This window comes from Pristis pectinata, chromosome 10, assembly GCF_009764475.1.
Source record: "Pristis pectinata isolate sPriPec2 chromosome 10, sPriPec2.1.pri, whole genome shotgun sequence".
NCBI classification, from domain to species: Eukaryota; Metazoa; Chordata; class Chondrichthyes; order Rhinopristiformes; family Pristidae; genus Pristis; species Pristis pectinata.
The window spans coordinates 30,359,962-30,432,050 of NC_067414.1; the positions used below are offsets into that span (position 1 = coordinate 30,359,962).

At 39.8% G+C, this 72,089-nt stretch overlaps 1 protein-coding gene across 1 annotated transcript; it reads right to left on the reverse strand.

The window, feature by feature from the left end:
• Nucleotides 1-26,868: 26,868 nt before the first annotated feature.
• On the reverse strand, nt 26,869-30,441 carry tcf21 (transcription factor 21). Its single transcript, XM_052024939.1, has 2 exons — nt 29,877-30,441; nt 26,869-27,341 (listed from the first exon to the last, which is right to left on the reverse strand). Exons 1-2 carry the CDS (start codon nt 30,336-30,338, stop codon nt 27,252-27,254), a joined length of 552 nt encoding a protein of 183 aa, XP_051880899.1. The 5' UTR covers nt 30,339-30,441; the 3' UTR covers nt 26,869-27,251.
• Between the last annotated feature and the right edge of the window lie 41,648 nt (nt 30,442-72,089).

Genomic DNA, 72,089 nt, shown 5'->3' on the forward strand with positions numbered 1-72,089 from the left:
ACACTGTGGGAAGCTCTGATTGTCACACGATAGGAAGGATATGATTTCACTAGAGAGGATCCAGAGGAGATTCAGCACTGGGATGGAACATTTCAATGAGGAGAGACTGAATCAGCTAGGATTGTTTTCCTTGGAGCGGAGAAGGCTGAGGGGTGACTTGATCGAGGCACACAAAAATCATGAGGGCATAGACAGGGTAGATAGTGCAAAACCATTCCCCTTACTGTGGTGTCTATAACCAGAGGGCATTGTTTAAGGCAAGGACTAGGAGATTTACAAAGGAATCAAGGAAGAATTTTTTCATCCAGGGGTGGTTGAAATCTGAAAGGCAGTGCCTGAGGGGTGGTTAGGGCAGGTATATTCATAATATTTAGGAAGTATTTAGATGAGCACTTGAAAGGCCATGCAATAGAAGGCTAAGGACTGAGGGATTAACATAGATTGGAACTTATTGGGTGGCACAGACACGGTCAGCTGAAGGACTTGTTCCCATACACTATGATTCTATGACTTGCAACATCAAAAAAGAAGCTGGACAAGTATCTGAAGTAAAGAATTTGCAGAACTATGGGGAGAGGGTGAGAAAGTGGGATAACTGGATTGCTGTTCCATAGAGTCAGTACAGCCTCGATGGGCTGAATGACCTCCATACATGATCTAACCATTCTGTGATTCTGTAACCCGTGCATGTGCTTCAGGTTAAAATGATTAAAATCAACCCTAACTATCTGCAGATTCAAATAAATTGTTTTATTGTGCTGATCTCATCATTACAAGTTTTATTTGTTTCCACTAGCAGTGAGGACAGGTGCTGAACACATTGAATAACCAAGGTGAGGAATAGCAGAGATACAAGAAATTTTGCAGATGCTGGAATCTGGAGCAATACACAACAAGTGCTGGAGGAACTCAGCAGGTCAGGCAGCATCCATGGAGGGAAATAAACAGTTGATAATTCGGGTGGAGACCCTTCATCAGGAGGAATAGCAGTTTGTGAGAAAGTAATCAAATGGAGGCACAATATTTTTTGGTGTTCTCGACCTGCACTATTGCTGTATGTGTTCCTGCTGGAGCAGTCCTTTGTTTGCTGAACCAGTCACATAAGTACATATTTTCAGGTAAGTTTTATCCAATAAATTGCGTTGATAACTTCATAGTGTGATGTCCAATCGTTCCTAGATTATTTATTGGAGAGGAAACATTGTGTCAGAGGTGTAAAGCAGGTTTCTAGAGAATTGACAGCTCCTTCTTTCTGGGCCTGGTGTTCTTTTTCATTGAAGACAATGGCAAAAGAACACAACAGCAAAATACTGCTGATGCAGGAAATCTCAAAAATAGAAAATTTTAGCAACACTCAGCAGCTAAGGCAGCATATTTGCAGAGAAAAACAGAGTTAACGTTTCAGTTTGATGAACGTTCCTCAAAACCACTCATTATTTTGCCTTTTGTGTTTGGTCAGTTCAGATGAAGGATCATCAGCCTCAAATATTAACTCAGTTCCTCTCTCCACATAATGAGAACAAAACATTGCGAGAGATGTGTAACCACAACTGATACTTCACAAATCCACTTTGCTCTGCTGATGTTGAGGTATTTAGCCAATTATATCTCCAAGGTTTTCACCAATTTTCTAATGTTGGGGCTACAACAATGATTTGTACATGGTATTGTGAGAGCCTCTGGGCTCATTTTACTTTGTATGTTTTCCTGGTGTGTTATCTGATCTCAGAAAAATCATTGTAGACATCTATAACTGTTACCCAATGTACATGAGTAATAATTCCATTGTGTGGCATTCCAAGATCCTCACATTAATTAAAGGAGAAAAATTTTGGGGTAAGTGTTCCTTTAAGTAAGCAAACTATCCTTTGCATTCATGCTACATGGACCCATGAAGAAATGTGTGGAGAAGTAAGTAACACCAAGATAGAGGGGCATCCTTGGTTACTTTGTTAAATGAACAATATATTAAGGGTATATATGTTGTACACTTGCTTCTGAAATTTGATCTTTCACTTCAGTGGAACTGAATTTCAGAAGTATAATACAATGCACAGCCACGTTCTTTGGAGAAACTTATATCCTTTCTCCTTTTATTGCACTATAAGCTGCAGTCACATGTAGGACTGGGCTCCAATAACACCCATTCTGGAGAAGGCCTGCAACTGTGCGCAATGTCAGTTTGGGGAGGACCATCCGCATGGTGGTGTGGCAGTTAGCACGACACTATTACAGCGCTAGCAACCTGGGTTTAATTCCAGCCATTGTCTGAAAGGAATTTGTACATTGTCCCCGTGTGTCTGTATGGGTTTCCTCCGGGTGCTCCGGTTTCCTCCCACATTCCAAAGATGTATGGATTAGGAAGTTGTGGGCATGCTATGTTGGCGTCAGATGTGTGGTGACACTTGCGGGCTGCCCCCAGAACACTCTACACAAAAGATACATTTCACTGCGTGTTTCGATGTACATGTGACTAATAAAGATAACTTATTTATTCTTCTATGCCATTATGAGCAATGTGTTCATGTTGCTGCCATCACAACTGCCAGCCATTATTTGGTGTGTTTTTCAGAAGCCACTGGTTTACAGGATTTTACATTCCCCAGCAAAGAGCAGCACAGACATACTCTTTCACAAGTTTCTTCTGTACCTCCTAAACTACTTAAGGTGGGGAGCTGCTTCAAAAATGAACAATGGGTCATTTGAGCAGAGATGCACATGTGTGCACGATCCCAGTTTTCCCCAGATCACAATTGTAAGACTGTAATCATGCACAACAGCAATCTTATCCGACTCCTGAAAGCTCCACAGTACAACTGTGATTTGCAGTGAAATTGTGGGAGGAAAAGTTCATTTTAAAAATAAGGCCCAAAGGCTATAATAATGAAGTCTAAACTCTGTAACTTTTTTTAAGAAGAAGCAGAATGTATCCATCTTCCCAGCAGTCTGTTGAAAGTTCCCAACAGATGTAAATTTACTTCATGCAACCACTGATTAATTAAATTCAGAGTGTTTATTAACAGATGATTGAGATTATGTTTGATTATGGGAAGTGACTTTTTTTGGCACCGAGTGCTTTTAGGGCTCCATGGGAACAAGGGAAACTTTCAGGAGAGCTGTATGATTTACAAGCTATCTTCCATTCTCTTTGACCTTTCACCATACTAACAAAACTCTCATGTTCAAAGCAGAAATGGAGCTTAGTTGGCAATCAGAAAAAAGTAAATTGCATTCTGTTAAATTTAATGGAGAAATCACTATTCAAACAGAAATAAGGAGGATCCTGTGACAAGAAATTTGGATCCTTAGAATTTGCTTTTTTTCTTGGATGGCTTGGAGCTCCAAAGTGGCATCTGTGCCTTGTACACACAGGACATTACGTTGCTGAGTGTATTAGTGTGCAAGCAGTGAAAGCCATCATGAACTGAGGATCCTTGCTGCCAGTTAATGGATACACAGCTGAGGAGCAAAAGGAAAAGAATAAAATGGAGGATGATGAGGAAGAAATTGGGAAGAAGTAACCTGGAGAGCCCCTTTGTTGTGACAAACTAATCTGATGCACTACTGTGATTGCCACCTAATGTCCTCATTCTGCAACAGTTCCACTCCTCACTATCTATCTGTCATCGAGTATTCCTTGGCCTAAGCAATACTATCTCAATAATGACCAGCACTGTCTCCTTCATGGGGTATTAGAATGTATAGTTAAATCTGACAGGGCTATTTATTCTGCAATACCTTGGCTGGATTTCACATCTTCAATTTTAACCTACTGTTCAGAACGGGAGACAAAGACACCCATCTAAATCCAAGACAGTCCTTCATTAAACATACGGACAAAGGTCCAGAAAGTAGTTCCAAACCTAATTTTATCTTCATTTGGAGTGGCTTTTGAGAATGTTTGGGCCTTTTATTTACAGGAAAGTGGGGAGGGGGAGGACTGGCCAAACGTATTTCAAAATACACTGTGGGGCTGGTGATATGACGGTCCTGTTGCTCTTTCATTCTAATTCCTGCTGCCTTGGTCCAAACTGACAGCCTGGGCAGGAAATGCAAGGTCATACCAACAGAGGGAGATTGTACATACGGGATGGTAGGGAACACTTAGCTTTGGAAATTGGAAGAGGCCTATGACCAGAAGGGATTAGGGATAGACTCATAGTGAGAACAGGGGGTTGCTCAGGAAAATAAAAGGCTCTGATTTGGGCAGATATAGGGAAGGCTGGCAATGAGGACAGGGTAGCGAAAGGCTTCAGTCAGGGCTCTGAATTTTAACAACTGAAAAGCTTAAGTATGGCCTTACATGAGCCTACTTCTGTGATTGAGGTACGATGGTTCAGTAAAGTTTACTTTTAAAGAAGGTAGGATAGGTGCAGTCAATGACTCCGGTCATGAGGGATACTAGCCATAGTTGCAAAGGGTCTAAACTCTCATCTGTTGAGGTCAACGGGTAAACTGGTTTACTGGTTAGCTCTGAGAAACAAGGTATTGGTGGCCTGCATAAGATAAGATTTCTTTATTAGTCAAATGTACATCGAAACACACAGTGAAATGCATCCTTCTGTAGAGTATTCTGGGGGCAGCCCGCAAGTGTTGCTACAATTCTAGTGCCAACATAGCATACCCACAACTCCCAACCCATACATCTTTGGAATGTGGGAGGAAACCGGAGCACCCAGAGGAAACCCACGCAGACATGGGGACAACATACAAACTCCTTACAGACAGCAGCCGGAATTGAACCTGGAGCACTGGTGCTGTAATAGGGTTAGGCGAATTGCTACCATGCCACCCTCACAATATGGCAGACCTGAAAATGTTCTAACGTCATTATTTGTGGACTGAAAGGAACCAGTGACAAATGAATTAAGGAAAGAGTTAGTGCATATGTTTACAGAAAGAATTTGTGTATATGTACAGAATATTATTAATTAATTAATTATAAAATTGCAAACATTAAACTCATAAACCTTAATAAAATCAGATGCTCTCCCTTTGCCTTAGGTTTTCTGTGCTGAGTCATTGTGTTTGCTCAGTCTGTGGTTACATATGGCCACCTGGTCCTGAGGCGCAAGTCCCAGTGCAGGAAACAGCAGAGGTCTACAACAGACTCCCTGGAAATTGATGCCCTGCTGATCCATTGGTCCTCAGGTAAATCCAAGAAAGTGATGCTGGACTTGTGTGTGCCAGGCTTCAAGAAATTACAAAGTACAAGCAAACTGGCTTGCACATCCTGCAGTCTTCCATGGAGCATTTGAAGGTCTTAAGAAGAGCTGCAAGGATTCTTTCCTTGGCCCACTTATACTGTATGCTCACAGATAACCTCCCAGCCTTACCTGAAAAACCTTTGCCAGGACCGTTACCACTTAAACACCAGCAACTCAACAAGGGGCAGCGATTGCTTCACGCGAACATTCGCAACCTGTTCTGAATCAGGTGGAAGAGAGGAGGAATGGGTGTCGCAGCCAGCAAGAAGCCCAGGTGCACTAACCATGCCATCTGAAGAGCTTTGCCCTGGAATTCACTGTCAATATCTTTTCCCACGTTAACATAATTTCCAGCTGCAAACATTTACCTTCCTTGTCCAAATCCAAAAGGGTTGCACAGTATCTCTGGAGTTGCCCAGATTATGTGGTGTGCGTGAATGGAGTGGTGATGCATGTGGAGTTGGATGGGGGGGGGGGGGGGAGGCGAAGAGCCTCTTGGAATAAAATTGAAATAGGCAAAGATCAACGAGTTTAAAAACCCTTCAAATGTCTCCATCTCTTCATTTCCACCATAACCACGATAGGGACAGCTACACTTGTTGTATAAAATCGGACTGACCCAGCGAGCAGTGGTCCTGAAAAAGCAAGAAAAAGCATGGTGCCTCCAGATGAGTGGCACTGCTCTGCAAGTTCCCTTCCAGCACATTAACAATGCAGAAGAGGAGTAATCTGTTTATGATAAGTTTCCTCAATCTACTTTAGGGATAAAATGGGATAAAATATCAAGACAATTCAACATTTAAGAGGTTTAGGAAACTGTGATTGCTTCCACTTTGGCTGGTTAAAAAGTGAGTTAACTAAAGATATTTTATAATTATGAAGTCTTTTCAAACTGTGAATAAGGAAAGACTATTTCCCTTGTGTGGGAGGTCAATGGCAGGAGGCCTTCAACTTAAACTTACAACAAAAGCTATTGGATAGAAGGACATTTTTTAAACAGATGATTGGTGAGGTACATGGATTGATTGGGCAGAGAACATTGCACCTTTAAATGGAAAATTTGGTAAATGTTTGAACAATAAGGTACAAACCAAAGGAATGTATCTGGTCTATGGAATTATTTTCAGCGGGCATGGATATGCTAAATTCAATAGCTTCCTGTTGTGCTATAAACTTTTGTTGCATTTTGGTACTAAATCACAGCTATTTTTTGAAAGAAAGAACAAGAGAAAGCAATTAATAGATCAGCGTTTTGCAATCATAACTGGAATGGAAGTGCGTCATAATCCAAGAAAACTGATTTAGTAATCCTCGCTGCTGTGTTTTATGCCAGTACAGAACATGTAAATATGATGTCTGCTCTTTCAAATTAGAACATCAAAAGTTAAAAACTGTCTTGAAGTTTTTAAATGGTTTCTACAAATTTTGGCAGAGAAGAATGGATTACATTAGTAGTGGCATTATGAAAAACAAATGTTTGACCGTTAAACTCCCTCTTAAAAGTCAATTACTTGACCTTGATATTTTTGAATGGACAAGTAGCTGATGAATCACTTTTTAATGTTTACTTATAAACCCCAACTGTATTGTCATTTAATCTTATTTGTGCAAAGACAGATGTACACAAATACTTTTCCAAGAATAACTGATAATAGCAGTGGATCAGGCAATCATTCTTAATTCAGGGAAGACCTGCCCTCAAAGAAAGTTTCTTGTTCATTTTGGTGACAGAAGGACTGATTTGATTTGCCACAGAATTACTCACCATGCCATCTTCCATCTATCCCCCTAATTCAGAGAAAACCAAGTGTGGCAGACCCACCACCTTCTGACTGGCACTCCCCACTCCCTTAATTCCTTGCCTGTAGTTCCCGACTATAAGTTAACTACAATGACCAAGTAACACTTCTACATTTCCTGTTAACAAAGATCCTGAACTAATTCTACTGTTGACACCAATGACACCAACCTAGCAATTGTATTAAATCATATTTGGGGGAAAAAAGACATGACAGAAATTAGAAATGAGATCTTTCTTTTCAGCACTAGACAGACAGGACGTAAAGGACCCTTAAGATTGACAGAAATTCATTCCCAGTGCCACCACAGTACTTGAAGGGGAGCTGCCAAAGCTGGTCATGACTCCACAAACATAGATCTCCAGGGACTGACCAGTAGGTCCCAGGTAGGGGAATGGAATAAACTATGGTGATGTTGGGGGGGAAATGATCCTGACTTTCACGGAGGCCAAGGAATCCTCTTGCTCGTACTGCTCCTGGTACCTACGTAAGTTTAGTCCTCAATTTGATTTCAATGAACCATAATGTGTCCAATTTGTGAATGGGGTCCTTTAATGAGAACTACAATTTACATAATCAAGGGCCTTGGGGTTCAAGGTTACAGATGTCTACAAAATGCAACACAAATTTTAGCCATCTCATGGCATTTCAACAATTGTAGCATCAAACATGTCCACGCCAAAGGATGTTGCCAATATGGAAAGCAACCACATTATGAGCTTGTGATTAGCACAGAAATAATAATTTAATATGACTCACCAACAACCCACTAAATGTGACAGGGTACAGCTGAAGGGAAGAGCCTAACATAACATGGTAAAACGAAGTTCAGTCATGTTATGTCAACTGAAAGTGTGGTTTTGCTTGGAATGCTGACTTGCCTTTGAAAAATGCCACCCAGATGGCTGTAGGAGGAAGGGTGTATGATGAGGTGTGAAAGAGACAAATTTTGGATTCATATATTAGAGGGATAGAACCCTACTGGGATAACACACAATGGATGCATGGTGAAGAGACCTGAAACATCAGACTTGCAGTTTCCCATTAGATAGTTCATCATTAACCAGCTTTGGAGGATAGCCCAGATAAAACAATGTCAACAGCTGGACAGGAGTAGGCAATGTATCAAATGAATAGAAGAAATGGAAGGACAAATCTTCTTTGAGGTTACAACAGATGCAAGTTCCATATGCAACATGTATCAGCTACTAGTTACATTTCTGGGTATTATTTAAGGAACTGGAAAAGTAGGGGGATAACACAGTTTGGAGCAGGATGCGAGCAGCAATGTTGGTCCATCCTCCAAAACATGTTCCAGGTCTCACAGAGAAACTTAAAGCTAAGCTTGACAGACAGACCGAAGCAAAGATCATCACTCCAGCAGACTCTCCTAAGCCCTGGGTATTAAGCTTGGAATAGGTGGATAGGCCAAACATGCGGATGATCTGTTTGGAATGACATGATGTAAATAAAGCACTGCGGAGGAATTGAACAAAGATAATTGAAGATTTCCTGCTAGATTTGGTGTAAAGCAAATATTTTCAGGGGGCTGTATGCCAAGAAAGGACATTGTTAGAGCTCAACAATGGAATTTGTTTCTAATGACCTTCACCATTTCTTTTGGGCAGCACTGTGGCTCAGCTAGTGGAGCTGCTGCTTGACAATTCCAGTGACTTGGGTCAGCCCTGACCTCCTCCTCCCTGTGACTGCGTGGGTTTCCTCCAAGTGCTCCAGTTTCCTCCTACATCCCAAAAATATGCTGTAAGTTGGCTACTGTAAATTGCCCCCCGAGGTGATAGAATCTGGGAGATGTTAACAACATAGAACAGTACAGCACAGAACAGGCCCTTCGGCCCACAATGTTGTGCCAACATATTTATTCCCTCCTACCTACAGAATGCCCATATCCCTCTATTTTCCTCTCATTCATGTGCTCATCCAAGCCCCTCTTAAAAGCCCCCAATGAATTTGCCTCCACCACCCTATCAGGCAATGCACTCCAGGCATCCACCACTCTCTCAGTAAAAAACATACCCCTCACGTCTGTTCTGAACATACCTCCTCTCACCTTAAATGCATGCCCTCTAGTACTGGATCTCTGTTGACGGGATGGACAGAAATGGGATAGGATGTTGATGGGAATATGGGGGAAATGGGTGCCAGTGACAATTAGTCAGGGAATGTGATTGCTCTGACAGAAGAACAAGAGCCTTAATAAATAAGATGCAAAGAGGTTAAAGTGCTGCATGGAGTAACTAAAGCCTGAAAGAGGTTTCCTTCATTGCTGATGTGGTCACCACAGAAGAGCTCAAATTGCACCCATCAAAGGCAAAGGCAGCTATAGAAATGGCAAGCCAGAAGGATTTGCTGAGATCCAACATTCTTTGTCAAATATTTAAGGAAATCCCTGCCCCATTGAAGTGACGTACGTGAACTACTGAGACTACTGATCAGGAAAGATGTTGAATGGTATCATATGGACATCCATGAGAAAGCAGTCCATGAATCAAGCAGGTGATCATGACAAAGAAAATGCTATGTAAATTTGATGGCAGAAAGACTTTATACTATAAACAAATGCTTCAGAAAAAGGTCTTCAACGAGCCATCATGCAAGATGGCCAACCAACAGCTGATGCCAGGAGTGCTATGACCCATGCTACACTTCAACTGAAATTAAGCCATAGGTTTTGAACTTGAAAGGTTCCACAATTATGACTGCCTGTGCAAATGTGTGCAAACTAATCAGAAACCCCTTGATGTGGTTGTGATTTAATGTTTACAGCTCATGACACACAAATTGCCTACCATCCAGGCAGACTGACTCATGTACCCCTTCCTGCAGAGAAGACAGATCGCATTCACACATTACTGGAGCAATTAAAAGCAGGCTGGGGTTTTGCTTGTAGAACAACCATTGATGAAGAAGCTGCAGCAGGACACATCACTTGCTACAACACTGAAAGAAACGCCTGTAGTCGTTATGAGAAAATGACCAGAGATGCAACTCCTACACATTCTGTCTCCATTCACCAAATTCAAGATGAGCTTAGTTCTTCTGAGTGATTGTCTTCCAAAGGTGTAGGTGGTGGCAGTAGAATAATTGTGGAGAGAAATGCAGGAGCGGATGCAGTTATCCCCTTTGGGCGAGAACGGCTGGTGGAGAAAAGCTCCTGAATCACCATATTGGACAGAGATGAACACAGAAGTGAAAGACTTGACACATGTGACATGTGCAGGTCTATGGGGACAAGGCAACAGAAGGGACCTAAATTGGAACATAAGGTGCCAGAAAAGGTGGCACAGTAGCGTAGCGGTTAGCATAATGCTATTACAGTGCCAGGGATCGGGGTTCAATTCGTGCCACTGTCTGTAAGGAGTTTACACGTTCTCCCCGTGACTGCATGGGTTTCCTCCGGGTGCTCTGGTTTCCTCCTACATTCCAAAGGCATACAGGTTAGTAGGTTAACATGGGTGTAATTGGACAATGCTGGCTTGTTGGGCCAGAAGGGCTGTTTTAAATAAAGCTTTTGAAGTTTTAGAACATGGTAAAGGCAACACCAAGTCTCTTCACGGATGAGGCCAAGAGCTACCCCGTGACTGGTGATTATTTTCCTATTTTCCTCATTCACAAGCTGAAGGCTCAGGTCACCAGATCTGAACGAGGATGCACATTTGCTGCAGGTAAGTTTCCAACGTCTGTGGTTAAGAGGAAATTCATTCATAGAACATCATCACCACTCCACCCGCCAAACAGACACTGCTGTAAAAACAGGCAAATCCACTCCTGACACAAGCAGAAGAGGCACGGACTGCTGCATACCTCGTTCTCTTGGCATTTAGAAACAGTGGTCACTTCCAGCCCAGTCCAGAGACACTGGAACAGCTGAACCTGAACAACAACTGGCAACAGCTGCCAGACTGGGGAAGCCCAGAATTCCAACTAGAGTAAGCAGCCAGAGGAAGGTCTCATGTACTGCAGAAACAGACATATTCTGAAGAAGAGATTTAGAAGACCAAAGTCACAGAGGATGCAGCACAAACCTTACTGAACAGCACAGATCAAACAGGCCATTTAGAAAAGCAACCAGTGTTGCCCAGGTGTGGGAGACCTCTTCACCAACTGAAACATTTTGTGGACTTCAGGCTGCAGTCAAAATTAGTACATATTGTTGGATTGGAAATGAGTTGAAATTTTATGTTGAAAGCTTACCAATTCTTTTTAACTGTATATTGTATAGACATTAATGTGTGGGAATTTTCGATTGGACATTGGTCATTGGTTTATTATTGTCATGTGTAGGAGTATTGATTCTCAGTTTTACTGAATGTTAAAATCAGAACATCCTTAAACAAATGTAGGGTCACAAGTGGAAAGTTGAGTTTATCGTCATATGTGCAAGTACATGTATACACAGGTGAAAAGCACGATGATGCTGGAGGAACTCAGCAGGCCAGGCAGTGATAGGTGGACAAAAGAGGGGAGGTGGGGTGGGCACAAGGTGGTGACAGGTAGATGCAGGAAAGAGATAGTGATAGGCAGGTGCGGGGGAGGAGGGGAGAGCAGATCCACCGGGGAATGGGTCAAAGGTAAGGAGAGAAAGGAAAAAAAAGGTAGAAAAAAAGTGGCTAGGAAAGGGAAGAAGAGAAGAAGTATGGAGGGGTGTATGGAAGGGCAGTGGGAATTACCTAAAGTGGGAGAATTCAATATTCATGCCATTAGGCTGCAAGGTTCCAGGATGGAAAATGAAGTGCTGTTCCTCCAGTTTGCATTTGAAATTCTCCTGGCAGTGGAGGAGGCCGACGACTGACATATCGTCGAGGGATGGGGAGTTGAAGCCCAACGCTGTTGGTTTACGGTCACCCAGTGCAGCGCGGGCTGGGTCGCACGGAGGATCTCCTGGTGGGTCTTCTGCTGGGCCTGGCCAAGCTGGCCATCCGTGGGATGCGGCGGCAGCCGGCCGAGGGTTCCAGCCAGTCCGCCTGCCTGCCTGTCTTCCGTGCTTACGTGCACACACTGGTGTCTTTGGAAAGGGAGCATGCGGTCTCCACAGGAACCCTGGCTGAGTTCCGCGCTCGGTGGGCCCCTCAGGGGATTGCGTGTGTTGTGGACGGTACCAATGCTATTTTGATCTAAGTGCTGTGTGTTGCGGTAGCGGGCGTAATGTTGTATGTGTGTTTCGTGGGTATTAGTTTGCATTGTTCTCTATAGTTATGTAGCTGCTCAGTTGTTTCTTTCTGTATTAGATGTGGTGTACTGATAATGGTTGTCTTTTGTAGTGCTTTTAGCTAATAAATGTTTTGTAAAAAAAAGGGGGAGTTGAAGTGACTGGCAACGAGAAGATGCACATTGTGGTTACGGACAGAGTGCAGGTGTTCTGTGAAACGGTCACCTAGTCTGCGTTTGGTCTCACCAGAGGAGGCCACACTTGAAGCACCGAATGCAGTAGATGATATTAAGGGAGGTGCAGGTGAATCTCTGTCTCACTTGAAAGGACTGTTTGGGTTGCTGGATGGAGGTGATGGAGGTGGTGTAGGGGCAGGTGTTGCACCTATGGTGGGGGCAGTGGAAGGTTCCCGGGGTGGAAGGGGGATGGGTGGGGGGGGAGGTGAACTAGGGAGTCACAGAGAGAGTGGTCCCTGCAAAAGGCAGAAAGGGGTTGGGAGGGGAAGGTATGCTTGGTGGTGGGGTCCCATTGGAGATGGCAGAAGTGGCAGAGAATGATGTGTTGGATACATAGGCTGGTGGGATGAAATGTGAGTACAAGGGGGACCCTTGTATGCACAGGTGCAATGAAAAACTCACTTGCAGCAGCATCACAGGTGCATAGCATTAAATGCACAAGAAAAGCATAAATTAACAACATAAATTATACAAAATTATGCAAGAAAGAACACAACTAGAACAACAAAAATCCACTGTAGTGCAAAGTGGTCATAATGTTGCAATACTGAGGTAGTGATTAGGGTTGTGCAGGTTGGTTCAAGAACCGAAGGGAAGTTGAAGGGAAGTAGCTGTTCTTGTACCTGGTGGTGTGGGACTTCATGCTTCTGTACCTCCTGCCGGATGGTAGTTGCAAGAAAATAGTATCACCTGGATGTTGGGGATCTTTGGCGATAGATGTTGCCTCCTTGAGACAGTGCCTTACGTAGATTATTCTGATGCTGATGTTAGAGATGTAGCAGTATCCATTGCCATTTCAAGGTGATGCAACAATGGGAACATCAAGCATTTCAAGGTCTTGATGAGGTAAATAACAAACATATTACCGATTACTTCCATTTAATTAATAAAGATTGCCCTGAACTTCAAGTTGCCTGACACTTTGATCTCCATCCAAGTCCCATTCTGACCTACCTATCTGTGACCTCCTACACTGATCAATGAAGACCAATGTAAGCTTGAGCCAGAGCACCTCATCTTCCATTTAGACATGTTATAACCTTCAGGACTTAAAAATTCAAAACTTTCAGTTAACCTGCTTGTGCTGATTGTACCAGAACTGGCCATTTCCGCTGTAAGGTTGTCCATCTAGCATATCAACTCAGTTTTTCTCTTTCCACACATTTCCAGAATTCTCCTTTTGTTTCCAAGTTTTAGCAACAACTCTGACCTGCATTTCACAACTAAAACATGTCCCTTTGTTTGTTTTCTCTGTCTCCAATATCACATATTAATCTATTGACCAGTCAACTCCATGAATATTGAGATCACCTGGATAACCTTAGTGTCACCCTATCAAAGATATTTCCGGTGTACTTCTCATTCCTCCCCCACACTCTCTGCGACTTCAAACTAACTCTTTTTCTCACATTTCCAGTTCTCATGCAGGGTCTTTAACCTGAAACATTAACTCTGCTTCTCCTTCTACAGATTCCTGACTTGCTAAGTGTTTCCAACATTTTCTGTCTTCATAACACTTCCTATATTTGGCAGTGGAACCAATTCTTTCTTTTTCAATCTTTTTATTAGTTTTCAAATTAATACAGATTAATATAATCAATGTTTATACATGTAATACAAAGAGATCAGGAGAACAATCATGACATGGATAATCATAAAGAACAATAAAATATAAAAAAAATCTGTAGGTCCAATGATCTGTTAGTGAATGAATATAATATAAAAGAAAAAGATTTATTATAAAATAGAAAAGAAAGGAAAAAACCCAAAACAATAAGAAAAATTATAAACAATATATCAAACCAAACTAAGCTAAAGAAAAAAAATTTAAAAAAAAACAAAAAAAAAACTGGACTAAGATTTCTCAAAAGAAACAGAGCAATATTATGTCATCAACTCCGTTCCTCTAAATTGAAAGGTTATTATAAGGGGATCTATATCATGTGAAAATATTGAATAGGAACCAACTCATGTCAAATGCTTCCACCTTCTTTATGACTGACCTGCATCCCCATATCCCCCAGGTTTGTACATTGAATACATTTTTGTCATAGAGTTATACAGCATGGAAACAAGCCATTCAGCCCAATTTGTCAATACCAACCAAGATGTCCATCTAAGCTCGTACCATTGCCTGCGCTTGGCCCATATCCCTCTAAACCTTTCCTATCCATGTACCTGTCCAAATATCTTTTAAATGTTGTTATTGTACCTCCCTCAACCATTTCCTTTGGCAGCTTGTTCCATGTACGTATGTCTCGCCCTGTGTGTGAAATAGTTGTCCCTCGTGTTCCTATTCAATCTTTGCCCTCTCACCTTAAACCTATGCCCTCTAGTTTTTGATTCCCCAATCCTAGAAAAAGACTCTGTGCTTTCAAATAACCAAAGAAAAGTTATGACCTGTGTGTTAGTGATTGAGTTGCATGCAGGTCGAAATCTCTTTGTACAGATGTGGGGATTATTTGGATTTTTTTCTTGTGACAATACAAAAAAAATGCTTGGTCTTTTAGGGTCTGTGTTGCAATTATTGTGTGGCAGCCTTTTCTTCACAGCTGCAGTCAAAGCACAGCTGGTTTCCCCTACTGGCAAGGAGAGCAGGAACACATGAACACCAGCATCAGTGGTCACATCACGTCATTCAGTGTCCTGACTTGGAAATATACAGCTGTTCTTTCATTGTCACTAAATTCTGGATCTTCCACTCCAGCAGCATTGAGTGGACAATCGGAAACTGTAAGTTGTAGGCAGGCCAAGGGCTTTGGGCTGTGCAGGGGAACAAATGCTATATCAAAGGCCAGTAAACTACTGGGACTTATTTCAATAAACATACAATTCAAACATGGTGAGGGTATATTCTTATGCTTTCCAAAATAGTTTTTCAGATTCATTTTTCATTTTTTGGGATCTGGGCATTGCTGCCAAGGAATTTATTGCTCATCCCTAATTACCCCTGCAAAGGTGGTGGTAAGCTTGAACAGCTGTGGTCCTTCCAATGCTAGTGGAGAAGGATTTATTCTTCCAGGCAGCTCACAAAAATTCTATTTATGGCACCCAGTGAAACCTTTGCAAGAATGTTCAATACTCAGTGCTACCTGATTTTTAAAAGTCAAACCATTTTGTGCATGTGTTTATTGTTTATTTCCATTATATTTCTCCTTTATGTCTGTGTGTGACATATATGTTCTTAACATGAGCTGTCTGCAACACTTCTAGAGGGGCAATTGGTTAACTTGATATGCTTATGTCTGAAGAGACGGCATTATAACCCCACACTGAAGCTAAATCTTTGTTCCTTGGCAGTAATTCTCCACAGCTGTACATTCTCAAATGCAGACATGTAGATAAGTTTATAAGGATTCAAAATGGAGAAATACTGTGACATGATTGCAAAATTTTATGTGGTTTGTGATTACTTTGCATCACAAAAGATCGAACGTCTCCAATATGATCGACGTAGCTCTTGATCATTTTATTGTAAACAATTTCCCAACCTGCAAACTCTGGAAGAGATTGCCTGACCTTTTCTATAGGCCATCATAGGAGAGTATTGACAATTTTTTGTGCATTTAACATAATGTGGAAAACTACTCCACAACAGGTGTCCCTGGGATTGCCATAATCCTGTGATAAACCACAACAGTGAAACACCATCGTTCACACATGAGGCTGTTAGAATGCTGTTCATCATTTTCCTGCATTGTACAGTATGTAGGTGCATGGCATCACAGAAAAGGTTCTGACACTAGTCACCTCTTTTCATTTCTGTTTAAGTGGTTCTTTTTACACCTTGTAATGTTGAGTGCCGAAGATGAACCCTTCCTTTAGAAGAATCTGAATAACTCTACCAGAGAAGCTAGTCATGCAGTAGCCCATGCTATTTTTTCTAGGCGTTTGCTGTATACAAATTTTAAAAATTCCTACTGTTCCAGTGCCCACCTACAGAGGTGCAGTCTCCACAACCTATTCCCACACCTGTAACTTACACATGGTATTAAAATTAAACTATTTTGTGGAAAGATACAAAACAATAATTATTTATGATATCAAAATCTGGACATCATTGAAGATATGGATGAATCCTTTATGTAAGTACGAGTTAATATGTGAGGAGCTTTGGAATTTTTACTTAGGTAATCTCAAGATGCTTCTTTATGCTCTTAAAGAATAGCTCAGAATAGTTCTTAGTCATTTGATAAAGCATCCCACCAAAGGTTATTGTGGAAAGTAAAAGCTCGTGTTGTAGGAGGTAACGTATTGATGTGGTTGAAAGATTAGTTAGCTAACAGGAACAGAGAGTAGGCATAAATGTGCATTTGACTGGCTGGCAAGATGCATTGAGAGATATGTCACCGGGATCGACATTGGGGCCTCAATTTTTTGTAATTTACATACATGGATGAAGGCACTGAAGGTAAATTGTGAAGTGGACAGAAGTAGAACCCACTGGGTCAAAGATACGTTGTGAGTGGGCAGAGATCTGGTAAATGGAGCATAATGTTGGAAAATGTGAGATCAACTACTTTGGCAGGAAAACGAAACAAGAATTATGTTATCTAAACAGAGAGATTTCAGGATCCTGAGATGCAGAGGGATTGGGTCCTACCATGGAATTCACAAAAGGCTAGCATGCAAGCACAGCAAGTAGTTAGGAAAGCTAACAGAATGTTATTAATTTTTGCTGGAGGAACTGAATGTAGGGAGTTTATGCTTCAGTTATATATGGCATTGGTGAGACCACATATGGAGTAATATATACCGTATTTGTCTCCTTATTTAAAGAAGGATGTTAGAGCACTGGAAGCAGATCAGTGAAGGTTTACAACACTAATACCTGGAATGGGCACAGTGCCTTGGAAGGAAAAGCTGTGTAGATTAGGCTTGTATCAACTGGAGCTGAGAGAAGTAAGAGGTGACTTGACTGAAACTTTAAGATTTTGACAGGGTGAATGTGGAGAGGATGTTTACACTTGTGGGAGAATCTAGAACTAGGGGTTACTGTTTAAAACTAAGAAGTCACCCATATGAGACAAAAAATATGGCAAGCGTTTTTCTCCAGAGAAATGTGAGTCTTTTGATCAATCTTCCTCAAAGGGTAGTTGAAACAGAATCTTGGAAAAATTTTAAGCCACTGGTGGATTGATTGTTGACAAGTAAATGAGTGAATGGTTACTGCGTGTGGACAGAAATGCCAGATTGAAGTTACTTTCAGATCAGTCATTCAGTGGCAGAGCGAACTCAGAGGGCTGAGTGGCCTACTCTTGCTCCTTGTTTGTATGTCCCAGGTTGAATATTTTCTGTATTTAAACAAATGAATGTTTTCCACCTGAATGTTTTCTTCCTGTTGAATATTCATCCATGCTATTATTTTTCAACCTTCTGAGTAGATAACAGAGATACAATTATATCTTCCTTGCAAACAGTTCAAGAGTTTTGTTGAAAAAAATGAAAAATTGTAATAACGACAGAAAGTAAATTTTGTGGATAGGTCTGATTAATAGAATTAACTTTGAGCCACTTGATATTCTACACTCTTTCTACCTTGAGTTGTTCCTGTTTGAAGAGAATGAGGCTTGAACTGCACTGTGTGAACTGTGATGACTCCAGCTACAGTGATACACAGATTTTGTGAGGGATAATTCATCACTAAAAGTATTTCGTTTGTCTCGTGTACTAAGTCGCACCTACTGACACTGAATGAACTCCATCTGTTCGGATGCCATGTGGGTTGTCTGATGGTGCTGTATTATTTATAGTTCTCCTCTGTCAAAGCAACTTATTTTATCTGGCAGTCCATCTGAAGTCAGATTCATGAAGATAATCGAGGAATTGATTAAGCAAATCCCTGTTTCCTAATGTTAAAGCAACAGAAAGCAAGATGGGGACATAGGGACTAAAAGATCTAGATAATTCATCTGGTACTAATATTTACATGATGTGAGCCTAATGTCAAAATCAAAAATACATTGACAGATTAAATGGGAGGACAATGACAGTCTGTCTACATTATACTCCATTCATTACCAATCTCAGATCAGATAAACACTTACATTAAAACTGGTGTTGACAGCAATTTTAGAATAGATTAATATCGGTGCCACTTTGTTCAAGGATGAACTGTTACATGGTTAAAATATCATTTTACAAGCTATTTATATTTTTAATTTTTAAAATGCGATTAATTGCTCTTCCTTTTCAAACAACTTAAGAGTGTTACACATTTTCAGACACATATGTACCAATAGTCAATCAGATCAGCAACCGGTACCTACACTACTATCCAGTTAGAAACAAAGATTCATTCATACCATATCCACAATCATTACGTTGATGTTCTGTTACTTCCTTTCCATGGCAGGCCAAAACAAGACAGTGAATAGGTCACCAATTATCAAGCTTCTATCTGGAAACATATTGTCTGCCTTTACTGAGCTATGTAAAAATGGGACTGATTGGCATGTTATCCATTTCCAACGCCCCCCCCCACCCGGCCCCCCCCCAACCCCCATCCTGGAAATGCATCAATATTCCCATTAGATGCTTTGGTCAGCTGGTGTGGCTAAGATCAGCAACTCACCATTTAAAAATTTTCCAAAAGGACTAATGTATGACCACTCAAGTATGTTTTTCTGTTGCTAAGCCACCCACCTATCTAACATTTCAGTCTTCTGCTTTGTCCATTTGGTAGGTTAGAGACAGATTAGAAAACATTACAATCTGTGCCGATTACAGTGGACTGCCCCATTCTGACCTTGAACCTTGTATTTTTGCTGAGAGTCTTTTTTGATGCTGGACTAAAGTTAAAATATTTCATTAAGTAGTTGGCATTGTAGTTACTTTTAATAGCATAAATTTTAATTTAAGATAAATGTTGTATCCGGCAACCCAATGAAATTCCAGGCACAGGTCCAGCTGTAGAATTAGCTTGATCCCCAAATCCATGGGAATTTGTTTTCTCCCTCTTAATAACTATCCTCCTACAGTGCAACATTCTGCAGATCTAGAGCAGCCATACAGCTGTGCTGGGATAATGCTTCCAAGTTTATTTTCTCAGTGGTGGTCTGGCCGGGATGATGTAGTTTCTTGCTACATCTCTGAATGATATATCGTGTGTGGCTCTTGCAAAGGAAGTGAGCGGAGTTGAAGAATGCCTTGTAAGCTCGACTTTTACTGTACATAAACTGTCATCTCACTGAAATCTATGGCCTGCTTTCCCAATGAAAGAGTTGAACATTACGGATCAATTAAGGCATTATTATTTTGGGCTATGTTTTTAACTGTTTAAAATAACATGAAATGTTATCTATCTTAATGTGCATTTGTGAACTCAAAACTTCAGAAAATTGTTTTGAATTGCTGTATTAATGAACTTTTTTTTTAAATGCTATAATCAATTTGAACAGGATAGCATCACTGTGCTTGGTTTGTAATCTATGTGATAGGGATGGATTGGGAGGCGGTGGTGATGGAAAGGAGTGGGGAGGATACATTTGGTAACTCCCCATGTCTAATCTCCTCTTTAAATTCTATATGCAATATGTCTGAGGTCGCTAAGCACAGATGTGTAAATAGCAAAATGGTGGTATATTGGCAAGAATGCATAAATTCCAATATTCCAGAGTGACTTAATTTGATCTTGATAAAATGAAAGTTAGAATTTCCAACTTAATATATAATTGGCTGTTGAGAAAGACTCCAAGGCATAGACAGTATTTTTGAATTTTTTTATTCCTTGCCCCTTGCCCCCACTTGTGCATCAGGAATTTATTACTTTCACTCATACTAGAATGTTTGCCATGATTACTGGAACAAAGTCCACATACCAACTAAAAATGGGCCTGGGATAATCGAGCCTGGTGATTATTTCCATTCGGATCATCTGTTATCCTATTTGAGTTCTGCAGATTTTTGACACCACATCCAATAGTGCACAAAACTAAAAGCAATGTACAAATACATGTACTGTCCACTGCAATAACCAAATTGTCTGAGTTCATACTGCATATGTTTGATATATGCAAATCACATGTTACATCTTAACAGTAATTTATGATGTAGGTTTCCAACTCTCTTTTGGAATAATTTTATTAAAGGTCCTTTGAAATTACTTTAAACCGTGCATCTGACTGAGATCATGTTAAAAGCATATTTCTTTGGAATAATATGGAATTTATATGAGGAACAATAGCAGGACAGTTATTAGTGTAAAGAGTATTCACTGCATAAATGAGACATTTGCTGCCATATTTTCTATTTATTGTAAAGGATCAAAATATTATTAAAATAGATATTTGCTTTGAAAATGGTTGTGGTTTACTAATATTTAAAAAATATTCTGTTTTGTTTTTAGTCCATTTTATTCCATATCATAAAAATTCTTTTGGTAGTTTGCTTACAAACTCTATTTGATCGCTGATGCTGATGTATTATTAAGAAGCTTATTTTGATATGTTGCATTTATGCACTTGAATTTGTTATGCTATAATCTGTTCTGGACAGGATAGAATCACTTTTTCATCTGTAACTCCCTTTATATATAAATATACCCAGATTTTATGGCTATTAAATAGAAGACTTTTGTATGAGCCAAAATGTCATTTTCATAAATCCCTCAATAGCAAGACAGCGGGTCACATACTCTCTTATGGTACAAAGCATTGGTGCAATTTCCAACCCAGTCAACAGAAGCAATAGTGAGCAGTAATTTGTCTGCATTCCCCCAGCCTAAGTGAAAAATAGTCCTGTGCTATGGCAATGCCACAAAGACATACACCAGAGAAATGATGAATGGGATTGGTGGACTGAAGTGCCATTTTTTTGAGATTTAATTCCTTGCTAACTTTGAGAATGTAAAATTACTATAACTCCATACAAAAGGCAGGATCGTGTACACAAACATGTCCCTCTTATGCAGACTCAATTTTTAATATATTTTTCTATTAAAAAGTAATTTAGTAATCTGGTGCTGGTAAATTAAATTCAGAATTTCTTCCTTGAGACCAAGTATCAATCAAGATTAACATCCAAAGTCTAGCTTGCTAATAAATGCCACAATGGACCATGCTGAGTTGGAGTAGGATTTCACTGCCCTCTGTTCATTGGAAATATAAACATTGTAAAGGACTCTGGTGTTGAGAATTAGCGATTTAACTCTCAGTGCTTGAGGCTTAGATGGATCACTTAGATCCCAGTTGTAGCCATGTCAAGTAGGCAGATGCTGAGCAGAAACTGCAAAGAAACAAAGCTCAGAAAGTAGAGGAGGAGATTCAAGCCTGTAATGCTGCTGATACATCAGTTGCCAATGGAAGCCAAGGAACAGGTCAGAAAATAGCTTATTGATGGGAAAGCCCAATTTAAACAAGCAAAGATTTTTAATTAATGGAAAAGGGGCAAATATGTGCAAAAATAAAGAACGTGAAATAGAGTGAATATTCTTTTAGATGTAAATTGGCAAATTGGTTTATTATTGTCACATGTACTGAGGTACATTGAAAATCTTGCCTTGCACACCATTCACACAGATCAGTTCATTATGTATGATATATACAGAAAACCTGAATAGTTAAAAAGGTTTATAAATAAGTTAGACAATAACCCAAACCAACGGATGATTGCGAAGGAACAGGTGATTGAAAGCCAACACTGAGTTACTGTTGACATGCTAGCAGAACTGAAGCAACTAACATTTATAAAAAAATCCCACAGCTTTAAGCTGTATTTTCTCTGTCAGAACCATGTAGTACAAGCTGTCATTAGTTCTGTTGAGTAAGAAATAGAAAAAGGCCCACATGCCATGGGCTGATCCTTACCTCCCAGGATCAAAGCACAACCCTCCCCACCTCCTTCCATGCCCAATGGCCCCACAGCCCTTCTCACTGATCATCACTAGGAAATAAGGAAAAGAAGGAAGAGGCCGGATAGTCATTGAGGCCACTCATTCAGATAGTAACTGATACCATGCCTCAACTCCACTTTCCTACTCAATCCTCATACCCTCTGATTCCATTGATATCCAAATATCTACCCATCTCAACATAGAATGAATACATGTCTGGGCATCTACAGCCCTCAAAGCCTGAGAATTCCAAAGATTTTAAAACCGGTGCATGAAGTTCTCCTCATAATATTCTTAAAATGGCCAAGCCCTTAATCCAAGACAATTACCATCAAACCACCCTGACTAATTTAGGAGCCCGAACTACATTACTACAATTTCTTAGGTATCCTTTGATGAATTCTATAATCATTAATTATAACCTCATAAACTCGAACAGAATTGTATATCAAATACAAGTTCAAGTCCCTTCAACTACTTCACCTTCACAAACATACTATGTTCTGTAATCACATCCCAATAACAAATAATGGCATTTCTCTAAGCTAACCAACCAATACCTTGCTTTCTCTTTCCCTCCTTTCTTCAATCACAACATTATGCTTATTGTATTCTAATTCACAAGGACTAATCTAGCATCTGGGAAATTCTAGGAGATCGAAACCAATACATCCCCCATTCAGTGGCTACCAAACTGCGAAAGACCCAGGGATGTATGCCAAATAGATTTCTCAGTTTTCAGCTTCATTAACTGCTCCAGTACTGTTTCTTACTACTAATTTATTTAAATTGTGTAATCATATGAGAATTGTGGTTTGTCACTATTTTATAATGTAATTTATACCTTCATTAAAGCACATACTTGTTTAATGTCTCTGCTATTCCCTTAGTTCCTTATTCCCTATTATAGGTTCTGTCTCTGCATGGAAGAACCCATTTTGTCATTCACTAGCCTTCCTTTATATATATTTAGAGAAGCTTGTATAATCCATTTCTTTTGTCCCTTGTTGGTTTACTTTAATAATCTATTTTTGCTCTCTTTCTAGGACGTCCTTTGCTGAAATTTTAATATCTTCTCAGGCCTAATGATTGCTTTCCTTTTGGCAACAGTATGAGCCTGTGCTTTTAATTGATTACGATCTTTAAAATTTCTTGTTAGGCCACTTTTCCCGAGGGCTTTCATCCATCAAGGGAATATAATTTGTTGTAAATCATGAGCTATTCTTTAAATGTTTGCCATTGTTTATATACCGTGATATATTTTAATCTAGTTTCCCAATCTTTCTTAGCAATCATATCTACTTAGTTTTCTTTTTTCAGATTTAATACCCTAGTTTCAACTGAACTCAATCACTCTCAAACTCAGTATAAAATTCTGATACCTTATGAGATGCTTCTGAGGCTGCTTGTTTATTAAAGCAGAGACACAAGACACAGCAGATGCTGGGATCTCAAGCAAAAAAAAAACTGCTTGAAGAATTCAGCAGGTCAAACAGCATCTATGGAGGCAAAAGGATGCAGGGTCTTGACCCAAAACGTTAACTATCACTTTGCTTCCACAGATGGTGCCTGACCCACTGCATCCCTCCACTAGTTTGTTTTTTGTTCATTCCAGCAGTCTCATTGTACAGTAGATCTAAACTACTGTACATGTTGAATCTTAGCTGTTCTAATGTCTTGTATGATACAATTGACAAAAATGATTGCAGCATTTAAACTCAAACACAGTACCTATTCTCTCCTGTATCTGAGATTAGCTGGTTTAATTATGATTTGTAACCTCCACAACCTAGATGGAGTTGCATGGATGCCAGTTTGAAACTTGGCATAGGAGAACAAGCTTCACACACCAACTAATAGATTTATTAAAGTTTTGAGTGTATGGTCAGAGAAGTCAATCTTTTAGAATAAAACACTATCAGAAAATTCAGTCTATGTTTAAAACCTACCCCAGAGACTAAATGGCTTCAGTACTTCTCAGATCTAGCTGAATGGCATTTTGGACTTAACTGCACAGTCATTAAATAAAGGCAATGTTCAAAGGAGATTCCATTGTAATTTCATACCTTTGTTCTTCAAGTCACAATGTCACTGTGGCATTCCTATAAAGTAGAAAGTGATTTGCAACAATAAAATAGGCATGAATATCCTGGCACTTTACGCTCCTAAAAGTTTTTAAGTCGCAAAGATGTTGAAAGCAAATGTGGGTAGGTGGTTTGTGAAACTGTGAATGTGCACAAGACTAACAATCTTGAAATAAACATTGAAATGAGAGAAGGTGTATGGAACAGGCTCACAGCACAGCAGTTAATATCACATTGATGTTAACAATAACAAGATAAATAAGCAAATAAGAAAAGAATTATTGGCTATAAGAACCCACATGAGTACTTCTTGAGCATCATATTTAAATAACATGTCCCTGAGGAAAACAAATATAGTGGGCAAAACTCCCAGTCAAAATTCAACAGATTGGCTAGTTTTGTAGAATGTTGAACTCCCACACCAAATACCAAGCCAGACTTCATTCTTTTAACTCTTCATAGGTTAAGACATATTCTCAGATGATCAATGATCTGTGACACCAGCTTCTATGCAGTTGAGAGCCTAAAATTATCATTTGTGGAAGGTGAGTTTTCCAGGTTGCATACATATATGAGATTTGGCAAAGCACTATATAAGGGAACAAAGGGTCATATTGGAAACCCTAAAGGATTTTGACTTCCAGAATAGTCCAAAAAAAAACACTTTCAGCTGTAAATCTGCTACTGATGAGATTCATTATTGTAGTGAATGAATCTATTACACAGCCAAATAATTATCTTATTGGGTGCTCTATATGATAACTAGGGGAGCAACCAAAGATCTAAGATGTTCATCTTGAAACCTCAAAGGAGATGAATAGAGAAGCAATAACCTTGGTCCCTTGACTGGTTGGATTAATTGCAACTAACCAAGAACAAATGGAAGGGATTGGATCACAGTACAACAATAAAACAAAACCCAGTAAAAGCACTGGACTAATCCAGAGTGAAGTGAGAACAGTATTTTAAAGTAAAACTTAAAACAGTAAATATTTTAGAACAAAGGAAATAAAATTTTAAAACCTTTCATTTGTATTTAAATAGTAATAGTCCCCAGTGTCTGAGCTGCACGAATGAACCTTGCAGAAATTTAAAGTTAAGATTTACTGAGGAGAATCTAGTTCCCCGAAGATGATTAGGAGTTAAAAAAAATAACGTTATTGTTTTTCTCCATGAGAAGTGAAAGATCCCCTGCAAAAAAAAAGCCATTTTCATTTTACTCTCAGAAAGCTGGACTGAATCAAAATATGAATACTTTGAATTAGCATTTAATCACCGAGATTAAAAAATGTTAATGTACATCATTAACCCAAATTATATTATGCCTTATTATTTAACCAGCACTCATACGTTTTCTTTACTCCTGTATCATCTCTGAGCAAAAGGGTGGGCAAGTAAACTGCATCAAATCCTCTGCGATGTCATTCTGTTTATAATCAGGGTGCCAGAACGGACCAGAAGGTAATTGCAGGTTCTCCCATTCATCACCGTCTGGATTATAAAACCTTACCTTACGAAAGCGGTTGGGATAGATGAAATTATATGTGATGAATTTATATCATTGTGCAGCGCTCCATATAAAATCACATTTACCCTTCTCCCTCTTTGCTCACCAGGTTTCTGCTCCCCTTTCTATTTGATGATATCATTTAACTTTACCGAAAATAATTCCATTTTCGTTGACTACGTTCCGATACCTTGCCCGAGTAGCAGTACCAGGTTGGGAGAAAAGGCGGCAGACGAAGCTGAGCCCTGATCCTGTGCTCCCGCAATGTCTGATATGGACCAACAGTAGGGGTCATTTACGAAGGGTCGCAGATTCGAAACGTTGACTGTTTCTCTTTCCACAGTTGCTGCCTGACCTGTTGAGCCTTTCCAAGATTTTCTCTTTTTATTTCAGTGGCTCAACCATGTTTTCATTTCCCTGATTAGAGCTGTTGCCTACTGCTAACCTTACTGAGAATAAGCGAGACTGGGGCCTGAGGCAGCGATCTATTAGGTCCAACATCAACTAAATAAGGGGAGTGTAACATGGGAAACACCCTTTGAACCAGTAAACAGTGCGTTATAATTTAGTCTCGTTTTGAAACCAAACAAATTAAACGGTTGCTCCCCGGTGCCTCTTATGTTACAGTTATGAACACCTAAAACCTATGAAGTTTCCTTTAGCTTCCAAAGTCCCATACCTGAAAGTTTTGTTTTTAACTGAGCACCTCAACTTAGTTTTCGAGTAGTTGTTCTTCTTTGGCACGGGGTCAGCAACTGGTGCCTAAATTCCAGCAATGCGGAGCCGGCGCAGATGTTTGTTTTCTTTGAGCCCTGACTCAACTAACATGAGCTATCTCTTTCTTATCCCTTTAGTGGAAGAAATAAACAAATCGTTGATGTTGTCACTCCGTCGCCTCTATTGTCGAGGTTCGGGGTCTGATGGAAGCAAAACCCAATGGGTTATCAATCAGCACAGCATTGCCCGCACCACAGCACACGCACAGAGAGAGAGACAGGAGAATGTCATACATGCCCACACGGTCACAACGGTTTAAATATAAAGCAAACTTTTATTTACAAGATTTGCAAAGACTTGCGGATAAAGAAAATATATATATATCTTTTATATGATGCTTCCTTACACAGCATATGACTATCAAAGTCAGCTCTGAAATTCAACGTACCTACAATATCTTGCACGACAATATTAAAGTCTGGTCACAATTATAAATGGAGACGTAAAGATCCCTTCCGTACTTTGACCAGCAAAGCAATGGGATGATGTCGATACGCCAGGAGGGTAGTAACATTCGGCAGTGATTGAGCCCGGCCTGAGATGCGCTTAGGGCTTCGACCGTTCCTTCCTCAGTTTAGTGGTTTTTCTCTTTGGTTTCTGGATTTTCCTCCGACTTTATGTTCACTTTTTTCCCCCTTTTAGTCATGACGCTGTCGTCCCGCACAAACGGCTTGTATTCACAACCTCTTTCAGCTCGCTCTCTGGCTTTCCTGCGACCATAAACGGCCATGTCTAAAATAAAAAGGACAACGTTGGTTAACATTTTGTTCCCTCCAAACAGAAACCAAGTCAAGTGTGTTCATTGTTGGTGCCACCTGTTCATGTCTATACTATCCCACCGTTTACCTCGATATCCTCAGACAGCTTTGAAACAAACGGAACTGAAGCGTTCAACTCGGGAAACGAGTTATCTCCACTGCCAACCTGCACCAAATGATATTCACGTCTCATCTGGTAAAGCCATGAACGAAAATCAGTCACCATTTTATATTGTTGGGAGAAATAACGTTGACAGAACAGATTAAGAATTCTGGTTTGATTATTGGTTATTGATATGATATTTAAACACAATTAAAATACTAGAATTACACAGGTTCAAAGAAAAGTCACCCATCACTATCATTGGCCAATGAAATTGGAAGCGTAATTTCAAATCTCGGTCTGTGTTTGGTTCCTTCAATTTATATAACTTTCTTTTTGGTTTCCCTTTTGCATGAAAAAGTGTGTATTTCCGGAGTAGATGGTCGTAAATATTTTAGCAGACAATAAATCCTCTCGGTAGATCGTGTTTAGATTCTATATTAAACCCCTGTTGTTTTTACAGGTCTCATGGATATAGTTTAAATATTTGAAAGAATCAGATTTTCTGAGAGAAGTAGAATCTAATTGATATTCTTAGTTTTTAAAAAATAGTTAAACACAGTCTCAAATCCATCGACACTTCACGAATTTCAATCATCGGGTTAACTCAGTAAAATCAAGTTTTAAAATACATAGTATGGACTTCACAAAATTAAGGTATTTCAAACGGAAATGTGTTTAAATGTTAAGCTTTTATCGGGAATAATTATTCAAGAGAAATATATTGATTATATATCAGTCCTGCTGCGTGTCCCACCTTCTATCTATAAACGGCTTGAAACATTAAAATAAAAAATCTATATTGATACATGTTTAGCGATCAAAGAACAGTGATATCTCTTTAGTATCAGATTTTTTTAAAATAATTGTTCGAAATGTGTATAATGTGAATAGGCGGTTTATAATATTCACAGAGATTTCCCGCATTTTCTATTATTTGGAAATTCTCGTCCTTGTTCGACGGAGTTCAATGATTTTTACCATAGTTTTTAGTTTTGAAGATGACTTGCAGTTTGTGGTGTTAGAAACTGAAAATGTGCATTTCCTTCAACACGAAAGCAGCTGTTTAAAGGGATACTTATAATTTCGACTGTACTTGGAAATCTCCGAGGAAATCTCTTTGTTCTCCGTTATAATTGGTAAGAAAAAAGAAAATAGATAAAATAGATTTAGCAAAATATCAGACAGATTTTCTGTGGCCCCCAGTTTCCAAAATAATGAAGGAAGTTTCACAATATCTCCACTTTTTTAATCCACTGACCTACATTGGTAAACGAGCAACATTGTGCAGAAGCGAAAAAGCGGGTTAAATGTTATTGTTCGAATGGGATATAAAGTAACACAATGTCGCTTCAGGCCGAGAGATGTTCAAAGGATTTGAGTTGCGTCCTCCGCGCTTTAATATTAATTGCATCTCCCCATCAACATTTAATTAAAGTGATTTGTGACTAACCAGTAAATAAGAGGAAAAAAAAGCCCCGTGTTATCTACTGGGAACAATTAGTAAGGGTTTGTATAAAAGGTTTGCATGGTGTGCATTGTGATATACCCCAGTTTAACCTGTGCTACTACGCCTGTTTAATTAGACAACTGCGTTTTTTATTTGCTGTTCCAATAATAAGTGTTATAAATTCCCCCAGTTTGGTAGAAGATTTTCTTTACTTTCGCACACTCAGCAAAGCACCCCCTTTATTCCCAATTTAACTTTCGATAGATTTAACTATAGAAAACTACTCTTCTCCCGATCACAAAGATCTTCAATAAACTAACTGGTAAAACAAAGCGAACGTTTTGATTCGGTTAACTCGTGTGGGTTATTGTTTCTGAGTTGTCTGTTTAAAGCCATAAGCACGGTGCGCTTATCAGTTAACGTCTGGGCGGTTTTATAAACACAAAACTGCCTGTTTATCTGAATGCAGAGGTCTGATTTATTGATACTGGGTTCTGCGACCCGACTCGTGTACATTCACACACACACACACACACACACACACACACACACACACACACACACACACACACACACACACAGTGATTCACAGAATCATACATATTTACACACAGATAAATTCATTCACGCGGAATTACATACACATATAAAATCATTAACGCAATGGCACTATCACAGTCGCACACACACATAAGTACATACATGCTGTAAACTTGTCCCTTTACACACGTACAGATATAATAGAATACTTAGTTATACAAATCTTCACATAATCGCTCGCGCATACATATATAGAATCCAACGCATAAATAGATGAATAGACACATTCATATACATACAAATACAATCCTCCATGAGCTCCAGGGTCAAATATACCCAATTATACACATGCGCGCGTGTGCGGTCTTTAAAACCCAGTGAAAAGCTCTGCGTTCTAGCAAAGGGTGGAATTTTACCAGGTTGACTGGATGAATGTAGCCGTTCTCATACTTGTCGTTGGCTAGGATCTGCCTCAGATGGGCGATGTAGCTGGATGCCAGCCGGAGGGTGTCGAGTTTGGAGAGTTTGGTGTCCGGGGGGACCCAGGGTAGGGTGGTTTTGAGCCGAGAGAAGGCTTTGCTCAGCACTCTCATCCTGGCCCTCTCCCTGGCGTTTGCTGCGTTACGTTGAACCTGTTTCCCTTCCTGGGTCACCCCATTCAGAGGAGATTTATTGGAACCCGTCTTGCGCCTCTTTCCCGAAGCCCCCCTGCCCTTTTTGGGGGATTCGTGTTCGTTGTTGGAGCTGTCTTCGTTGCTGTCGTTGGACGTGCAGAATCCCTTGTTAGATTTCCTCTTTAAAGCATCGCATTCCTCCTCCGTACCCAGCACTTCCATTTCCTGAAGATCTTCCGCATCGCTAACGGACCCAGTGGACATGGTATCGACACGGTCTCCTGTAAACTGAGTTTTAATGACCGAGAAGACACGGAGGAAGTTCGGAATGTGGCGCTTTTCAGCTGGAGTGAATTCCTCCACTCAGTTTGATTGAAGACCCTGCGATCTGGATGCGACATCCGCAATTTATCTCGCTGCTGTGGAGGCGGGACCTGGGGAGGAGAGGAGGGGCCGCTCGGTTTTCACAAACGCTGGTAGCGCGCGATTCTCAGTTAGGATACTTGTCCAGGAAGCCTTACAGAAACTCGACTTTTTTTGCGGTTAGTCTATAAAACAAAACTGGAAAATGTTTAGCAATTACAACTAGATTCTGTGACATTTATAGATACTTAGTTTTTGTTTTGGCGAAGTTCAAGGTATTTGTATTAATAGCAATGTTAAGAAAATTCCCACTTACATATTTTATGGTAATATTTTCTGTAAATGGACTATTGTCTTTTAAAGAAAGTTTCCTTCGAATAGTTTTCTTTTATGAGTTCTACATTCGGCAAACGCTGGGGGATCCGATTCACTGGTTTCAAAAGAATTACCAGAATCACGGAATTTAGTTGTATTTGTTCACTTATGTGTACTGTTTACTTTACTCCAAGTAATTTCAAAAAATAACAAGACGGCGTGTTAACATACCTAGGTAAGAGAAACGAATTCTAACATCAAAAACAAAACATACAGTGCATCAAAAACAAATGAAATGATCATTAAACAATTGGTGTTTCTGGGCTTTGGATTCCACATGTCCGACATCTCAATAGTGATTGTACTTCAGAACTACTTCATTAGCCTTAAAAGTGCTTTGGGAAGTCGCAAGATTGTGAAAGGTCCAACTAAATAAAACCTTAATCACCCCCTCCCCATTCACCCATTCATGATTTGAAGAATCCACTGTGTCTTACAAAACAAGTTCATCTATAGTTTAGAAATTCAAAAATGTGCAAAGTTTGAGTTTGGTTTATTTGTTTGGGAGAATTCGGCCGTGGAACTAAAATCAACCATTTGTGTCCTTACAACATCCCTCCAATTTGAAAAGCAGGATGTCTAGAAGTGTTTGGTCTTTGGTCAAGACATCATTCCAAGCCCTTCTCGGAAAACCACCATTCATTCTAACGGGGTTTGGAAATGTTTGTTTATAATGCGAACTTTTTTTCCATTTTCGTTTTCCGTCGCGATTATTCATCATCAACAGATGATTTCACTTGTTTGATTTCATTTTTCCCTTTCATTGTATCCTTATTTTCATCACCTTCCTTCCTGATATCTTCAATTTAGCTGGGACTATTCTTTCACATCTTCCTGCATGGGGGTGTGCTGCCGTTTAGCGCTCAGTGAATATCTCGTCAGCATCATTGGTTTATAGAATGTAAAACAAGGAGGCAGTAAATTCTGAAAGTGTAAAGTCAGCCGTGCTAGATTTATGAAGCCTGCGTTTCTCTGTTCTTGGACTTGTTTGTGCAGGTGGAGATAGAAATGATTGCCCGCAGATAAGATTTATGATAGAAATGATTGATTTCGTAAACGAATAAAAGAAGGCCCAGAATGGAAGAGATTAATGGCACGTCATCAGCTAAGATCCAGTCTTGGACCAAAGCAGTCAAACCTGAGAAAAGGAAAGGGATATGATACAGGGTTTTGAGATATAATAAGGAGGAAGTATCATGAAAAGATATCTGGAGCTGGGCTTCCCGGAATAGTCATATACTCTTCGAAGTTTTTATACCCAACTGGACATTCCTTGGATTAATTACTGGGTATTATTTTCTTTATATTTTCTTATAATTAGTTTCAATTTACGCATTTTTAAAAAATCTACACGACTTTGAAAGTTCGTCATAACATTCCTATTATTAAAATATTGACGTGCCTATCATTCACGTGTGATACTGAGGTGTCATTCAAACATTTCTGCAGGGGTCTTTTTGAAAGCATGCCAGGTTCCTCTGTCAACCACTCAAACCTCCTCCTTTATATAGCATCAAAGTTCAATATTAGTTCCGAAGAAGGAATTTTACTGATCCCGATAGGGTACAACTAGTCGATTCCTGTGGTTCGGAGTTGAGACCAGGGTGAAAATGGACAACAGTAATTGTCCAACTGATGTAGTCGAATAACTCGGATGTTTGGAGGGGGAACTAAACCACACCCAGCATAACTGTTACTCTTAGTTGTAGTCTGCGATTCCACTAACCATTGATAACAGAACAGGCAATGGGAATAGCTGGAAATCACAGGCCCGGGTCAGATAGGACCGCCAGTTGAAATCTCTCTTTAATTCTTCGGGGTCCCGTGTTTGTAAAGTGACAAATGATTTGCCGTTGATTGGGAATGATACGAAAGTAAACATCTCAGCCCATGTTGTCACGGAAGATTTCTAGAGTTTGAAGCCTGGGGCATTTCTGTTCGGCTAATGGGCGGCCTGTTATCGAACTTGAGAAGAAAACATTCTCCTCGGGAAAGGCAGGGCATCAGTGACACGTGAGCTTAATCCTCACTGTGGCCTGTAACCTTATTGCCTCCTTACTGTACATTGCGCAATTCAGTGAACGTCTGGCCCGGACCCCGCACTTCATAACTAAAACAAAGGGCTAAAAGAACTGTGGTTATTGTATTTTCTTTGTCTGCGCAGTCGGTTATTTCTTAGAAGGACTTGATTAAATTCAGTTTTATTTGCTGTTTATAAATCTTTGTTGTCCCATTTTGCTCATTGTACACTATTCAGTAATGTTTTCCCCTATCATCTTTTGCAGTTTCACTACAGTTGAAGTGGATTTAACTGGTCAACATTCGCTCCTCATATTACATGCTCTATGCTGCAATCTTTTCCCTTCATCTCTTAATCGCACGACAATTGTGTCTCTTAATACACTATCTTCTTGCTTTAGATATGTTTACAAGAAGATCTTGTAGTTGTCAAATGTTACAATTTGAAACAAAACAGATCTCAATTTCATTCCAATTGGTCTTAGCTTGAACCTCATATTGTCAGAAATACCAATACCGATTTACATTTATACTAATCTCTGGAATGCATCAGAGCTGAACATATGACACACCAACTTGATTTTATGACCTCAAATCCGAGTTTTACATAGCTTGGATCCTGAGACTTACAGCACGGGTAGGCTCCTTCCCTCATCAAAACGCCTTCGAAATCATGTACGCCACTGCCTAACTTATTGATTTGCAATCATTCATGTTACACGCCACGTGACCCAATCACCGAGGCTCACAGGTCACAGATAATAAATGTACATCAATTTCGAGTTTCACGATGGATAAAGAGTTGTCGGTGTAATTCGAATAACTTGACATGTTTTCAAATCCGTAGAGGATTCGTTTACATTGTTCAGCCAATCCATTCAGTTCACCGGGCAGTTCAGTCATTTTAAGTAGATGACTATCTGGCTGCTTGCGTCGCTAATGATTATTATGGACTGGGAAGGCAATGGGAAAGGGCCAATTAGATCCTCCTCAGTGTTGGAAAACGCGCGGTAAATCATTATTGGAAACGATCCTTTGGTTGGCAGCTGCTGAAGAATCCTTGGCATTAAAGACTCAAACCTACTCGGTTCAATGCAATGCAAGTTTTACAACAAGGCCCAGAACGGATATTAAGCCCGTTGGTTACATAAATAAGAGACTTTGGTCTATGTTATCAAAAATTAACCTGATCCAATGGAGCAGTCTCCAAAATTTCCTTAATTATGCCCGTTTTATGTAAATAAAACGACGGTCAAATTTCAATGGCAAGATACCATGATGTTTTAGAATCACAATTTTTGCTCCATGATATGCTCATCAAAAAAAAACCTGGCCTATTGATCAGTCATTTGAATTCCAACCTCAAGATCAAATGTACATTGCATGGAATAACCTGCATCATTGCTGACTATCTGCCATATATGTGATCAATGTGCCATGGCATATTTTCTGAAAAGGTTTTCCTTAGAAACATCCTCTTCAGATTATGTCAGAGTTGTTTTAAATAAACTCCAATGAAAATGTCCAAATTGGTACAATCTAGATAGGAACATTAGATTCTAAGGGAAGATCATTGCTTCAACAAAAATTCAAGCACCCTGGAAGAGAGATTTATTTAAATATTGCAAGTTGTCATATCAGGAGGAATGATTATACTCCTTTACCCACAAAACACATCATATAATAGCTGGCAATTATATTGTGGACTCAACTCCAGAACAAGTTTATCACCCAATCGTTTTAGTCTAATTGTCTGGCATCACCACTTTTTAAAAACTGAGTCTTTTACTTTAAGGGATAAGATAAGGTGACACTACAGAGGGCAAATCATCCAATCATAAAGGATGAAGCAGATTGTATGTATGCACTGCTGGCTAGAAATATAGGCAATTTCTCTTATGTATATGGTACGTTAAGATCATTGACATGAAAAAAAGACTCAAACTTACACAACATTGTTCACATCCTTTTCTTTACACCCAAAGGCCTGAACCAATGAAGCACTTCTGAAGTGCAGTCAATTTATGTAATGGCTGACTGGCAATCATAACATTTCTTTTGGTCCATTCCTCTCACTGATGAGCCCAGCCACCCTTGATAACTTTCTGGTATGGTATAATAACTCTTACATGCTGCAATTACCCAGTTGAAGGTTGCAGACAAGGAAAGTAATGGAGGAAGGAGAAGAAGCACTAAAATGATCAGCAATAGCTTTCATATGTGGCAATTTAGTTTATGTGAAAAATACTTTAAGAAAAACATAATTTAGCAAAAATCACTGGCCACAGGTACACCTGATTAGCTGTGCCTTGGCAGAAGTGGTTGTTCTGCTCTTGATCTGTGGGATCTGCCAGTACGAGGAGGAAATTCCTTAATTTGCTTTCCAGTAGCAGACGCCTGAATCAAGGGAATGTTCAGAGACAAAAAGACCAAAAAAATCCTTCAAAAGAGGGAAGTGCTTGGTCCCATCACAAAGAATCAGTGGTAGTCCATTTGCCTCTTTTTGTCAAGGAACACCTAAAAATCTTATGATCGCAAAGATGGTACCACAACAATGAGATGTCAGAGAAGTACAAATAATCTTAATGTGGCACTTCCTGATGTGTGGTGTTCCTATCCCTATTGCTCCCTCTCTACCATCTCCTATACCAAAGGGCAAGTGAAAATGAAATAGCTGCACATGCTTGAAATCCAAAATAAAAACAGAAAATGCTGGAAACACTGAGCAGGTCAGGCAGTATCAGTGGGAAGAGAAACAGAGTTAACATTTTGCGTCAAGGACCCTTCATCAGAACTGGAAAGGAGAGGAAACAAGTTAGTTTTAAATTTCAGAAAAGATGGGGAGTAATGGATGGGACAAAAGGATAAATCTCTGATAGGGTGAGGCAAGGGTTGCCTTGGGGATAAATTGCAGAGGTCATCCAGTTGATGGTTTAGAGAGAGAGTAACTGGAACAAACACTATGAGATGAAGCCAGATAGAAAGCAAGAATATAGACAAAATAAAGTGAAAACATCCAGAATGCAGGGTATCTGGTCATGTTGAGCAAGTCAGGTTGTTCTAATGAAGTGTGAAAAACTGAAACAATATCAAGATGGATGGCATACAGCAGAAATGGGCAGTTCTGATACAGATTGAGAAATGAATTACCTGAAGTTGTCGAAGTTGCTATTGAGTCTGGATGGCTGCAATGTAGAACTATATTCAGTCTTCAGGAGCAAGTTGAGACTCCTTATTGCCTGCTACTTAACATTCTATCTCAAATTAGGTGCTGTTTCTCAAGCTCACATTGGTCATTATCACTACAGTGCAGGAGGTCAGAGAGGTCAGAGTGGGAATGGGATGGAAAATTAACTGACAGGCAACTATGAACTCTGACTCACTCCCACAGACTAAACGGAAGTGCTTCACAAAGTGGTCATCCAATGTGGAGGAGACCACTTTGTGAGCACCAAATGCAATACACTAGATGGAAGAAGTGCAAGTGAGTCACTGTTTCACCTGGAATTACTACCCTCATCTTCTTTTCCTATTTCTTTTCTCTCTAAATTCCATCATTAACCCATTGACCAGGTAACCCCTGCATTTTATCCTCACAGCAATCCAGCCTATCAAAGATATTCCCTTTGTTTTATCCATCCCATCCCTAACTCCTCCGCAGTTTAAAACAAACTTGTTTTCTCTCTTTCCCAGTTCTGACAAGAAGTTTGTGACCTGAAATCTCAATTGTACTATTGATGTCAGAGCTACTGCTTATTCTAAACATCGCCATTGCTACAGAAGCAGAAAATGCTGGAAATGTTCATTCAAAGTGTTTCCAGCAGTTTCTGTTTCTATGTTTAGAGTGGGTGGGGCTCCTACGTCAATGGAGCAGTTCCAGGTAACTTTAACACAAGCATTAGACTCATGCTTCCTAGAGTCAGTCCAATTCCAGGACTCTCTGACCAAAGCTGAAATGGTTATGTGGGAGAATAATCACAGATTTATAGGCACCACATCAGACTATTTGAAGTATTTACCCCCTACTCTGAAGATAGCCAGTCACAATGCAATACACATTGCATTATCTCTAGTGACCCCATGGTACTGCATCCTCGTCACCCCTCATCAAGCATGAGTCCAGTCAGTAAACATCATCAAGCTATCAAACCAAACACACTATTCTCTTCAACCAGACAGATACACCAGAAGAATCAAGAGTGGGACTGCTGCCCTTCCTAGGCATATAACACCTCAAAACTCTCTCAATTCTATTGATTTACTCAAAAATATTTCTTTGAGTTTACGAATAAATCCAACACAGTCACTCACTGTTTCATTGTGAACATGTCTTTGAAATAACAAGTGATTTTTTTTCAGTATCATTCATTTCCAGCTAGCATTACATTTACTAGCATGTTAGTCATATGCTTGGGTTCAAAAGTACAGTAAGGATAAAACATTCTTATGCAGTCTGATTGTCATATATAACCAAAGACCATTGATTTGTAGTTTCATGTATATAAAGCTAAAAGTTCCCCAAAAGAAGTTAATCACCCCTTGAAAGCTAAAGGTTGTAGTGGATCAGTGAGGTCAACTACTTTTCATTAAACTTCACCAGTTTATTTGAATGTTGGCCACAGCTGACTTCTGCATTTTATTTATTTTCACTTTGTGATGCTGTAATCCAACGAAAGGATGCTTTAACTGCAAAACTTACTCCCTTTAGAAAGTTGTACATGTTCAGCGTGGGATCCTAATAGCGTATCAATAAAATATTTCTCTGGATGTCATTGGCTGACATTTTAGACTTTCACCTTTGGGATCTGGGTTCAAATCCAGTACCAACTAATGGGATGGATGCTTTTGTTATCTATTTATGTGATGTGAGTGTGGGCAGTTTCAGCCCTGTTTATAATGTGCACTGGCCCTTAGGTCAGAACTGCCCTACATTTGCTGCTAATTGCTAATCACTCAGGGTGACTAATACGAAAATGTCACCTCATGCAGTTTAAAGTGATCCTCGGTGATGGGTTCAGACACTTTGTTAGCAATTAGTTCAGTCAATTCTGTTCTGATCCTTACTGGTTTATACCTGGCCTTGAAGTGCCTAATGTTGTCTAAAATGGAAAATGTTTATTTGCCATTAATAGCATCCATCATCACGAAGAGAAAAAATTTAAAGGGAATTCCCCCACATAATCAAAGAGGTTTTGATCGAGCTCCACTACTCATGATGATATTTGATCTTTGAACATTTTAAAGTAATATTCGCAAATTTGCCAAGTTAATTAGAAATAAGATCCATAATAATTTAAACTTCCACTGAATGTTTCATTTGTTTTAAGATCCAATTTGTGACATGATACCATTATTTTAATATTAGGAAGAATTGTTATGGATATGAGTACACTTTAATTGAACATTAATGACTGATTTATTAATGGCAAATGAATAAACAGAACTTATGCTATAACTCTTTTCAGAACGGAACTGTTGTAGCATTAATCTTTAGCTTGTCCTGAGCTGAAAATTTCTGCAATTTCCAGACAAAAACATTCAAATGGCTGGGTTTATGTTTAAGACTGAATTGCCTTTAAATCTGAGGGCCCAGATAAACTCACCTACCATATAACTGGCTTGCTCACTAATCATCAAAATGTGCCTGGGTCACTTTAGCAATATGGCACATCACCACTGTCAAATGCTCCTATTACTTTTGGACGATTTTGTCTCTTCTTGATAATGAATTACCTCTACCTATTCCCTTCTTCTAATTCTCCATTTTCATTTTTCACAAAATAAAAGCCTCAATGAGATTTTTTGTTTTAATAATTGAATCTGTTCACTCTGATACTGCCTCCCCACACCAATTTCCTTATGTCTTGCAATTCATCCTACCAATCTTGCATTCACTTCACCTGTCATTTGTCTTCTTCCTGCACTAAACTCAATAAAAATATCTTCAATTGCAGATTGCTTCCTGTATTATCAGTTATCTTTCAAACCAACAGCTACTTTTCCTTGGCCAAATATTTTCTGGTATCATCGAAGGCACTTTGGCTCAGAATCTGTCCCCAACCTTCTCATCTCCCTCCACAAGATGTGCATGTTCAGTCTCTCTATTCTCTCTAACAGTTTCCCTATTTCCAAACAAAGATATTTTCAAATATACCATCACCACATTGCTCTGTGTCCACTTCTGTTTGGTTCCCTTATTTTTAGTTATCTTGCTCCAAGCATCCAAGTCTGTCATGGTGATCAGAGGCATCATTGATGACCACAGATGTGGTACACCATCCTTGATTGTCTTTCTCAGATTCTTCACAACTCTGCTGTTTACCTTCTTCCACTGTTTCTCTTCCACATTCTGCCTCCAGGGCACTGTCTTTCTTATTTCAGACCCTCCCTACCCCAACTCAGTCAACATAACTTCTGCACTGGTTTTTCTTCCTGTTCTGCAAAAGGTTTTATCCTTGCTCTTCTTTTTTTCCCATGATAACATGTTGCACATTGACTGTATTATTCGTAGATGCTGCACAGCCAACTAGCATGCATGGTAGTGTAACGCTTAGCATAACGCTTTACAGCACCAGCAACATGGATTCAATTCCGGCTGCTGTCTGTAAGAAGTTTGTACATTCTCCCCGTGTCTGCGTGGGTTTCCTTCGGGTGCCCCGGTTTCCTCCCACATTCCAAAGACATAGGGGTTAAGAAGTTGTGGGCATGTTGTGTTGGCACCGGAAGTGTGGCGACACTTGTGGGCTGCCCCCAGAACACTCTACGCAAAAGATGCATTTCACTGTGTGTTTCAATGAACATGACTAATAAAGATATCTTATCTTAACTTATCTTATCTTACAGCCGTAATATTCCAAGGTACCCTGAAAATATTGAAGCACAAGAGACTGCAGATTATGGAATCAGGAGCAAAGAACAAACTGCTGGAGGAACTCTGGATCAGGCAACATCTGTGGAGGGAAATGGACAGAACTGGGTTCAGATGAAGGGTCTCGACCTAAAATGGTGTCTAATCTGTTGAATTCCTTCAGCAGTTTTTTTTTACCCTGAAAATATCCAGTGCAATAACATCTCCATCACCTTTCACACCAGGATCCCACTGATCCAGTATATTGGATTACTTGATGACAAGTTGTGGATTTTCATGAACATTATTCACTTAACTAGCATCACCCCAAATGAAGCCAATGTATCTGATACCCTCTGATGCTTTGTAATCTTTCTCTTTGTTCCCTCCTTCTCCTGAAACTGAGCAGAATGATGAACAAACTCCCAAGCACTGGTTTAGTTTGAGCCAAGCTTCAAACCCCACAGCCTCGTGGACTTCCCAGCATTGTCTGCCCCCATCCTCATTTCACTCCTACTGCCTCTTGAGCATTCATTCTTGACTTTGTCACCTCCTTACCAGCCTTCTGAGTTCCCTTGTACTTGTGCTGTAATTCTTTTAAGATCCAGCAGCTTACATTTTAGGATCTCCTGTGAAGCTGTCTCAGAAATCCCAAACTCTCCTCATGTTCACTGTCACCAACCAAATATGGAAAAAAAAGCTTCTGAAACATTGACAATAGCTTCTTGCTCCAGTAGGAATGAATCTCCTTCCATTGTATCGTACGCTTCTTCAGTGTAATCCACTGTGACCAATAATACTGTATCTGCTAAGAGCCATATTTCCAGAATATAAATCAAAAAGATGGAAGAATTGAAGTAAGTACCAATCACTAAGACAATACAGCAATGTGTTTGGATAATCGCAACACATGAGAAAATATGGCATAAGAAAAAAAATATGTTCATCAAGACTGCTATATAATTTCATTTCTATCACAGGTCTTTGGTGTTGAATTTTCCATACATCCTTACTCCACTGCTCTGCAATATTTACTTTGCATGGAATCCCATAAACCCAATAATCTTTAGACACCCTGCAAATGCCAAGTTTCTTTATGATATGCTTTGTGGGAATTATAATTTGCATCCAGACCAGAGCTTCTACAGAATGCCAAAGGATTCTTCTATAGACAAGCAATTGGAAAGGTCAAGAAAAGAGCAACAATGACAAGCATGACAATTTCGATTACCACTGGAGCCATCACCTTCTTTAGTTATAAATAGGACATAAGGAATGTGGTATATAAGAAAATTATTACATTTGTAATATAATTATAAGCATGAGAGAGGAAAACAGTATACAGTTGCAGGATCTGAATAATGCTTTGCTAATCCTGAATTTATGAATTATGCAATATTTTCATCATCATTAGCTTTTGCATTGTGTTATGTTGCTTATATTCTATATATGGTGACCTAATTGCCAAAAATATACAGGAGAGTCACAGGACAATACAGAGGTGACCAGGAATGCAGATGAAAGAAATAAAGTACTCTGGACAACAGCAACTCTTTCATTCTTAGCCAGATATTCATTGCTTAAATGTGATAATTAACTGAAAGCTTGCGTTCTTCCAGATGACAGTTACAACCAAAAACTATGGCTTCACATTTAAACAAGCAACAGATGCTACAAGAACACAGATTGACCCTGACACACCAATAGATTGATCTGTCTTAGTTCAAACCAATATGGAGCCATTTTTGTATAACTTGGGGATGAAAAGACAACCATATTGGGGCAACAATGACTTTACAGAAACCTCATATTATGGAGGACTGAAGCCAAAGGAGAGTAAACCAAGGTGTAAAACCAATGTACATGAACTTTATGGGTTTGTCACAAATTAGATTAAAATCACACTTTAAATTGCTCATTAAATAACAACCTCCAGAGAGAGGAATTTAAAGTAGCTTGTGTTGCATTCTTCACTACCTTTTCAACAGAAGAGGCATTTAGTAAGATGGCAGAGAAAAAGACCATATAAAAGGAATGGCCCCTTCATCTGTCTAAATATGATGGAAGTCTCTTGATGTTACCAAAATCAATAAATTGAGCGAATACACAGAAAAAATACAGATTCATTTAATATCAATTGCATAAGAAAGTAGAGAACAAAGATCATTTGACACTCATTTCTATTATTTCAACATGCATTTTTTTCCCTCTATGAACATTGTCCAATTGATGTAATCAACGGAGGGAACGTTTCATAAACTGGCTCTAAACGGTGATCAAATAAAAACCTAAACCTGATCTCAGAACGGACATTATTCATCTTTGGTTTCATTCCATGGCATTACATTTCCAGGGTTCAAGCAGCTCAGGAAACATTGTGTTCCACAGAGTATTTGATCATTTTCTAACTACATATCCTGAAAACTTTTACTTCTGTCCCAAGCCAGATATTTATCCAGCTGTTTTCGGAGGAGTTAATCAACGCAACATTAATCACTTCTGTTGATAGTTTGTTCCACATATCCACAAGTTCACGATAAACAATATTTCTTCTAATCTTCAGCATTTTTTCCTCGGAGTACCGAGTCCCATAACTATCGATGCTGCTTTCTCAACCTATCCAAGTGCATACTTTCCCTTTTAAAGATAATGTGCTCAACATTGCACACAATGATCCAACCACGACCACTTTATTGCCTGAAAAAGGTTTAAATAAATTAATGCAAATAATAAGGGTTCTCTTAAATGGTGAGTCCCTATGATATTCATTACCCGACGAGGCCTTCAGCTTTTGTTTCTTACTCTTGCACAGTTATCACTTAGGCTTTATTTATTTATCTGTATTAAAGGGGTGAAGTTGAAATGAGAATTTGTTAGTTGGAGGTGATAGAAATACGACTTATTCGTGATTGTTAGTGTATCAGTATAAGTAATAACTTGAACGCCTGGCCCATCTTGAATTTCACAGACACAAGACGCAATTTATACGTAATAATATTTCTGATTTTATTCCAAATTCGCCTCTGCATTTTTACCAGACCAAGTATAACTGTTTATTTTTCATAGGTAAAGTATCAGAAGGATTTAAGAAAAATGCATCAACATACATATTTGTATCCTGCAGTGCAATTTCAGGTTTTCTTGATATATGTCACAACTTCTTATGAAACGGGGCTACTTTTTTGCTTGTTTTTGAAATAAATGTTTTCAGTGCATATTTCCGCCAATGTCATTTTCGGATGCACCCTGTTAGGGCATTTTGACACAGTAACTTTTAAGGGATTCAGAAGACTCGATTCCGTTCATTTAGATCTTAATTGTTATCATTGCCGTACTGCCAATGGAAAATTATTTTAACTTTTTTAACTTTTATTTATACAGCACGGTAACAGGCCCTTCCGGCCCAATGTGCCCGAGCCGCCCAATTACACCCATGTTAACCTACTAACCGGTACGTCTTTGGAATGTGGGAGGAAACCCACGCAGACACGGGGAGACCGTACAAACTCCTTACAGACAGCGGCGGGAATTGCACCCTGATCGCTGGCACTGTAATAGCGTTATGCTAACCGCTACACTACCGTGCCGCCGCGATGTACCGTACACTACCGTGATGCAGTAGATATAAATATTAAGCTAAGATCAGAATGGTCAGAACTACCGGACGTTACATATATACGATCAGCACCAAAAAAAACCCTCGAGCATTATACCTCTTACATTCCAAATATCTGGCTAGGATTTGACAATTGCTCTGTCACTCTTGCACGAAGAAGCACAGACCAACTGTTGTCTCTGCATCTATGCACTTCTCAGCCCATTCAGCAGTAGTTGTCGGGCTTGTTCTAATAGAACAAATAGCAAACATCGAGCATATTTCTTAGATTTTTTTAAAGTATCTGCACAAAGATTCAAACACCAGACTTTCCAGTGAAACAATAATGATGCCTGATGTTACTCTGGAAAACCAGCATATTCAATTCCAGGTTAAAGTATTTCAAGAAGGCAGATAACCGTGTATGGGTATAATAATATCGCATATTATTTACAGCACGAACCAAGCTATTTAGCCAAAATGATCCTTGCCAGCGTCGTTGCTCCGCCCCTCACCCCCAACACACACACACACACACACACACACACACACACACACACACACACACACACACACACACACACACCACCTTTCTTCTTGTAATATCCACGGCTACCCTACTAAACCCTTTCGTGATCTTCAGAAACATTTGTCAGGTCACCCCTCATCTCTGAGAATAAAATCCCAGTCCGCTCAACCTTTTCTGGTACAGATAACCTCTCCATGTTGCGATCATTCTAGGAAATCTTTCAGCATTTTTCCCAGTGCCTCTTGCGTTCTTTTTATAATATGAAATCTGAACTGTTCGAAGAATCCCATGTGGTCTGACAAGGCTACGCAAGTTTAACAAAACTCCACTTTTTAGTTGTTGTAAAAATGCAGTTTAGTGCCTTGTTTGCCTTATTAATCCATGCCGCCACTTTTAATGATTTCCCTGTTTGTTTTCCTAGACGCATCCGCACCATTGTTCATTTAGACACTCGTTTTCAAGGTTTACCACAATCCTCTGTTTGCACATCTGTACTGAAGTTCACTTGCCCATTCTGCACCTTTATCAGTTCCTTATTTTGTTCTGACACAGTCTTCCTCCGCCGTAAATAGTCCCGCCAATTTGCCTGAAAATTATGAAATGATGCTTCCAATTCCTGAGTGCAAAAGTGTCATACGTGTAAGCGGCGACCTAACGGTGAATCCAGCAATGACACTTGTGGAACATCGCTACCAGCCTTGGCTAATCTGGTCAACCTTCTTTAAACTGTGTTGTCTGTTACCTGCTTTGCAGCCAACTTCTTGTCAGTCATTCTTTTACTTCTTAACTGCCTCCTCTGACCTCCAGCCATCGGTGAGATAATTAAACCCACAAAATTACCAAAACGAAAGTCATCCACAAACATCTCTGTTTATGACACTTTCTTTCACTTTAATTACACCATTACTCACTTGCGATACATCATTTCAATTATTTACTCATTGTAATGTATTGCATGAAATAAAGTAGAAGGGGGAGAACGAGCTTTAATTCTGACGGGAGGATGTGGCACCTCGCTGAAACTTTATACAACAGGTAGCCTCTTGCAGGAAAGAGATCCTGGATGAGGTCTGCAGGAAGAAAAATAAACTCTTAGCCTTGTTTCCTGCAATCTCCCCTCTTTCTGCTGACACAGTATTCCCAGCGGGGATCTATAATTGGTTATGTGTTTCTTGCTCTTGTTTTCCGTTGGAATTGTTCACTTCCTATGATCTTGGTTTATTTAGGATCCCATTATCAACATTTCGGCTGTCTATCTGTCTACAGTCAGCAGCAAGAAAAACGCTTAATCCAATAGAAATTACAAATATTTGGAAATAAAGCAATAGGACATAATATTAACCAGGATGTTTGTTGGAATTAATGTCCTAGACTAACATATGCATTGGTGAAGCATATACACCTTCCTGATCATATGTATTAATGAATTAAATGTAAACCCAGCAGCAGATTCGTCCATCCATTCTCCACCATAACGGGAAAACAGCGTCCTTGTAGTACGAGATAACTTGGAGACTATGGCTCCAAATCTGACAGCCATCGGCTCAACGTGGACTTGGATTTGTCCTTTATTCATTCAAATGAACCCCGTCATCGGAAATGAAAACACATGTTTGAGACAAAATGTATTGGGGGTGGGGGTGGGGGTGGGGGGGGGGGTTGAATAGGAATGCAGTCAGATGCGTTTTAGACTTTGTTTATATTAAACTTTATATGTGGTCGCTTGATAACTTCTCTTTAATATGTTGTAATACACATTCCCTCGTTTTATATTCCGGGTGTTTTTTCCCGAATTAATTGATACTTACTGTGGCATGGACCATCATCCGCCCTGAGAAAAGGATGTGTAGCAGGAAATAAGGAGGCTGCAGTAAAGAGTCACACGTCGAGCCTCAGGATACTGTACAATACAAGGGTGTAGAATGGCGATCAAACTTAAAGACCGGTAGGCTTTTTCATTGTGGCCCAGGTTACACACTCCCACTATCTGACAGGGCACCCCGGTGACATCCCAATCTCCAAGGGAAAGCAAAGATACAGGATCGGCCTTCGCTAATCTCCGCCACATCTCGAGAGTCCATACACTGCTATGAAAGTGGGTGCGGTACTGGGATGACTCTAAGTAGATATTCGCATCACTGCGCCACTTTGCAGCGGCCACACCGTTATCTAATAGAGAGCAGAACCGACTCCAAATAAGGATATTTGGAGGCAACAAGGTTTCTGTCCAGTGGTTATCATTACATGAAGATTTCTTTACGAGCACTAAGTTTCAGAAAAATGAAATTTCGTCCCGGTGAATTTAATGCAAGTGCCCTCAGTGTACGTTACTACTTCAAGCACATAGACCAAGAGCTGCAGAGCTCCCTCATCTTCCCACTGCCTTTAAAAGGCAACGAGGCAATGTGTGGCGGCTCTACGGAGTCTGACCACGACCTCTGTTCCGATAATTTGTCAGGTCGGCCGCTTGGCATCATATCATAAATACTCGCTGTAAGATCAGTCAGACTGACTAACACAAATAAATCGACAGCGACTCTCAATTTAACCACTCACTGTGGGCTGGAGTTCTGCTGGCCACTAAATTATCTGTAAAGAAAGCCGGATTAGGAATGAGAATCCGAAACGCTGGGTTTAATCCACCCAGCTACATCAATTTATCGCAGGAATCTATCCCTCAATCCCACTTAAATTTCGATAGATAAATTATGCATCATTATCGAAATTTGAGCTGAATTTAGAATTGGAAAGATTCAAGTTGTTTGTCATATCGTTTCACGCTGAAACCAATCTAAACACGACATCCCTTCTTGCATTTTACAATATTTTTCCCAGTCCAACATTCACAGAATCAACATAGAAAGTGACAATGAATTGCTTAAAAATGTGTCAGGGAATGGGCAAGACTTAGACTGGAGGTTGGAGGCGAGGGTTGTGTTGGCGGATTGATGGGCAGGCGGAAAATTGTATTTTAAATATCCCAGGCACCGCAGTGCACAGGTAAGCGACGTCCACCGTCGGAATAGTGATTACCTAGCAGGGGTTAGAATAATATTTCTTTTACTGATCACACATATCTATGCTTCCATTCCATCCAAATCAACAATAATCTAGGCACAGTCAACACTCTCGTCAAATAGCGCTTTCTGATTGGTAGATGCAACATCAGGTGAAATGCCGCATCGGGTTAGATCGCCATCAACATGAACGAGAATGCTGACTCACGTGTTGTAAATTACCTGTCCTTTGTTGGTATTTGATTTGATTTCAGATGTGCCAAACTACCACCTACACCCCTGCACCCAAAGCTTCAGCATGTACACCCCTATTTACTTCATTGTGTAATCATCTGTACACGTGGGGCACTTGTTAATGCATCCTTCTGTGAACGTGCCCGCACTTCAGTATAAAAATAACTAATCTAGGTAAAACATGCAAAATGTTACTCAGATGGTGTGAATATTCAGCTGTAATATTCAGCCTAGAAATGTTCAGCTGTCGAATAAATGTTATTATTTGTTTTTCAGCTAATTATTTTGAACCAGAAAACCATCCCATTTATTTTTTTCTCTCTCTCGCCAGACAAATGTGATTGCAAGGCCTGCAAACAGTTGACTTGATAACATCTGCTCTGGTTGGTTTCCACTGGCAGTTAAAATTTACGACCTCTCTGCACATGGGTCGTTCCTTTTCAAATAACTGGACTTGATAAATTATTTAGACTTGGGATCAGAGAGCAGATCTGTTGATTGCGTTGTGATACACTCACAGACCATAAATTGTAACATTTGACCGCCAACAGTTACAAGGTTGTGTAATCAACTGCAATGACACACAGTGCTAATATTATCGTTTTTTTAAATATTTCAGCTAAGTGCAGTAAATTAGGTTTGCCCTTTGGAGTGACTTCTTTAAAGTTGGAATATTCAGGTTCTGGTCTGGACTCTAAGAATGATTGGAACTAGAAGTTATTTGAGCCAACAGCTTCATCTCCCAACTAAGGAAGAAGAGATAGTTGCACAGAGCATGGCAACTCAGAAAGCTCCCAATAAGTATTTCACAAGTGTCAGTCTTACATTGTGTTTTACAATAATCAGTGAAGGTACCAGAACACTGCTGAGTCATAATATAAAGGCAGTGGATAGTGGGTTGAAATTATGAATAACGGGGGAAGGAAGACACAGGTGGCGGATAGTCTATTGGCCCCCAAAATGTGACTCAGTAGGTCAGAGCATATATGGGGAACTATCAAGGGCATATTTGAACTGCAATTACCATGAGAGATTTTAATCCATAATTTAATTGAATGAATTAAACTGGTAAGGATATTGAAGAAGAAACTGTGGATTGCTTTTTAGAGCAGTACATCACAGCCTACCCATGAATATACTATTTTAGATTTGGTCTTATGTAATGAGAAAGGATTAGTAAGGAATGTTCTAGTTAAACATCCCCTAGGGGGTAGTGACCACAATATGATAGAATTCCAAATGCAGTTTGAAGATGAACGCCATAGGTCCATAAGCAGTGTCTTCTATTTAAAGAAGGGCAATTATAATGGTATGAAGGAGGAGATGTCTAAGATGAACAGCATGAACAAACTGGGAGACAAGTCAGTAGAGGAACAGTGGCAGATATTCAAAACAGCTGTTCTATAATGCTCAGAAAGAGTATGTCCCAATTAAAAAGAGGGATTCCAAAAGAAACAGGCACAGTCTGTGGTTAACAACGGATAATGTTAAATTGAAAACTAGGACAGACAAAGTGGCAAAGGCTAGTGGTAGACCAGAGGACTGGGATTTTTTTAGGATCCAGCAGCAGAAGACTAAAAAGCTCATATGAAGGGAGAAAATGATCAAAGTGGTCATGGTGTTGCTAAGCTCTAGTGATTAGGGTTGTGCAGATTGGTTCAAGAACTGAATGGTTGAAGGAAAGTAGCTGTTCTTGAACGTGGTAATTTGGAACTTCAGGCTTCTTCACCTCCTGCCTGATGGTAGCTGCAAGAAGAGGGCATGGCCTGGCTGGTGTGGACCTTTGATGATGGATGTTGCCTTTTTGAGGCAGTGCTTCCTGCAGATACTACTGATGGTGGGGAGGGATGTGCCCCTGATGTATTGGGCAGAGTCCACTACTCTCTGCAGCTTATTATGTTCCTGCACATTTGAATTGCCGTACCACACCATGATGCAACCAGTCAGGACACTTCCAATAATTCATCTGTAGAAGTTTGTTAGAGTGTTTGGTGACAAGCTGAATCTCCTTAACCTCCTAAGAAAGTAAGACACTTTTGCTATAGGTATATAAGTAGGAAGAGGATGGCTAATGTAATTGTGAGGCCTCCAGAGAACATGATTGGTGAATTAATACCAACAAACAAAGAAATGGCAGTTGTGTTGAATACATTTTTTGCATCAGTCTTCACTGTGGAAGTCATTGCTAATATATAAGATATCAGATGGGCTCACTTCAAAAAATATGGTAGAACTTACTACATCCCAATTACATGTGATAATATATTGCAGAAACTCAGCGGTTAAAAGTGGACAAGTTGCCAGGACCCAATGAACTGCACGCTAGAGATTTGAAGAAAGTTGCTGCTGAGATAGTGGATCCATTGGTTGAAAATTTTCATAACTCACTATACTATAGGAGGGTACCAGAAGATTGGAAAATAGTTAGTGTGACTTCATTGTTGAAAAAGAGAGAAAGGCAGAGGGCAGCGTAAGTTTAACAACTATTATTGGCAAGATGCTAGAGTCAATAATCAAAGAGGAAATAACTTATCATTTAGGAAAGCTGAATATAATTAAAACTAGTCAATATGGCTTCATGAAAGGTAAATCATCTTTGACAAATTTGCTTAAACTTGATGATGTAACAGGGAGAGTTGACAGAGGGGAATGTGTAGAAGTAGTTTACTTAGATTTCCAAAAGGCATTTGACAAGGTTCCACATAGGACACTGATGCATAAGTTAAAAGCCCATGGTATTGGAGGAAGTGTGTTACCATGGATTGAAAACTGACTGTCTTATAAAAAAAGAGTTTGAATAAATGGGCCGGTTTGAAACTGGAAGGTAATAACTGGTGGGATATCGCAGGAATCAGTTTTTTGTCCACAATTGTTCACTATTCAGAATCAGAATCAGGTTTATTATCACTGACATATGTCATGAAATTTGTTGTTTTGTGGAAGTAGTACAGTGCAAGGCAGAAAGACATAAAAATATAAAACATAAAAAAGACATAAGTTACAAAAATAAATAAATAGTGCAAAAGAGGAATAATGAGGTAGTGTTCATGGGTTCATGGACTGTTCGGAAATCTGATGGCAGAGGGGAAGAAGCTGTTCCTGAAACACTGAGTGTGGGTCTTCAGGCTCCTATACCTCCTCCCAATGGTAGGAACATAAAGAGGGCATGTCCCAGGTGGTGAGGGCCTTTCATGATGGATGCCGCCTTCTTAAGGCACCGCCTCTTGGAGATGTCCTCGACCGCGGGGAGGATTGTTCCCATGATGGAGCTGGCTGAGTCTACAACCCTCTGCAGCCACTTGCAATCCTGCACATTGGAGCCTCCATACCAGGTGGTGATGCAACCAGTCAGAATGCTCCTCACTGTACATCTATAGAAATTTGCAAGAGTCTTTGGTGACATACCAAATCTCCTCAAACTCCTAACGAAGTAGAGCCACCGGCATGCCTTCCTTGTGATTGCATCAATGTGTTGGGCCTAAGATAGATTCTCTGAGATGTTGTTGCCCAGGAACTTGAAGCTGCTCACCCTTTCTACCACTGACCCCTCAATGAAGCCTGGTGTGTGTTCTCCTGACTTCCCCTTCCTGAAGTCCACAATCAATTCCTTGGTCTTGCTGATGTTGAGTGCAAGGTTATTGTTGTGACCCCACTCAACCAACTGATCTATCTCACTCCTGTATGCCTCCTCATCGCCATCAGATTCTGCAAATAAGCGTGATTTCATTGGCAAATTTATAGATGGTGCTTGAGCTGTGCCTAGCCACACGGTCATGAGTGTAGAGAGAGTACAGCAGTGGGCTAAGTATGCATCCTTGCGGTGTGCCTATGTTGATTGTCAGCAAGGAGGAGATGTTACTACCAATCCGCACTAACTGTGGTTTCCCAATAAGGAAGTTGAGAATCCAGTTGCAGAGGGAGGTACAGAGGCCCAGGTTTTGAGACACTCTTGGGAATTAGCACTGAGGGAATGATGGTGTTGAACGTCGAGCTGTAATCGATAAACAGCAGCCTGTGTATGTTTTGCTGTTGTCTAGGTACTCCAAAGCCGAGTGGAGAGTCAGTGAGGTTGAGTCCACTGTAGACCTGTTGTGATGGTGTGCAAATTGCTGCAGGTCCAGGTCCTTGCTCAGGCAGGAGTTAATTCTAGCCATGACTAACCTTTCAAAACACTTCTTCACAGTAAATGTGAGTGCTACTGGGTGATAGTCATTGAGGCAGCTCACCCTGCTCTTCTTGGGCACCAGTATGATTGATGCCCTTTTGAAGCAGGTGGGAACCTCTGACTGCAGCAATGAGAGGTTGAAGATGTCCTTGAACGCTCCAGCCAGTTGGTCAGTACAGATTTTCGGTACCCTGCCAGGTACACCTTCGGCGCCTGATGCCTTAAGAGGGTTCACCCTCTTGAAGGGTGTTCTGACGTCAGCCTCCGAGACAGAGATCACAGGGTCACTGGATGCTGTGGGATTCGCACAGGTGTAGTTATTCTCCCTTTCAAAGCATTCATAAATGGTATTGAGTTCATTGGGGAGTAAGGCATCACTGCCATTTATGCTGTTAGGTTTCACCTTATAGGAAGTAATGGCATGCAAACCCTGCCACAGCTGGCGTGCATCTGATTGTGCCTCTAATTCCACACAGAATTGCCTTTTTGCTCTCACGCTGGCCTTCCGTAGGTCGTACCTGGATTTCTTGTTAGGGTTCTGGATTGTCGGTCTTGGATGCCACAGATCTACCCCTCAGTATTAAAATTAATGACCTGGAGGGAGAAACAGTATGTAAGTTTTCCAAGTTTGCCAATAGTATGAAAATAGGAGGAAGGGCATCTTGTGATAAGATACTGTGATTTTGCAATGGGATTCAGATAGATTGAGTGAGTGGGCAAAACCTGGGAATGAATGAAGGGTGACTTTTTTCAAACATGTACAATCCTAAGGGTGCCTGACAGGATAAATGTTGGGATGTTTTCATTAGTGGGAGAAGCAGAAACAAGGGGACATAACTACAAGGGACGGGTCTTTTAAAACTGTGGTACATAGAAAATTCTTCTTGCAGAGTGTGGTAAATCTCTGCTGGATTATTATAAGTATTTAAAGTGGCGATGGATAAATTTTTGATAGAATAAGGAATGGAGCAGTATGGAGAAATGGCACAGAAGAATTGGGGACAGCATATATCAGCCATGATCAGATTAAATGGTGGGGCAGGCTTGAAGGGCCAGACGGCCTACTCCTATTTTCTTGTGCTCTTGTTGAAAGCACCAAACATGTTTTGCACAACAGGAATGACAGGGAGGCGAATACACCTCTTCCCTGTTGTGTCGAATGAGGAAGGAGTACTGGCTCGGACGTAAGGAGAAGTGTTCTGTGCTCTTGAGGAAGTGTGAAGTTGACCCGAACCATGAAAGCTGACTGACATCGTTAAACCTCCCGCCCCGATGAGGGCTTCAGACAGGGTCGTGCTCCTTCAGTATATTGCTCAGCCTATGTTACAGGGTAAGAAGTAAAAGTATATCACAGAGCTCAGCTGTCAGTGAGACCGAGAAGGCCTGCAGTCGAGTGGTGATTACAGCGCCTGGACACAGGCATTTCCTTCAAACCATTTGTGCGGACGAGGCATGAAAAAGTACATTAGTTTAAAACAAAGCAAGTGAGCATTCATTGTTATTTCAGGAAGAATATCTACACATTCAGTCGCGGCGCCAGATAAAAGATGTAATCGGGTTTTATAAAATGGGACGAGGAGCAGTGAAACTGTCTCGGGCATTCACAGACAGGGCAAAGACGTTCTGATTTATTGAATCTTTATCCCGCCGGGCTCGCCCTGTTTGGGTTACGACACTCGAACTCGAAAGAACAGCTAAAAGAAAACCCTCTACTATTTTACCCTCTAATCTGCCACGTTAAAATTACTATTTCTATACTGGAAGCTGCCAAATAATTTAAGAATAATCAGTTGGCTGAAGGAGACACAAAGCGGGAGCATCTTTACAGAGCTGGGACAGGGTGGATTTTGAAACCCTGTTACTGGATGGGTGGAAAGATTCATGAAATACCAATTTGTAAAGTTGTTCCACATATTCTGTTCATTTTTGCAAGTCAAATTTTGGATTAAATAAAATCTTTTTTTTCCCGAAACTTTTTTTTCTATCTGGATCGTGTCTAATGTCTTGCATTTATGAATCAAACGTTTTGGCGTTTGAAGAATGTGGTGGCGGTACGATGTTATGAGGAAGGAATACTGGCTCGGACACCAGGAGAGCCACAGAGTTGTGCAGCAACCCGGGTTCATACCGGGTCGCGCTCCTAAAGTAGATTGCTCAGTCTGTAATACAGAGGAAGAAGTAAAAGTATATCACAGAACTCAGCTGTCAACTGTTATCATCTACAGTGCGTGAGGCGAAACTGACTAAAGTTGTTTCATCCTGTCCATTGTAGGGTCCCTGAATACATGTGTGTGTGTGTGTGTGTGGGGGGGGGGGGGCGGTGCGGCTGGCGGAACGGTGGCTTTTAACCACATCCATCCTCAGAAGTTCCCCATTAACCTACAAGTGATATTTCTGCGCAAATTGAGGTTAAATGAGACTCCCAAACTTCCAATACACCGTTGTCCATCTGCGATCTTGCCCCCAACCTCTTCAAATGCCTTCTGGCGCCAGAGGGAAGTTCACATGTAACGGATATCCATTGGTGAAAACCCAATATCTTGCTTCCAGTATCATTACCCTACCGTCCCTCCAGAGCTCCTGCTCCAAGCCAAAACAATAGGAATTATTGGATACCTAAATGGAAGGCTGAGGAGATTTGGGAGCAGTTTAATCGAGTCGATGATTGCTATCTTTCGGCTTGTGCCGTGGGTTCATGTTCCTATGGTCCTTCTCCACTAATTCCATTGAAATGAAGAGGGCGCCTCCAGTCCTCGGCCACTTAGTGCAGACACGCCAATTATTTTTAACCCTGCACCTCACAATCATGGGTTCACGGAGTGAAAATACCTCACCAACGGTAGCACATTTACTTTTATGTGTCGCTGTTTATTCATTTCTGTGTGATCCTGCAAAATGATTTAGAAATGCACAGCAGAGATTCTATTTTTTTAAAAAAGCATGTTATTCTGGATGTTTGGATTTCAGATAATGTTAGAATTAATAAAATGCGAACATTGTAGTTTCTCCCTCCATCATTTATTGTATACCTCTGCATGATGTTAAAACGTGAAAATATATTTTGAACCCCAAGTTTGACAGCATCATCCCTGCCACCAGTTCCGTCTTTCTAATAATGACTGCGTTCGCCAGACTAAAGAAAAAATCCAATCCCTGGTATCAGGGTTAAGACCTAAAGAATACGCGATTCTTATCTGAATAGTGCCGCTATGATTCCAGTCATCCCCAGACTGTGACTTTGAAACTAAATCTTTTCGAAGAAATAGTTAAAGTTTAAATCCAAAATTTTGATCCAGTTCTTGCAGTAGGGCACCTTTATTCAATCCTTTTCTCTGATTCATTCGGTCGAATCCCACACACAGTTATTTGGAAAGTCGAAGACATAATAGTTTCACCAATTGCTAAATGTTTGTCTGGTAAGTCTCTTAAAGTAACATCGAGGGAGTGTTGCATGGCATCGATCTTCTGAAGTCGAGAAAAGGGAATTTAAAGCGTGGAATATAGCCGCAGGAAAAATAAATAAAGCATTTATTAAAAAACGTGTGGAGTAGAACAGCTTAGTTGTAGGAGGTGGTTCTAGTTATTAGCCCCTTAATTATTTTGGAAACATAATACTACGTTCAGTAACACAAGTCTGTGAAGAACAATAATAGCATCCCCGCCACTACCACCCCGCCTTCATTTCAGCACAACTAACATTAAGGGCTTTGAAGATAAATATTGACAAACCCAAACTACATGGGAATCTTTGGCCATCGCTATCAGTGAAGTTGTTCAATTGCCATGAGAATGCATTCCACTTTGTCTCATGATTGAGGAGTTGGAAGAATAGTAGGATGATTCATCATTTTACATATATATAAAAAGGTATCTGTTTCTAAAAACCATTCTCCTCCAATATATTAACTTTCATATTCAAAATAGAGACAGATCCTTTCCAAATAACACACACCTCATCTTCTACTGTTTGTAATTTGCATTAGCACAACAATCTCTTCTGGTTACTGTTTTTTTAGAAACTAGCAAGCCTTTCCTGACCTTCACCTTGACCTGGCATTTTTTCGTTGAATTGTAAGGTTGCTTTCTTCCATGGAATTGATGCTTCAGTTACTACCTGGTACACAATGTAAGGTGTTCTGAAGGTGTAAGTAAATGCAAAGCATTTTGGCCTAAATATCAGAACACATGGAAGGAGCCATTACAGAGGAGGCTGATCACAAAAACTGAGACCAACCCCACACTGCAGAACTGGAGAACTGCTGCACTGTCAGTGTTTTACTTCACCAAGCCCTTGTCTTGTTTTTCAGGTGAAGGTAAGTGATACCAATGCACTGCTAGAAGAAAAAGAAGTTTTCCCAAGTGTGCTGACCAATATCACTAAACAACATGACCTAAAACATCAAGACATATGAGACTGCAGATGCTGGAATCTGGAGCAAAAAATAAACTGCTGGAGGAACTCAGCAGGTCGAGCAGCATCTGTGGGGCGGGGGGTGGGGGTGGGGGAGGAAAACATCATCCTGTCATTATCACACTAGTTCGTGGAAGCTTACTTTGTGCAAATTTACAGCCATATTTCATTCATTATAACAGTGACCATTTCTCATTGTCTGTATTTTGGGATCTCCTGATAGAAACCTGAATGTGTCTATATAAGTGGGAGTCTTTCTTCCTAAGCAGTATATCACAACTGTACTAAAGACACATTGAGTCATTGCATTCCTGTTACTTTTTCTCAGACAGATTATTTTACTGAAACAGACAAGATTCATTTTAAACAGTCATTGGCTTCATATAATCATTCTTGTAATTCACACCACTGTGTTGTGAAGCAATAAAGTTAGTTAAACTTTGCAGAAATATTGCACCAGTAAGTATGATATCATTGAGTTGTTGATCATTTAAGACTTTTATTTAATTTGCATCATAGGTTTCAAAGATTGCTTGAGCATGAACTCTGCTTTTACAGAGTGGACAGGTAGTTTGTGGCAAATTTAAATTCAAGTAATTAAATATATCTGGAATGAAAGCTGGTCCTAGTAAAATTAACCATGGACTACTAGCTTATTACTAAAACCCATGTGTCTCTCTAATGTCCTTCATGGAAGGAATCTGACCTAGTCTGGCCTATGGTGAATCTAAACTCATTCATGTTGACTTGTAACTTCTTCTCAGTTCAGCAGCAGTTAGGGGTGGATATTAAGTATTGGAATTTCCAGTGAAATCCACAACCCATGAATTAATATAAAACTACAACAAGTTCATTGCTGACAGAAACACAACAACTTTGGCTTTTCACTGTTCCTTCCAACCTCATTTCCATTTCCAATTTTGTTAAGATTATTATTTTTCCTGTTTCTACTTTTTAATGTTGATGTCATTGAGTGAATGTGTCTTGTATAGAAGTGATGAGCTGCTAATTAGGTTGGATATTTACAAGTGTGAAATATATTAGTGTCTCAACTTAAAATGAAGAAAGAAATTGTCTCGAGTTGAATCATTCACAGCCAATGATACTGATTTAACTACTATCATTAAATGTGAAATTCATAATTTTCATGGATTTTTTCAAATAAAATATTCAGTGTTGTTCCTGTCACCTTCTTAACTTCCTGCTAGGAATGCATTAATTCACACCTCCAAAACAAGTGTTGGACTAAGTACCAAAGTGCTAGCTGAAGAAACATTAAAAAAAATTTTGATTTATTTTGTTTCCTCCAGAAACTCACAAAATCCGCTTCCCCAGGATGGAGAGTGTGGAAACAGGGGTCATAATTTTAAGATGACTGAGATGAATAATGTTCTCTGTCCCAGACGGCTGTGAATGCTCAGTTATTGCAATCAGTAAATTTTGAACTCCAGGGGAGTCAAATGATTTGGGAATAAAGCAGAAAAGTACAGTTGAGGAAGAAGATTAACTATGATCTTATTGAATGAGGGAATAGCTTGCTGGGATATGTGGCCTGTTCACGCTCTTATTTCTTATGTTTTTCACATCTATGCTTTTAACAATTATTTTGGCTTGATATAGACTAATGTGATTTAATAAAGCCATGGTTTAGATGGAAGTCCTGGTAAATGGAGGGAGTTGGATTCACAGTACATTTTGGTGTTTGTGCAACCCTTCAGCTGCAATTACATTGGATGATTAGAAGCTCTCGAGGTAAGATCATGCCGGTGCAGTCTTTCCAACATATCTCAACCTACATTCCTATGGAAATTACCAATGCATTTTGTAATACTGCAAATGCCTAATTCCCTAGTGGAATTATCAGCAACTTTAACAGTGCAAGGAGAGAAGTACCTATGGTGAGGCAGTTATATAGCCAAATTCAACAATAAATATGGACATAGAAAATAATAATGGAAATATAAACATAAATATGCAATGTATTGAAGCATAGGCCTAACTGAACTATGGCATCTATCTTCTAATCATTCTTTTTTGTCCATGTAGAAGGCTTATGAAAAATATTTAAGCAAGAAGCTCTGGATGCTATTGTTGGATGAAGTATCAAAATGGTGCCTATCAGCAATTCAGTGGGTGTTAGAGAGGATCAGAGAAGGTGACAAATGCCAGTTCTGATGAATATGCCTTGACTCGATGTATCAGAATTGCACAATATGGATTAAGCAGATAAAAAATCCTCTAACATGTAAAAATTATAAATGTTGGCATTTGTTTGATTACCACTGTCCAGTGCATGAAATCTATAAAGAATGAATTCCGATGTTTCATATACAATAATAAACCATCATGTTGAAGTGAATTGAATTTAAGATAAAGCATCAATAAGATAACAGAAACCTCTTCAATACTGGTGTGAGTGTATATTCTGAGGTTAAATGGCTTTTTTTTAATGTTATCCTGAACATAAATCACTTTGATAACAGAGGTGGGCAACTGACAGCAATCTGATTGATGCTGACAAGCATGAAAATGAGAAGCTAGACCTCCGGAGGCCAGCAGGATGTGACAGATTTGCTGCAGTGCAGCTCAGTTTTCCTCAGGTGTTTAATGCAGCCAGCTGCAGGCTTGCATTGCATGTGACTACTGCAGTTACATATGAAAGGGCATTTTATTAAAAACAATCACATGTAAAGTGTTTACACTTTAGATATTGTAGTTCTATAAATATGTACTTTGCAGCTGGTTAAAAAATTGCAGACGGAAAATTGACTTTTAAATGATCCATGCATTCTGCTTTAATCCTCCTGCCTTCATTCCAACAATGCTACTAGGCCACAAACTGGCTATTTCATGACAAGAGTTATGCCTTTCTGTCATGGTCAGGAAGCCAGAGATAGGGAGATGGGCTGTAACAAGAATTATGTCACAGCACAAATCTCACTGCTGTGTGGAGCTTTTGTAAAAGACTATGCTGTATACTGCTCGCCATGTTTCTAGATTTGTAGGTATCTGCTGAGTATTCCATTATTTTGCCATAATGAGGGCCTTGTCCTTAGGACCAGTGATGTGGTAATAAGGAATAAGAGGAACAGTGCAAAGGAGGGTAGGAACAATATTCACTCGCAATACTCCCTTCATGCACATGACTGTGCTCTTCCAAAATCATTGCACCACCCTTTACTTCATGTTCTTCCCCACTGCATCTCCCACTCTCCTGACACATGTGCTTCACACTTCATTGTGATATTAAAGTGACTATTTCAGCAGCTTAACAAAATGTGCCTCCACTAATGTGGCTTCCCATAATCCCTGTTCCTCCTTTCAATACGATCATGGCTGATCTCTATTTGAAAAACATATTTTCCTTCAATGCCTTTTGAGTTTAAAAATGTATCTGCTTTTCAAATATATTCAGCAACTTGGCTTCCACAGCTTTTTGTGGTAGAGAATTCGATATATTCAGCATCCTCTGACTGAAGAAATCTCTCCTCACCTCAGTCTTAAATATCTTACTCCATATTCTGAGAACTTTCCCCTCCCAACTTCGCCCCCCCCATCCCCCAATGCATTATGGAAACCATGTTAGTGGAGACACCTTCTGAGAAGCTGCTAAAATAGTGTAGTTATTGAAATGTGAAGCACATTTACCAGGAAAGGGGGAGGTACAATGGAGAAGAACACTGAGCAAAGAGAGGTGCAATGATTGTGGAAGAGCGTCAGTAAGTACAGGAGTGTTGTGAGTAGTGAGAGTGCAGCTTGTAAGATGAGAGTAACTGAGGTGAGAAACAAAATTTTTATCTTGAGAGTTCTTGTGAGGTGATTAAATAATTTTACACTGGTGGGAAAACTAACCCTTTCTGGACTGCCAGGTTGAAGGCTCCCTTGTAATGTCCATAGAAAAGCCCTAGGTTTCGTTAATGCAGTTGCCCATAATATTCCCTACCATAGAGAAGCAGAATGCATCTGTTCTTTAAGAGGTGCTAGCTGCATTGATGAATCAATGAAATTGGATTTCTTGCCCTGGATCTTCAACAGAATCTCCGCCAATGCACAGTAAGGGTAAAATTTGCTGCACTATGATGGGCTAATTTTAATTCACGTTGCACTGAGGATAATACAGAGCAGACATGGTAGTGTAGCAGTTAGCATAATGCTATTACAGCACCAGTGACCCGGGTTCAATTCCTGCTACTGTCTGTAAAGAGTTTGTATGTTCTCCCGTGTGTCTGTGTGGGTTTCCTCCGGGTGCTCTGGTTTCCTCCCACCTTCCAAAGACCTACAGGTTAGGAAGATGTGGGCATGCTATGTTGGCGCCTGAAGCGTGGCGACACTTGCGGGCTGCCCCCAGAACACTCTATGCAACAGATGTGACACACTGTGTGTTTTGATGTACATGTGACAAATAAAGATATCTCATCTCTCATCTTCAACCTGAGAATACAAGCACCACACTGGTGCACAGGTAGTGATGATGCTTCACTGCTCAGACACACAGGTTCACTACTGATTTTCCCCTGCACATTCCAGTTTCCTTCCAAAGGCGTGCTGGTTGTAGATTAATTGGTGAATGTAATTTACCCTTTGTGCAGGTGGGTGGTAGGAGAATCAGAGTAATTAATTGGGTAATGGGGATGAGAGAGAGAATAGATTACAGAGAAATGCAGTGGAATGGGATTAATAGGGTTGCTCAGTAAACTGGCATGGGACAAATGGCATCACGTATGAGAATATATAAAATATGATCACTTTGTGGAAGGAACCACATTTGTATGTACCATTTGCATCATTCAGAAGAGATGTCTTCATGCAGCAATTATCTTCAGCCCATGGCAGTGGCAAAGATTGTGAAAAGGGCGACTTTCGTTTAAGAATATTAATTGGAATGATCAGATTTTGAGTAACAATTAAAGAAAGCATTATAACTTTGGTCATTTAGTAGCCAAACACCAATTTATATGTTAATATTGTGGTTGATGATACTTAAGATGAATTAATAAATAATTTATCACATATCTTCCATTCTCAAAAATACACTAAGAAGAGCAGTAATTTGTCACTAGATTCATTTCAGCCCAGCTTTAAGGAAAATTATACACTGCTATTGCACCAACATTTTAAACATGTCACTTAATGAGTTAATACACTGTAAGCCACCACATGAAAGAGAAGCACCATTAAAATGACTTGTCTTTAAATATTCTTGCAATTAAAATGTGTAACAGATGGCAGTGTCATGTTGAAAGTTCTCTTGATCTGCTTAACTAGTGACGTTATCAGAACAGATCAGTTCTGAGGTTGAACCGACTAACTTCATTTTACCCATTTAATTTGTGAGGCATTAAATTTGGTCATATATTGAGCAATGTTATCATATAAACACTAAAAGCACATATCAGATTCTTTTCCTGATATTTTAACAGAAGTGCTAATCTGTTGATTTTACATTGATCAATTCCATCATTACATTAGCAGATGGAAGAATTTGATATGAACTGGTTAATTACAGTAATTATCAGGCTAATTTTCCTCTGTTATTTCATCTTTGAACTTTTGACTGATTATGTCATCTTTCACTAATAACTACACAGGAATTACAACAGAGGCCACTGCATCCAACTTCTCTTTCTTAGCTGATGTCGGTAGCAGTTCTCTTTGCTCAGGGACTTTCCCCGTCACTTCAGATCAGATGTCATCACCCATTTCTGACCTCTGTACTTAAAAAAGCTGCAGCTCAACTTCAATCTCTTTTCCCCCTCCTTTTTCTTGTAGTCTACATCTCCCAGAATTCCTTTTTAAAGTCAAGATTCTGCAGTACAATCACAGCGCTGAAATGCTTCTCAATATACTCATTAATGAATTAATGATGGCTTATTTATTTGTAGCAAATTTAATCTAATCCTCCTCAATCTTTTCAAACTGCCTTTGTCATGGTTATCCACAATATTCTCCTCACTATCATCAAGCACTTTTTTATTTATTTGTTATTTGAGATGTGGCAATACCACTGAGATAGATGGTTAGATATGCTTTTGTTGAAGATATCATTATTTTGTGCCACAAAATGTGACTTGCCACTGTTCAGCTCAAGCCAAAACAATCAGTGGATCTCATTGCGTGCATGCTGGGCTACCCCTTTTTCTGAAGAGTTGTAAATGGAATTGAATGTTGTCCACTCATTGGTGAATATCCTTCCTTCATGGAAGTGTTACCATTATGTCAGCAGCAGGCATGGTAGTGTAGCAGTTAGCATAAAACTATTACAGTGCCAGCGACCTGGGTCAATTCCTGCCGCTGTCTGTAAGGAGTTTGTATGTTCTCCCCGTGTCTGCGTGGGTTTCCTCTGGGTGCTCCGGTTTCCTCCCACAGTCCAAAGATGTACGGGTTAGGAAGTTGTGGGCATGTTATGTTGGCGTTGGAAGCGTGGCGACACTTGTGGGCTGCCCCCGGAACACTCTACGCAAAAGATGTATTTCACTGTGTGTTTCGATGTACATGTGACTAATAAAGATATCTTATCTTATCTTATCTAATTAGTGAGTGATGTTGGCAAGGGATCGGGGATATACATAAATAGGATTAGTACTGGCCTGCCCTTCAGCCAATCAGATTGATAAATCATTACCGAATCTGACAAAGGGGGTTGAATATTTTATGCAAAACAAAATCACGTACAGAAAGAAAATCGAGTAAAATAATGAAGTGAAACTAAGTTCTATTTAAATTTCTAAAAATTTAAGATCTTTAAAAATAATTAAAATCTGAAGAAATGAGGCTACATGTTTGTAAACTGATAAATTACTGATAAACATACATTTCATAACATATGTTTTGTTGTGGATAGTGTGCTTATCAGTAATTGAATCTGATGCATTTGTTAAAATTTCATTTGCACTTGAATGAACAATGCTAACACTTCTGGCACATTTAGGCAGTGTCCAGCAAGTATTGTCACAACCTACATGTGCTTGAATACAAACACTCTTGTGTTGAAAAGCTTGTGGAAGAGCAGGGCAAATCAAGCAGCAATTTTTGATCTCTGCATTTAGCTGCATGTGAATGGATGCCTGAAGGTATACAATTTATTCCCTCCCAATGAATGCTGATAGTCTTGCCATTATTCCGTCACAAGATCCATGCCAATGTGACAGAGAAATGAGCAGATTTTATTTTACTGCGTACATTATTCTACTGCCAATGAAGTATTTTCGAAGTGTAGTTACTGTCATACAGTAGGAAGCCCAGCACCTAATGATCCCATAGAAAGCTTGCACAAAACATATTATGACAACATCAGATAAGCTATTCTGAGCAGTTGGTTAATGGGTAAGTGCCAGTCAGGAGACGGGAGAACTCCATGGCTCTTTGAAATGGATCCATGGACATGTTTATGTCCACCTGTGCGAGAAGATTGACATAAAGCTTGATCTAAAGGACAGTGCTACACTCCCTTAATTCTGTACTAGAGTAACTTTAAATTTTTGCGCACGTCTCTGAAATGGAACTTGAAAGTGGAGCCTCCTGATTTACAGACAAGAGAGCTATCAACGGAACCACACCTGACATTTCTGCAGGTTTTATATTCAGTTACCTGTGTATTGAACAATATAAACTACTGGCAAGGTTCCTGAATATGGATACAATTACAACAACTTTTAAAATCTTCAGTATTTCTTCTTTTGAACTTAGCATTGCATTCCAGCATGGACATTGCAATCTGAATGTCCTTGGCTAAAATTTCTCCTGCACATTAATAACCAGCCCCAACTGCGGCCTCAATGTTTATTCTGCATGCCTTGGAGGTTTATTGCCTTGTACACTCTGGGATTCCTAGTTTTATCACTTAACTGTTACAGGCACAGTAACATACAGATGATAAACAGAGGCAGCCTCAAAGTTAGTGTACATCACACACTGTTCCTGAACTGACAGGACTAACAATCCACAAAGCGGGTCATTTCTGAAGTAATATTGTTCGTTGCTCAGCAAGTTCATCGAAAATCTGGCTCAGAACATTGGAGATACAACTTCTTTTCAGAAGAGTGTTGGATTTATATAAAATGGCAATTTTATTATCTGTTGTCATAAATACATTTGGAGCACTGATATGGTGCAGTGAGTTTGTCTCTAGCCTTTCATCTTCTGGACCTGGTTTAAATCCAGCCCAGACTAATGAAAGTTACCACTGTCAGTCTTCTATAAGGGCTCTATATGAAATAAGCTTAGGCAATCTAACTGTAATTCCTAGTGTTTATGGGCCGCTGTATAAACTGCGCATAAATCAGCACTAATTGACAATTAATTGCATGTATCTGTGTTGCATCTGAGCTGGGAGTGCATGATACTAGCATGCCTGAAGTGGGAAGTGTGCCATTACCCAGTTTCAATTTAATTAAAACATGAAAATGTGCTACAGTGCCAAGTGTTTTTTTTATATATCTGATGAAAACACCCAGTTAATTCATCATTTTAAAAGCACATTGGATTGAGTCACTTCCCAGATACGGAGAGGATTACACAGTGAGCAGACAGATGTGAAATCTTCAGTATGAGAAGAGAAAATTAACCAGACTGTTGAGAAAGCTGGATCATTATGTTCCCAATTTACCTTAATATTTATTGATCCAAGCTGTTTTTTTAAGTACAATTCTTTAACATCATGGCCTAGTACTTATGCCTGAGAGACAGTGGGCTAAAGGAAGGTGAAGATGTCTAAAAGCCTGGGTGGAGGTTGGAGATTCTCATGACTGAGCCACACTACTTGTCAAGGTGCCATCATCAGTGTTGCACCAAATCCTCCAGCTGCTGGTATTAGAGCTATTTCAGAGTGATATCTAGTTATGTTTCCTCATGCCTGTGGGGCAGGACTTCCATTTGCTGGCAAGCCCAGTCAGATCTTTGCAGGTTCAGGAGACTCAGGTTGCTTGCATGAAGTAAGACTACATTGGTATAGTTGGTGATGGTGACTAACGCAGCAGTGTAATCCCACTGATGATCTTGACAGTCACCAGGGCTGGATCAAGACGTTTGGTTCACCAGACATTTTTTTCCAAGAAAGCTGCTTTGCAAACTTATGGGATTCATCAGTCGTGATATGTTCCTGGCAGGCAACATACAGCTACTTCGTGCTGGGGTGTCTTTGACTGGAACACTAGAGGCAATTTAGGCTTCACCCTTCTGGGCCCATTTCTATTTCCCAAAGTCAACAGCAGAAGGTTCTGGGCACAAGAACCACAGCCTTTCTGCTTAGTTGATCCAGCCAGAATGTATGGAGACCCAAGAAGCCCTATCCCTAATCTGCAAATACATCAAAGACATTTAATGCTTCCAATGCTTGAAATGGACTCAATGTAATCCAAAGTCACTGAGGAGAAGACCGTTCAAATCTTTCAAAATTGCAGATAGATCGTCAAATTGTTATCACTCCAAAGGATAGAACAGCTGTCATTTAAGCTAGCATTTGAGTCCTATTTCCATGTTTACATCAGGAATTGCAGTTGCACCTTATCATTATCTATCAATATAATATGCCAATTTAGTACACCAGTGTTAAAGATTCATGCATTGTTTTTATCCACTATGAATGATTCTATCTTAGCCATTCCCTATAATTTCATCCCAGTGTCTAGTTCAGAGATGCTACTGTAACGTTTCTGTTAAAAAAATAGGGGAGGTCATGAGTTGGCTAATTGGCATTGCTGTTAATCATTAATAATTTGGGATTTGTCTTTTATCTGCTTTTGATTTATTAGCTGCCTTTAGAATTTCTTTCTTGGTTACCTGATTCTTAATTTTAGCGAAATATATTTCTCCTGCAAACTTTTGACTTCTTTCTTTGAATATTTCCCAATCTTGTGCTTATACACCAATATTTTTCTCCAGTTTATTTTTATTAAATGCGCCTTCATTTTCTCATAAAATGGCTTTTGCCTACGTTATTATTTTGATTCTTTGAACTTTTACTATCTCTTGAATCATTGCCATCTGATATTGCAATCACTATTCCCTAGATATTCCTACATAATTACCTTTCCTAACTGCTTAGGTCATTTCCCAAGGTTTATCCTGGAGTTGTTGAATTTCCCACAATCAATGTTCTGTGTTTTTATTCATTCATTTCATCCCTTCCTGATGAGCTCAATGCATTCTATGCACGTTTTGAACAGAAGGGGATTGGAATGTCACCACCCATCCCAACAGTCTCCAATCCACCTGAATCCACAGTCACCGTTCCAGAATTAAAATCAGTCTTCCAAAGAGTGAACCCATGAAAAGCATCTGGCCCAGAAGGTATCCCTGGCTGTGTCCTTAGATCCTGCGCAGATCATTTGGTGGGGGTATTTGCAGACATTTTTAATCTTTCCCTGCTTCATTCTAAGGTTCCCACCTGCTTTAAGAAGACCACTATCATCCTGGTACCTAAGATAGATAAGGTAACGTGCCTTAAAGACTACCACCCAGTGGCTCTGACATCCACCATCATGAAGTGCTTCAAGAGGCTGGTCATGGCACACATTAATTCCAGCCGCCCAGACAACCTTAACCCAAAGCAATTTGCCTACTGCCAAAACAGGCCTACAACAGACGCCATCTCCTTGGCCCTATACTCATCCCTGGGGCACCTGGACAGTATAGATACCTACATTAGACTATTGTTTAATAGTCTAACAGCTCCGCCTTCAATACTATAATTCCAAGCAAACTCATCACCAGACTCCAAGACCTGGGACTCAACACCTCCCTCTGTAACTGGATCCTTGACTTTCTAACCAACAGACCACAATCAGTGAGGATAGGCAGCAACACCTTCAGCACAATTACTCTCAACACTGGTGCCCCACAAGACTGCGTCCTCAGCCCTCTACTCCCTATATACTAATGACTATGTGGTCAGATTCTGCTCTAACTCCATCTACAAATTTGGAGATGATACCACCATAGTGGGCAATATCGATGAGTCAGGATACGAGAAGGAGATGGAGAGCCTAGTGACGTGGTGTCATGACAACAGCCTTTCCCTCAATGTCAGCAAAACAAAAGAGCTGGTCATTGACTTCTAGAAGTGGGGTGGTGCACATGCTCCTGTTTACATCAACGCTGCTGAGGTCAAGAGGGTTGAGAGCTTCAAGTTCTTAGGAGTGAACATCACCAATAGCCTGTCCTGGTCCAACCATGTTGATGCCATGGCCAAGAAAGCTCACCAGTGCTTCTACTTCCTCAGGAGGCTAAAGAAATTTGGAATGTTCCTTTTGACCCTCATCACTTTTTATCGATGCACCATAGAAAACATCCTGTCCGGATGCATCACGGCTTGGTATGACAACTGCTCTGCATGGGATCGCAAGAAACTGCAGAGAGTTGTGAATATTGCTCAGCACATCATGGAAAGCAGCCTCCCCTCCATGGACTCTGTCTAAGTTTGATGCTGTCTTGGTAAAGCAGCCAGCATAATCAAAGGCCCCACTCATCCCGGACATTCTCTTTTCTCCCCCGTCCCTTCAGGCAGAAGATACAAAAGCCTGAAAGCATGTACCACCAGGCTCAAGGACAGCTTCTGTCCCACTGTTATAAGACTATTGAACAGTCCCCTAGTATGATAAGGTAGAGTCTTGACCTCACAATCTACCTCATTATGGCCTTACACTTTATTGTCTACCTGCATTGCACTTTTTCTGTAACTGTAACACTTTATTCTGCATTCTGTTATTATTTTAGCTAAGATAAGATAAGATAAGATTTCTTTATTAGTCACATGTACATCAAAACACACAGTGAAATGTATCATTTGCTTAGAGTGTTCTGGGGGCAGCCTGCAAGTGTCACCACGCTTCCGGCGCCAACATAGCATTCCCACAACTTCCTAACCTGTACGTCTTTGGAATGTGGGAGGAAACCGGAGCACCTGGAGGAAACCCACACAGACACAGGGAGAACATACAAACTCCTTACAGGCAGTGGCCGGAATCAAACCCGGGTCGCTGGTGCTGTAATAGCATGATGCTGACCACTACACTACTGTGCCTGCCCTATGTTGTACTACATCATGCACTGTTGTAATGAATTGATCTGTATGAACAGTATGCAAGACAAGTTTTTCACTGTAACTTGGTACATGTGATAATAATAAACCAATTTACCAATTTATATATCTCACATTTCAATTCCTTTTCATTATTTGATGGTTTGTATTTATAAACAAATCTAATGACTGATCCATTTCCATCCCCATAGATCCTGTTACTCTTTGTTAATATCGTCTTTTCATATTGCTGCCCTGTATTATTTTGGATCTTTTAAAAGATGTGAGCATCATAATGAAGTCAACATATACAATACCAGTTTCCCTGAAACTTCATCCACCTTCTTCCCACAACATTCTTTCGGGCATTCAATCACCTTCTGATTATTGCATGGTTAGGCAGTACTATTCACAGGATCCTGCTCTTTCCATTTAGGCCTCAGCTCCTCTTAAGATATTACATAGAACTCGGATTGAGAAAATCAATGCTGTTTCATTTCGTTTTTACAAATGTAAAACCTTTTCTTTCTTTTTGTAGACACACATTGGAGAGTTGCACCCCATCATTTTGAACTGGTGTCCAAACTAAATATGAGTGAAAAGAATTAGTATCAATAGCCTCATACTTTTGCTCCATAAAATGCCATGGGAATTCAAAGGCAAAGTCATACTTGCTGATACCTCTCATGTCAAATTTGTGTTTAAAGTTAACTATTTCTCAAGCAATTCAATTTCAACAATTTTGAAGTTCAGCCCATTTCAATATGCTGAATAGCCAATGAAGTGGCTTTGAAAATTAGTCATATTCTAAATTGCATATCTTGTCAGCAAATTTATCCACAAGGGAACAGATAGCAGGAAGCTCAACAACTCATTGACAGCCACAACTCTTCAGCATAGTCAAGGCCATCTACGGCCCAAACACCCCACTGAGAACGAAGAATGCAAGTGGACTTATCAATGACTTAGAAGCAGTCAGGTCCTACTGGAAGGAACAATTCAAAGACTCCTCAGCCAGGACTCCATCCTTGATCTGTGTGCCCTTATCTCCATTTTGTAACAGCATATTTGGTCCAGCATTGCTATAAGTCCTGACTGACAAGAAGTCAAAAAAAAAAGCCACTATACAACTAAAAAAAACAACTAGACCTTGGAAGTAGACACTACATCTGCTGAAGTTCTAAAACTCAGCGGTGAAGTGCTTCAGCCATGAATTCACAATCCCATTGTTCACACCTGGAAGGAGGACAATATACCAGAGAAACTCAAGGATACCATAAACACGATCATCTTCAAGAAAGGAGACATAGCTGACTGTGGCTAGTTCAGAGGAGTCTCCCTACTGTTCATCACAGGCAAAGTCATTGGCAAGGTCCTGCTCAACTATCTCCTCCCTGTGGCTGAAGATCTCCTCAAATCACACCTAGAAGCAATGTGGATGTGATCTTCTCTGCATGACAACTCACAGAAAAATGCAACAAGCAGCACTGACCATTATATATGGCCTTTCTTGATCTCACTTTAGCCTTTGACTGCATGAATTAGGAGAGATTGTGGAATACTCTAATCAAATTTGGCTGCTCATAGAAATCTGTCTCCGTGATCCTAACAAGTGTGTCTAAAAATAAACCAATCTCCCTGAAGACTGGTGTCAAACAAGGCTGTGTCACTGCAATGACATTTTTTTCAATCTTTTGCATCATAATCCTGCACCTCACCTTTGGTACAGTCCCTGTGGGAGTGGAAATAACCTTCAGAGCTAATGGGAAGCTTTTAAACCCATGGCAACAATACTCCAGAACAAAGGTCACCCCAAATTAAGTAATCGAGCTGCAGTATGCGTGTGACCCTTGAATTTGCATGTGCTCGGAGATCGAGCTCCGAGTCTTCATTGACTCATTCTCTGAAGTGTACTAATGGCTTGGCCTTACATTCAGCAAGAGTGAGATCCATTACCAACCTAATTACACTCATTCAGCCTTGATGGACAGGGCACATTGCTGTGATTATCAGATTCCCTATCATTTTGAGCAATAATGCACCTCAATTCTCCTTGCATTCTCAGCACTTTATTAGACTACATACACTGTAAAACATTGCTCCTGGCCAGTGGGACTTGGCTAAAGTTGTGGTTAGGAGGTGCCGCAGCCCATCATTGAGTGGTCTGCTGCAGTATCGAAATATATCATAACACTCCAACCAATCTTCTTAGTGGTAATTTCAAATTCAGGGCAGTCTTCTTCTGTGTCACTGTCTGTGGCATAGTATCATTTAGTATGTCTAATTACATAATTCCATGTCTTCATTTCCTTCTATTGCATTAAAAGGAATTCCTCTGCATAATTGTTTCCATGGCTGTGAAATATACACAGACTGTGGTGCTTAATATTTGCTACATTCTTCCTGCTTTTGTAAACTTACATAAGATGTCATATCGCAATTGTAGATAAGGCTGTTTTGAATGGGCGAAATGGGGCTGCATGATTCCAAGTGCCTTCTGCCCTTTACAATCATGCAATCTGCTAGTTTCTCACACTTTGGGTCCACAAGGTTTGCAAAACCACCTTTGGCTCACACAAGGCCACATCCTGATGAGTAAAGCACTGTCAACATTACAATTATTGCCCAGTAATATTTCACAATGCTTTTCTCTCTACATTTTCAACTGGCTGAAACTCTTACAAATTATTCAGTGCCATTTCCATCACATTACTCATCTTTTCAAAGTAAGGTCTGGAGCAAAAAGAATTTGACCTCATCAGCTAATACACACAATATTGTCCCTCAACATTCATTCCAGAAAATTACAATGTCTCGCCAGTCTCTCAAATGCACAGTATAATCATTTATTGCTTCCTCTAATGTCTGATTCCATGTACCAACTTTGTAGCTTTGAGATATTTAAAACAATGCTGGGTTATAGTGTGACTATAATTTTTCTACTGTTTTATCAAAGGGATATCAACTGCACTGAGAGGTGCCAAGAAGTTAACTAGCGTTACACAAATAACTGAGGTCACTTCCATTAATAACATGGCTTTCCTTCAGTCACAGGTCACAGCATTTTGTTCTTCAGCACTTTTGCCTGTGAATTTTACAAAGTTATTTGTTTTTAAACAATATATCCAATCATTCAAGGTAAATGCTAAATGCCACTTTTGTTCAATCAAATTTATACAGGTTTCTAATGTACACCATTTGTCTTGTTTTTGCCATCTCAATCTGAGCCTGGTTTGGCACAATTTCTTTAAGTTGCAAACCTTTATGAATACACAGTTACAGTAGGTTTCCATCCTCTTTACATGTGCAGTATTGGATTCTAGGAATGCCAAGGCAAATTTGCCCCTGGAACCCAACTCTCAACTGATCCTGAAGGAGGGTACATATAAAGATATAACATTTAACCTCTTTACATAATGTCTCAAGGTAGTAGAGATTCCACCAATCTTAAAATCAGAATCTCACTTAATATTTGAATATACATGAGCCACAAACCAACATACATAAACTGCAATTTCCTCTTCCACTCCCATATATGCACAAAAGAAACACTCCATTGGTAAATGACCTCCATTTGAACTATTTTGATTTTATTTTTGATATCCGTTCATAATATTGAGTGTGCCATTGGTAAAATGGATTGGACTACCAAAGTATTATTTGGATTTGTCAAACACACTAATTCTTAAAGACCTTTGTTCTCAAAGAAATAGAAGTCCACTTGGCCATTGGCAGCTTGTTGGATTTAGCCACCTGTCTATTCAATTTTTTCATCAAAAGTGACTATGAACACACTAGGCTGAACTGCAAAGAACTTTATTTTATCACAATTGGATGTTGCGTGTACCCAGTATAATGGGCCCTTAGGAAGCTGGGAGCAAAATGGTACCTTGTTCTCTAAATAAGATGGCTCGAGGAGGGGTTGCAGGAAAGTGAAAGATAAGATACTGCTTGATATAAACACAAAAAATCTATTATGGACATAATTCATTGTTGTATTTTGTTAAATTGTTAACAAAGATTCATTAAGCATTGTTTTCACATATTTTGCCTGAAATGTCTGGTAGAATAAAAAGCCATATAGCATAACTTAAAAGCTACTACCAACTTATAGAAGGCTGTTTATATGTCACCTTAATAATTTAAAATAGCCATAAATTAACCTGTTTGTATTCTGCTGACTAAGAGCTGAAATGTCATCTAAGGTTGAAGTGGGTACTGATAAATATTAAGTATTTGAACAAAGTAACATTAGGTGACATCATTTTCATATAAACACAGTTGATATGTTGCAGATGTTACAATTGTAAACAGTAAATGTAACCAATAGTTTTGTACCAATAAAATTCACCCAGTCATTTGTCAGGCTATTCATTTCAATTTTGAAAAAGTTGGGGGAGTGCCTACATTTGTTTTCAATACACCATCTTATACCTTTTATACG

Coding starts and splice junctions, on each gene's coding strand:
- tcf21 (XM_052024939.1), bottom strand. CDS start 30,338: ATGTCCACTGGGTCCGTTAGCGATGCGGAAGATCTTCAGGAAATGGAA. Junction 27,342..29,876: donor ACATTCATCCAGTCAACCTG/GTAAAATTCCAC, acceptor TTTTTATTTTAG/ACATGGCCGTTTATGGTCGC.